The sequence below is a fragment of the Marmota marmota genome, unplaced genomic scaffold (genome assembly GCF_001458135.2).
Source record: "Marmota marmota marmota unplaced genomic scaffold, marMar, whole genome shotgun sequence".
Lineage (NCBI taxonomy): Eukaryota > Metazoa > Chordata > Mammalia > Rodentia > Sciuridae > Marmota > Marmota marmota.
Window position 1 is genome coordinate 2,042,556 of NW_026000051.1, and position 60,963 is coordinate 2,103,518.

Genomic DNA, 60,963 nt, shown 5'->3' on the forward strand with positions numbered 1-60,963 from the left:
TCTGAATCACCACAGACATCAGAATCACCCGGGCAGCTGGGTAGACAGGTGGGTTTCCGGTCCCCAGACTCAGGAATCTGCCCACGCCAAGGCCGCCTGCCGTTTCACAAGCCACAGAGGACATCAGCCCGAGTCCTTTCCTCTTGGCCGGTCCGAGCTGGCCCAGAACCCCAGCTAGTGTCCTGAAACCGTGTCTGGAATCCTGGGGCCTGTCCCTGCAGAGCCCTCTGGGCCTCATCAGCAGGAGCCTCTGGGACCCCCTGGAGGAGAAATCAGGAGGGGGCTTCAGAGAGGACGCCTGTCTACTTAAGGGGTCTTTGCACTCAAGCCCTTTGCTTTACATTTGGCCAAACCAAGGCCTAGAAAGGGCAAGGGACCTGCCACAGTCCCACGGCCAGTTTGTAGGAGCCAGTTCAGCAACTTCCCAGGGGCCAGGCTGCTTGGGTATCAGGTGTCTTGGGATCCCACCACCACGGGGTCGGTCCTCACCGCTGGGTTTCTGCAGGGCTCTGAGGAAGAGGAGCTCATAAAGCCCTTGATATGGGGGCCTGGTGTGGTGCCTGTGGCTGACCCTGATGGCTCCCAACTGTACTCTTCTCAACAGCATGGACCCAGCTCGTACCAACCCCGACATACCTGAGGGTCGAGTTTGGCCCAAAGCTGTGGGTTTGCAGGTCACAGTCTGTGTCCCTGGCCGGGGAGTGTGCAGAGCTTCCTGGGCCTCACCTAACTGACCGTGAGGCCTTGGGCAAATCACTGGCCTCCGTCTCCCCATCCGTGCTTGGAGGGACTGGGTCAGGATCACCTGAGGCTTAGTAAGTACCAGGAGAGCGGGGTTGGACCCCAGCATGCGGAGAGGCCGCTGTGGCTTTAAAAGTGCCTGGAACGCCCTGGTGGCAGCAGTGACAGCAGTGAGCCACTGAGCCGAGCCTGCTGACTGTGGCCACCTGCGGAGCCCTCCACAGCTGGGAAGATTAGTCTCTTCCACTAGACAACACCCATTACCATGTTCCAATAGCCATCACTTCCGCTAGGAGAGCTGCAGATGAGATATTGATTGCGCTGACCCCAGGAGAGCCCTTTCCCCAGCCTGAGAGGCGTGCAGATCAGCTCTGGGCCCAGCTGGTGGCCTGCGGCTCACGGTTCCAGCGGTCAAGGCCCTCTGGCCTTATCACAGCCACTCGCGAGAGCTTCAGGAGCCAGGCGGAGTGCCCAGCGGCCCCACCAGGTGGGCCACTGTGGGCTGGCCTCCACAGACTAAAGCAGCGTTACACCAGCACTGGGCAGTCAGTGGAAGCTGCGTGGCCCAGAGGTGACACCATCTCAACAGCGCCCACGTCCCCTGGGGTCTTGGGCCCCTTCCCCAGGCACCCTGGGCGGCTGGCAGCTCCTAACTTCAGTGGAGCTCTGAACCTGCAAAGGGGCTGTCCTGGGCCCTGGCGGCTGGCTGGTTCACAGGGAGGGTGGCATCTGGCCCCTGCCAGTCCACCCGCCCTCTCACCACCCAGAGCCTCACAGGGCGGGGAGGAGCCTGCGCCCAGAGTGCTCATCAGATAAGCCCTGGGCCTCTCTTGCTCAGGAGTCTCAAGCACAGTGTCCCAGGGCACCAGGGGCACAGGGTGGAGGTTACCCGGTGAGTGACAGGTACAGCCCCGATGGGCAGTCCGCCCAGAGTTCTGCTCTCTACTGTACGAGCGCGTGTGTGGGCATCTACATAGGTTGTGCCGTGTCACCAATTGCCCTGTCCCATCTGTGCCCAGGAAGGTCTTGGCTTTTCAAGGAGGCAGGAGGGCTGGAAGGAGGGGTCTGGCCGGTGACAGGGATACGTCTTTGTGCCCTGGGTCCCGGGGGAGGGCGCAGCCAGCCTTCCCGTGTGACTCCAGCTGTTGCTTTACTTCTCTGCACCTCACTGTTCTTAAAAAACAAAACCAAAAAACTCTTTTCTTGAGCTGGGTGCAGGAGGGCCCCCTGTGGGGCGGCTTAGGTAGGAAGGTCACTTGAGCCTGGGAGCTGGACCACATAACGGGACATCCATCCGAAAACCAGAACAAACGACACCAAACCCTTTCATTGAAAAGAGAATTTTGAAAATACCCAAAACAGGCGATCCCAGCGAACACTCACTCCACCAGCGCCACTGCTTCCCCTCCAAGGTGGTCCCCAGGCACGACCTCTGATGGCATCTCTCAGTACGAAGCTCGGAAGGGTAGGAACTTTCCTTAAAGACACAAGTGGGGACACCCCTTGAATCCCTTCACAGGCTACGCTCACGTTTCTAGAATCTTGCAAAAGCCACTTGGGTTCTTTGTTTTTGCCGTTTTTCTGGGTCAGGGTCCCAGGAAGCCCGCACGCTGCTTGGCTGACCTGTCTCTGTGGTTCCCTTTAGTGGACAGGCTCCCACCTGCTCCTCTTCCCTGCTCTTCATCTTTTTTTTAGCTTTAGGTGGACACAATGTCTTTATTTTATTTTTAGGTGGTGCTGAGGATCAAACCCAGTGCCTCCCGCGTGCCAGGCGAGCGCTCTGCCCCTGAGCCCCAGCCCCAGCCCCTCTTCATTTGTTAAGGCACCAGGTGTTTGTTCTGGAGAGTTCCCACAATCTGGACTTGGCTGGCTGCATCTTCATGGAGTTCAGGGATCTCTGCCTCTTGCTTTAAGAAGCAGCCCGGGCTGCCTGCTGACCAGGCTGCCTGCTGACCGTGCCCCGGGTGCCTGGTGTTTATGGCACTGCCTTCCAATCCAGCTCAGCCTGTATGGACGGCCCGATTTCTGAGGAAACAGGTGGTCAGTGGCTGAGCCCAGGCTCCCCTGCCCAGCCAGTCAGCCTGCAGGCCCAGGTCTGGCTCCCAAGCCCAGCACTACAACCCTGCCCACCCTGCCCACCCTGCCCTGTCCTGGAGGCTCAAATGAGACATCAGAGGAGGCGCTATGTTTGCTTATGGTGGAATGTGTGGCCCAAAGCCCACGCGAGCTTGGTCCCAGTGTGACCCATTGACAGGGGTAGGTCCTTGAAGAGGTGGGGCCTCATGGGAGGCGGGTGGTGGTGGTGGTGAGCACCCTTGTGAAGGAGACGGGATGGGCACAAGAAAGCCAGTTGGCTCCTCCCCATTCTCTTGCTTTCTTGGGCTGGGGACATAGCTCAGTTGGTAGAGTGCTTGCCTTGTGATAAGGCCCTGGATTCAATCCTCACCACCCACCCACCCAAACAAACAAACAAACAAAAAACACATTCTCTTGCTTTCTCGCTCACCAGGTGACCCCTCTCTCTGCCACCAGATAATGCTATCCCCCATGTTGTGACATAGCCAGGAGGCCCTCATTGAAGCTGGTGCCATCCTATTGATTTCCAGTCACCATAATAGTGTGCTAATGATACCTCTTTGCTTAATAAGTCAGTCTCAGGTTTTCTGTTATAGCCACACGGAATGGACTGAGACAGGAGGTAAAGTCCTGCCCGTCCCAAGAGCTCCGTGGCTCCAGCTCCCTTCACAGGGGTGGGGGAGCCTCATGACTTCTGCATTCCTATGTTCTGGGAGCCCTGGTGAGCACACGGGGGCTGTTCTTCAGCAAGGGTGCCCATCCCCTGAAGCAGTTCAGCATCCTTCCAGCCAAGACCAGATCAACCCTCAACCCTCAACCCTCAGGAGTCAGCCCAAGCAATCATTACTATTTTTATTTTTGGCAGTGCTGGGGATGGAGCCCAGGGCCCTGAGAATTTAAGGCAAGCACTACAATGAGCTACACTCCCAGCCCCCAAGTCACTTTCTTTACAGTTGACAATTGAAGCTTTGATGTCCCTTCACTCATATTGTCACCTGAACCTACCATATCTGGTTGAACGTCACCAACTACCAGGTCACATCCTTGCAAACCCATGTGCTCCTAATTCCACTGAATATTGTCTCATTTTCAGTGAAACAAAATTCTTCCTAATAATGACGATTAGTGCGTAATGATTCCAACATGTGTTACAAACCTGGATGAAGGATCATGAAACACAAAAGTAAAAATGTATCGTAAATGTGTCTCTTCCCAGAATGGGGACAGCGCCAGCCTTTTCAGCCTGAAGGGTCGGTACCTTCTCACTCTCCCCCTGGGGAAGAGGCTGGGTTTGACACTTTGGGTAGCTGCTAAATACGGATGGTCAAGTGCCCTTGGAGGCTTCCAGAGCAGGGCCAGGAGGACACAGATGGGGCAGATGCAAGTGTCACGGGTGGCTGAGGTGGCCCTGGCTCCCCAGGGAGCAGCTGCCCTGCTCAAGTTTCTCCCCTTGAGACTCAGCGTATGCTGACCTGTCCTGGTCCAACAGTGGCCTGGGTGTCCCGGTTCCCCCATGTGCCCTAAGGTGACCTTCTGCTGCCACTTGGGTTCCGGCCACTGTCCTCCCACAGCCCCTGACCTTCCATGTCCTCTCGCTGTCCGCCCAGCCCCACCGCACAGTGTCACAGGGGTCTTTTCAAAACACAAACCAAATGTTGTCTCTTCCTTTCTTGCAACTTTCCTAAAACTCCTAGAATAAAGCCCCCAGCCTGGCTGGAGGCCCAGACGCTCAGCGCCCTCTGCCCCTCTGGACACAGCCCTGTTGGTCTTTGTCTCCATTCCTCAGGGAAGCCGCTGCCTTCCTTCCCCAGGGCCGTGGCATGCTCGTTGCCCTTCCGTCCTGGACACTCTCTCTCGGGTCTGCTCTCAGGGTACGCAGTCTCTTCCTGGCCTCCGTGAACTTCACAGTTCCCGGCGCTGCCTGCCCTTCGGGCTTCGATGACACCCGCATCGCTATTCTCTTCAAGCGCAGAGCACCGCAGGAAGCAGTCTTATCTTTGGAATCCTCCTTTAACAGCCTCTTGATCAGCCTGGCTCTTGGGTAAAGGATGGTCTTGTCTTGGTTCTCCCCAAGGCGAGAACCTGACGGGAGTTACGATTAGGATTGGGAAATACCCTCTGAGCCAGTGGAGGCTGCAGAGAGATCCACTCCTTCAACAGATATTTCCCGAGCACCTGTTAGGATCTCAGCTCCTGGGACACAGCGCGAACAAGACAGACGTAGTCTCTGCTCACATGGAGCGTCCTGTCTGATGGAAGAGACACTCGACAGTGCCTAGCACCTGCTAAAAATCACTAGGTACACAGAGCAAATCAATGGTGATAGGTGCTGTGGAGGAGAGAAGAGCAGGGTCATTAGTCAGAATGAGTCTTGTGGCATCTGGGGAAGATATTCCAGGCAGGACTTGGCTGATTTGAGAAACAGCAAGTGGGACAAGGCTGCAGCCGAGCGAGAGGGAAGTGAAGGGAGGGGAGAAGGGGGAAGCCCGGAGCCAGATCATGTGGGGCTTGTAGGCCGAGTAAGAGTTCAGCTGTCTGTTGTGGCACAGGGAACGGCCCAGAGCTTGGTGCATTCATTCTTTCTCTTGAGTTTGTAGGAGAGCAGTCTGGGAGGTCCTTCTGCTGGCCCCGTATAGGGACGTTTGTACAGCTGCTGCCACCACGGCTCGACTGGGTCTGGGGGTCCCAGGTGGTCACACGTGCAGTCTGGTGTTTGGTCTGGCTGCAGTAAGAACTTTGGGCTTTATGCTGAGACGGGAGCTAATTGTGGTCGGGGTCTGCTCAGCCAGGGCGAGGAAGTATGCGACTATGTTAATGAGAGACTGAGTGACCTCAGCCAGGATGGCCAAAGGTGTCGGATTCGATTACTGTTATAGTGAAAAGTATCACCTTCTACTTCTGCCCACGAGGGAGTGAGATGGCCCAGAAATACACTCCCACTGAAAACAAGAGAAAATTGGCCAAAACCCAGGGAATGGCTATTTTTAGACACTCAACAATGGCAAGTACAGGATTGTGAGTCCTGAGAGAAGGGAAAGGACAAAGGGAGGCCTGCCATCACCTGCGTTCTGCCCAGAGGACATTTCCAAACTAAGAAGGGGAAGGGCGGCAGAGGGCAGTGATCCTGCAGAGGGGCAGCTGTGGGCGGGGCTCGGGGGACCCAGGAGCCCAGGTATCTGCAGTTGGTCTCTGGTGAGAAGGCTGCTGGCCGTGAGTCCATCAAGGACAACCGTCAAGGAGCTAGGGTTTGAATATATTTGTCCCTTCCAAAACCCATGTGGAAATGTGATTGCCATAGTGGTGTTGTCATGGTGGGACTTCAAGAGGTGATCAGGTCCTTAATACACCTTTCCTGAGGGAGTGAGAGCGTGCTCTCTCCAGGCTGGGTTCGTTTCTGCAAGAGGAGGTTGTTACAAAGTACAGCTGTCCCTCTCTCACAGTTGTTTTGCTGTGAGTTAAAGCAGCATGCAACCCTCTCCAGACGTAGTGCCATGTTCTTGGACTTCCAGAACCTGGAGCCCAAATAAATGCCTTTCCTTTATAAATCGCCCAGTCTGGGTATTCTGTTATAGCAACAGAAAATACACCAAGACACAAAGGGAAAAAAAAATTACTGGAAATCTCAAACAGGACTAAGAACATTTGAATTCCCTCAAGCTAGAGTGGAGAGACCTCACTGAATGCCAGAGTCATTGGTGGGAACCCCAGAAAGAACACACCTGAGAAGTTGATTTAGAATAAAGACCAGACCTGCCCTGAACAGGTTCAGAGGAAATCTTGAAAAGATCAAACTAATCTCCAAATAGTTGAACAGGTTTCCAAAAGAAGTCTCATACCTATTAAGGGGATATGAGAAAATTTAGTACTCAGTAATGCAAAATTTACAATGCCAAGCATCCAGTTTAAAAAAAATCACAAAATAACTGGGTGTGGTAGCGCATGCCCATAATCCCAGTGGCTTCGGAGACTGAGGCAGGAGGATTGCAAGTTCAAAGCCAGCCTCAGCAAGTTAGGAGTTCCTAATCAACTCAGTGAGACCCTGTCTCTAAAAATACAAAAAAAGTCTGGGGATGTGGCTCAGTGGTTGAGTGCCCCTGGGTTTAATCCCCAGTACCAAAAAAAAAAAAAGAAAGAAAGAAAGAAAAATCACAAAATATATAGAGTAGAAAATGTGACGCATTGCCAGGAGAAAAAACAGTCAAAGAAAAGATCAGTAGACTTGAAGACATATCAGCAGATATCGTACAGAATGAAGCTCAGAGAGAAGTAGACTAAATGCAGATGGAGGAAGAGGAGGACCAGGAAGCCTGAAGAATTCCGCTTCAGGGACCTACAAGGCAATTCAAGTGGTCTAGGGTGCTTATAATTAGGTCTCCAGAAAGGGGGACGCAAAGGGGTCTGAAGAAAAACACTGCAAAAAATGTTTCAATTGGATTTTTTTTTAAGTCCATGGGTCAAAGGTCAATGAACCACAAGTAGAATAAACATATGTCAACTATGCCAGGTGGCCAGTGGCACATGCCTGTAATCCCAGACACTTGGAAGGCTGAGGAGGAGGATTGCAAGTTTAAGGCCAACCTGGGCTACTTAATGAGACCCTGTCTCAAATAAAAATTTAAAAAGGGCTTAGCAGTAGGGTGCCTTAGCTTCAATTCCTAGCACGAGAGAGAGAGAGAGAGAGAGAGAGAGAGAGAGAGAGAGAGAGAGAGAGAAAAGTCATTACATATAAAGAAAAAATGGAAAGGAAAGTTTTTTTTTTCTTTTTTCTTTCTTTTTTTTTTTTTTAATTCTGGGTACTGGGGATTGAACTCAGAGGGTCTTGACCACTGAGCCCCATCCCCAGCCCTATTCTGTATTTTATTCAGAGACAGGGTCTCACTGAGTTGCTTAGCATCTCACTTTTGCTGAGGCTGGCTTTGGACTTGTGATCCTCCTGCCTCAGCCTCCTGAGCTGCTGGGATTACAAGCATGCACCATTGTGCCTGGTGAAAGGTAAGTTTTAACTACACTGATCAAGTATGAAAGAGAAGACACAAATTACCACAGTGAGTAATGAAGAGAGATATCACAATCAATCCTGCAGACATAAAAAGGATAATAAGGGAAATTATGAAGAACTCCAATAAAATTTACAACTTAGATGAAATGGATGAATTCCTCAAAAGAAATAAATTACTCAAAGTTGACAAGAGGAAGTAGACAATTTGAAATACATTATGTAAATGAAAGAAGCTGATTTTATATTCTTTAAAAATATTTTTAAAATTGTCGATGGACCTTTATTTAATTTATTAATTTATTTATATGTGGTGCTGAGGATCGAACCTAGTGCCTCACACATGGTAGGCAAGTGCTCTGACACTAAGCTACAACCCCAGCCTGATTTTATGTTCTAAAAGCATCCCACAAAGAAAACTTCAGGCTCTGAAGACTTCACTAATGAACTATATCAAGTATTTATGAAAGATAATTCCAACCCTACCCAAGCTCTTTCAGAAAACAAAGGAGATGGGAAGATGCTTCTAGATGCATTTATTTGAGGCCACTTTTACCATAACACAAAAACTAGACAAATCACAAAGATCCATGAAGATCCATATCCCACATGAACATAGATGGAAAATTATTTAACAAAATTTTAGCAAATTAAGTCCAACAATATCTGCAAAAAGATAATATATCATAACTGAATGGTGTTTATCCTGGAAATGCAAATTTGGTTTCATATTCAAGATGCAATAAATGTAATTTATCACATTAACAGAATACAGGAGAAAACCCATGTGATTGTTTCAAAGAATGTTGAAAAAGCATCTGACAAAATTCAACACTGAATTGTGATATTAAAACAATAGCATTGGGCTGGGGTTGTGGCTCAGTGGTAGAGTGCTCACCTAGCATGCATGAAGCACTGGGTTTGATCCTCAGCACCACACAAATGTAAAATAAAGATATGTGTGTCCACCTAAACTTAAGAATAAATATTACAAAAAAAAAAAAACACCCAAAAAACAAACAAATAAAAAAAACCAATAGCATCAAGCCAGGTGTGATGGTATATGCCTATTATCCCAGGTACCTGGGAGGCTGAGTCAGGAGGATTACAAACTTAAGGACAACCTTGGCAAAGTAGTGAGGCACTATCTCAAAATCATAATGGTAATAGTTATAGTAACAACAACAATAATAAAGACCTAGGGGTGTAGCTCAGTGATAGAGTACATGTATGAGACCTTGGATTTGGCTCTCAGTACCACAAACTAAAATTTTGTTCAAGAATTTTGTGTCTATGTCCCTGTGGGATATGAATCTTCCATTCTCTCGTGATGTATTTGGTTTCTGATTATGGTAAGAGTGGCTGCAACAATATCATTAACAACAAACTCTCAACAAACCAGAGATAGACGGGAATTTCTTTGACCAGCCTGACGTAGCTAGCATCAAACTCAATGGTGAAAGGCTCAATATTTTCTACCTAAGATCAGAAATACACTAAAATACTCATTCTCATTACCTCTTTAGAACATATTACTGGTAGTCCAAGATAGTACATAAGGCAAGAAAAAGAAATAGAAGAACTAAAGATCCAAAAAGAAGCAAAATTGCTCTTATTTGCAGATTACATGGTCAAATATTTAGAAAACCCAAAGGAATCTACAAAGTAGATACTAGAAATGTTGAGCAAATTCAGCACTATTGCAGCATACAAGGAGGTCATTTATACAAAAATCAATTGAATTTCTATGCACCACCAATAAACAACTAGAAAAACATTTTAACTCCATTTAGCCAGCTAGCATAAAAGTAAAATAATTAGCCAAAAAATTTAACAAAAAACATCTGACTTACACTTTGAAAATTATAAAATATTGCAAAGGGAAATTAAATAAAACCTAAATAAATGATGAGCTATACCATGTTCATGGATTGGAAACTTTGATATTTAAATAGCAATTCTCCTGGAATTGATCTGTGATTTTAATGCAATTCTAATAAGAATTCTAGCAAGGTTTAAAAGTAATCAATAATCCATTCTTAATATAATTATATAGAAAGGCAAAGGACCCAGAATAATAATTTTAAAAAATCTTGAAAAAGAGGAATAAGTTTGGAAGACTTATGCTACCTAATTTCAAAACTTACAATAAAGCTACAGTAATCAAGTTACTGTTTGGGGTGTAAACACAGACATGAATAAATAGATCAATGAAACATCCCTAACTCAAATGATCAATTGTTTTTTGTTTTTTTTTTCAGGGGGGACTGGGGATTGAATCTAGGGATGCTTTGTCATTGAGCTACATCCCTCATTCTTTTTATTTGAGGCAGGATCTCACTAAGTTGCTCAAGGCCTTTGTTGCTGAGGCTGGCCTAAAACTTATGATCCTCCTGCCTCAGCCTCCTGAGTCACTGGAATTTCAGGTGTGTGCTACCATGACTGACCAACTGACAAAGATGCAGAGGTAATTTGATAGGGAAAAGATAGACTTTTAAGCAAATTGTACTGGAAGAGCTAAACATCAATATATTAAAAATAAAGCTTGACCCTTAAACACCCCAACACAAAATGAACTCTAAATGTATCAAGGATTTAATTCTACAAAAGACATGCATTAGAAGAAGTATTTTTAAAAGTGCTTCAGTGGAAGGAAAATTATATAGTCGGAAACTGATTTACACAATGGAATGCAGAGCACCAGAAATGGAAAGACATGAATAGATATAAAGCATTCTGTTCTTGTTTCAACTTTTTAAAACGATTTGACTGCCTAAAGCAAAAAATAATAGCAATGTATTATAGGTTTGTTTGTTTTGATGCCGAGTACATACTAAACATGCAGTGAGCTACACCCAGCCCACAGAGTTTTGCAGAAGTAATATGTATGACAGCCAAAAGCACAAAGTGAAAAGTTCTGAGGTTGCACTGTTGCAGGGTCTTAGATTACAGTTTCAGTGGCATAATATTAATTGAAGGTAGCCTGAGGTATATTAAGGTTTTATATGGTAAATTCAAGAGAAGCCACTAAGAAAGCAATAAGAAGTATACCTAAAAAGCCAAGTTCTAAAAATTTTCAATTAAATCCAACAAAACACAGAAAAAGTAATTTAGAATATGGAGAAACCTAATCTATAATTGCAGAAAAGTTAAGTAGTCAGATAATGTCCATGTGATGGAATATTATATAGTTGTTGAAAATGTTTATGGACAGTTTTAAAATTTTTTTGTAGTTGTTGATGTTGATGGACCTTTATTTTATCTATTTGTATATGGTGCTAAGAATCAAACCCATTGCTTCTCACATGCTAGGCAAGCGCTGTACCACTGAGCTACAACCCCAGCCCTACGGAGAGTTATTCATGGTGTAGAAAAAGGTGTCTCAGCACAGTAGGTAGCATGTCAGTCTCATAATGGTGTAGAAAAGTGTTTATGATAAATGTCAAAAATTTAAAAGCAGGATGCAAAGTGTATATATTAAAGTATAAATATATGAAGTACACACAATTTAAAGTGTAAATATAAAGTATACATTTATATAGTATAAAATGTAAAATATTGGAACTGCATGGACCACCTCCTGCACTGAGGGTGGAGCTCAGTGGTAGACTGTGTGTTTGCCATGCATGAGATGCTGGGCTCAGTCTCCGGCACACACACACACACACACACACACACACACGTGTGTGTGTGTGTGTTTATTTATTTATTTACACTTTATCTAAATAATGCTGCAAAAATATCATGAGCATATAAAAATGTGACAGAAAAGAAATATACCAAATATAAGCACCGTTTGGTGTTTCTTTTTTCTTTTTTTTTTTTAGTTGTAGTTGGATGCAATACCTTGATTTTATTTATTTATTTTTATGTGGTGCTGAGGATGGAACCCAGGGCCTTGCACATGCTAGGCAAGCGCTCCACTGCTGAGCCACAACCCCATCCCAGAGTTTGGTGTCTCTAACCAGGTAGTGAGACAATGGGTACATGTTGAGAGCCACAGCCAAAGGGGCCCCAGCAAACTTCCAGCTGCCAGCAAACTTCTAGCTGCCAACTGATTGGCTCCTCTGCAGTGATGCTCATTGGGTTGTTTCCTTGCCCTTTCAGACCACAGAGCTGCTCATTGGGGGACTTTTTTTTGGCTCTGCCCACACGACCCAGCCAATCGACCTCAAGAGCAGGAGGAGTGGGGGAGGTTGAAAGGCTTGTGGGAAGCCGGTGGTGGCAGTTGGGCTCTGAGGGTTTTTCCTGAGGAGCTGTGTGGTTCGGTGTGTGTGTGTGTGTGTGTTCTAAAAATAAAGTTCGTTTCTTTTGACAAGTGGCTCCTGAATTGTGCCCAGCCAGACTGCAGCAGGTACATTTTTCTATGAGGTTTCTTTCCTTTTTCTTCCTTTCTTTCTTCTATTTTTTTTTTTTTAAGATTCAGCTTTTCATCATGGTTGAAGGTCTGAGTTTGGTACTTGGTTCTGTCACCTGTTAGCTGAGTGGCCTTGGGCAAATCAATTTCTCTGCATAGAAGTGCTTTCTCTGCAAAACCAAGACAAAGGTGTCAATCCCATATGTTGTTTTGAAATTCATTGACAATATGGGAATAAAGTGTATAGCAAAGTATCAGCATGAATTTTTTTTAATATTCCTAGAGCCATTCATTATTACCATGGGCATTTACAATCATAGAAAACAAGTTTTAAAAAGCAAACCTTGGCTGGACTAAGTGGTGCACACCTGTAATCTCAGGGACTCAGAAGGCCGAGGCAGGAGGGTTACCAAATTTAGGGCCAGTAAATAAGATAGGTTAAGTAATGGACTCCAATCAAGGCTTTTTAAATATAAAGGCCACTCCAAGAGGTTTCTGGGGGGACATTCCAAACATTCCAGCCAAGTCCTGTGTCCCAGGGGATGGGAATGAGGAGGGGTGACAGAACTTGCTGAAGGCCACAGACTCAAGGACTGACTGAGAGCTTCAACACTTTCCCAATACCCATTAGTGTAGATTTTGAACAGCGGTGTTGGTACTTTTCAAGACCTGATTAGCACAGATGTTGACCACTGCCCCTTCCCAGTGGCTATATAAGCCCCTAGCCATGTAGGCTTGAGTGGTAACGCCTATCTGGTCCTCGATCACCCTGTGGGAGGTCTGTCTCTTCTCACCTGAATACACCCTACTCTGCTGCACTCCTCCTCATCCCAGACAAGAAGCTGAGGCCGAAATCTGCTCCCACCATGGTGGAAGCTCAGTGAGACCCTGTCACAAAGTCAAGTGAAGAGAGCTGTGGATGTGGCTCAGTGGTAGAGCACCCCTGGGTTCCATGCCTCAGTACCACAAAGAACAGAAGGGGGCAAAACAAAACAAACAAACAACAACAAAAACCCGGCAAAACTTCTTAGGATGAATGACGTGGAGGTCCCAGGGGTCAGGTTCCAAGTCCAGGACCAGGCGAGGCCCAGAGCAGGCAGTGCTCAAATCTCCCCAGTAAGAATGTCAGGCAAAGGTCAAAAGGTGGATTTGGGCAGAAACTTCCCTGGGACCCCCAATAGAACTGGAGGGCAGAAAGGGCATGACATCCCTCTCCTTTCTGACAGGACCCACCTTCTCCCTTGAGAGTGTCCCCTTAGTGTTTGGTTGCAAGAGGCAAAAACTCTTCTACTAAGCCTCAGAGAACCTAGGTCAAGAAATGTCACCGTTAAACCATGACGCAAAGAAAAGATCACCAACTCCAATTTTAAATCAAATTAAAGCAAGCCTGTAATTCGGCCAGGACTGTCTCTCCTGAAATCCTTGGGTGAGAGGACAGTCCCCCAGCTCTCTAGGAGCACAGTTTTATCGCACAAAAAGCTGAAAAGTAGGGGGGGGGTGTCTTGAGACCTTACAGATAACAGGATTTGACAAGCATAATACAAAGGCAGAGAGTAGGTAATGATCTAAATGGTTCAACACTTCAAGGTAGGGTAATTTGGATCCCACACCAGAATTTATGAGGCGCCGCTGAGGTTTCAGAGAGGGTTGCTACCTGGTCAGGGAAAGCCAGGCATTCCAAGCAAGTTTAGAAATCGCGGTAATTTATAGTAAAACAGAAATCAACTTTTCATGACTTTGTGAGGAGACGGCTCCTACTCTTCAGAGGGAATTAGGCTGGGTCCATCAGTCACCAGGTTCCATGAAGTTCCAGGATGGACCTTGTAAGCTCCTTGCTTAGCATCTGGACTGTGGCAAAGCAGAGGCCTTCTGTGAGACCAAAGCAGTGACAAAGCCCCCTTCAAACTTTGATTCTTGTGGTCAGACCAGAGTAACAGGCGTGAGTTCATCAGAAGGGATAGGAAAGGGGAAGAGGGGACAGTCTCAAGGGAGACAGTGGTCCTCCCAGAGAGGAGGGGGACGGCAGGCCCCTCCTGCCCTCCAGTTTTATTGGGAGTCCCTCTCAAGCCTGTCTTGACTGCAGCATAGGAGCTGCACGGAGCTCCAGGAGAGGGAGGCGTGGTGCTCAGAGTTGACTTCAAGGAAATCAAGTCCCCTGTGTTTGTGTCACTCTCCTAGCCCCTGTGTGGGTTTGCTATGGTCTCCCCTGTTTTTGTCACAATTTCCCCTTAATTGGTTCATTACCCTTTGGACAGTCCCCACCCAGCTTTTTGTGATGATTTGGATGTCAGGGTGACGGGTTGGGACGGAGTCTTGCATAGTTTTGGGAGGGTCCAGGGCACCTGGTAGGGCATGACCTGATCTTTTTTACTTAAGGGGAGGAGACCATGGCTGGGGAGGTTGACATACCAAGCCCCCTTCTTCCAGGTGCTTCTCTGGCAGACAGAGCTCCCCGGGGTCTCCAGCTGTCCAGCTCGCCCGGCCCGGACCCATTAACCCTGAGGCCGGATCCTGAAGTGAGGTTCTGATTGGCCCAGCCCAGGTCAGGTGTCCAGCCACAGCCGAATCAGATGTGGCCAAGGGGGCGGGGTCATGGCACAGGCCCCAGGACTGGCTGCACAGGGAACCGTGCGGACCGTCCCGCAGCGCGCCCACTACGTTCTGTGCCAGCTCCTTCCTTCTCTCTGCCCAGCTTCTCACTGCATATTTTAGGCTGCTCTAGGCCAATCATAAGCCACTTTGCTGAGGGGTGAAAGTGGGATACGGTCAGTCGGGGATGCCATATCAGGGGTTCCCTGTGGGTCTCGGGCAAAGGCGCACCCTAGGAAATGGCTACGTGCCCATCATGCTCCCAAGCAGGTCTTTGAACCCCTCCATGGCTTCCCTGGCACATGCCACAGGGTCACTGTTGGAGACAAGTTCCCAGGCTGTTGGGTTGAGGTCTGCCTTGCACTGGGACTTCTGGAGTTTTTGCTGGAGGAGAGAGGGGTCCGTTCTGCCAGGTAAACACGCTCTCTGGCACACGGAGGCCCCACGCAGCACTTGAATCAGAAAATACACAGGTTGGGTAAGGAAAGCACGATTTTACACACACACACACACACACACACACACACACCCCTCGGTAGAAATAAAGAAACAAAAGACTAATATATCTTTTTTTTAATTGTCATTTCACAGCTCCCCCCTGCAGCCACCCCCACCCTTCTCTTCAATGGCCACTTTTTCAGGCTACAAGGGACCAGGGAACAAAGCCCGGGCCCAGGGCAACCCTTCGAGGCTGCCAGGCCGGGAGAACAAGTCACAATTACAAATGATCACAACAATTAGCGCCTGTACTTGGGCAAGGGCAGAGTGAGGAGGCCCTGCTCCTCGCTGTCAGCAGGCCTATTTGGCTCTATTTGGCGGTGACCTTGCTCTGGAGCCGGTGATATTCCTTCAGCCTGTAAACCAGATTCAAAACAAAGAAAAATGTAAATCAACAGTAACAACAGGGCACTCAGCTCAATTAGTCCAGGCAGGACCCCATGGGGGCAGCTGTGTGTTAAGATGTTTGAGAAGTTGTCTTTTTCTTCTCTCCACTCTCCAATCCTGGCCCCTCCTGCCCTCCAATCAGGGTAAGGTAATTAATTTATCTTAGGGGGAAAACATGTTTGTCATTGTTGAAGACAAAGCGTTTAACTGGCAATGGGAGAAAGGAAGAGGCCATTACGAAATCCCGGTGTGTGCTGGGCCATTTAAAAGGGTTCACAGAGTCATCCAATACACAGGAGGGCCTAGAGGGTGAGGGAGGGGGAGGTGACTGACTGCAGGGAGGTCCTGCTGGAGTCAGTGTCTGAGGTGGCTCCAGGGAAGAGAGACTGACTCTGGGGGAGAAGGGTGGCTCTGTCCCAGGGTACATTGCTCTAACCTTCTTCCTGACCCCAAAGCTGGATGGGCAGGCCTTCTACTTCCTAGCTGGGTGACCCAGGACAAGTTACTTAACCACTCTGAGACTGTTTCCAGGGAATTGCAAATTTGGGTAAGGATTAAGTGAGGCACCTAGGACTGAGCCTGGGGGTGGGGGCTTAGTCTGCAGTAGCTGCTGGTAATGAATGACCCTGTATGCCCTTGAGGACACTGGCCTTGGGCTGGGGGCACCTGCTGCTGGGCACTGGGCTCTTCCTGTGTGCCAGGGTTGCCATGTGCTTGATTCCCCTGAGCTCATATGGAGCCTTCCCTGCACCTGTGAGCAGGTGCGTTTAACACCCTCACTGTGACTCGCAGAGGTTGGGAAGGGGTCTGAGACCCTACTGCAAAGCCAGGACTTGAACCTGGGTCTGAGGGACTTCAGACAACATAAATCTCCCGAGTGGTGGAGAGCCATGTGACTAGGGGGGTCTCCCACTAGACCTTCAGCCCAGGGTGGTGACATAATGGCTACTTTGTACTGCTAAGCCATTTCCTTGTCCACCCTGCCCAGGAGAGCTCACAGAGGAGTCCTGGGGTTGGAGGGGCTAGAGTGTCAGAGGCACAGGACAGGACAGGAGCCAGGAACCGGGACGCCAGGCCCTGCTGCAGCTGTTGGCTGTCACAGATGCCTTCGGCCCCACTGAGGATGGGAGTAGCTGGGTGCAGAGCAGGCGTGGGGGCTACTGTGGGCACATGGACAAGAAGGTAGGTTTGTCCAGGGCAGGGCAGCCATCAGGGGAGTCAAGGTCCCATCAGAGCCTGTCCCCCACCTCCCTCCACATCTGGGGACTCTGAGGACCCAGCAGGGCCCAGAGCTTCTCACCTGAGGGAGTTGATGTTGATGAAGCCGGTGGCATCCAGGGGCTCATAATCACCCTGCACGTTCATGCTGCAAGGAAGGTGGACGCCTGTCAGCTCACGGGGCCTTGTCCCCAATCAGAGGACGGCTGGGGCTGGGGAGCTCCACCCTGTCAACACCCAGACCTCTGTGGGTCCCCCCCGGCTCCCGCACTGTGGCTTTTCACGGGATTCCAGGAGCCCTATTCTGGGCTGGCACGGGCCACAAGGTCCCATAGGGCTCCCAGCAGCCTCTTCCCGGTACACAGTGACAGGCAGGGGGCTGCCAGGTCTCGGGAGGGGACCAGTCAGAACCGACCCCATGGAATCCTCCTCTAAGCCAGAGCGCGCCATCTGCAAACCAAGGAGGCCTCCGAGCCGGCTCTGCCCCCAGGGCGGTGGGCGGCTCAGAGAGGGTCCAGGAAAAGTTGAGGACATTCAGTGGCCCGAAGGGGCACAGACTGGAGCAGCCCGATGGTCCCTCTCAAGCTGCAAGGATGCCAACAGCTACAGCACCAGCATCTCAGTAAAGTCACCGTTTCCCTTGCTTGTCCCCAAGCCAGTCCCCCTAACCCACCCTGGAACCTGGGCGCCCACCACCTGAACAGTGCCGGTCACAGGCTGCAGGACGCCCTCTGCAGGCGCCACCCTCCAGACCAGACAGCCTTCCTCTTCCAGCCTTCTCCCCCGACCCCACCCCCACGCAGTCCTTCAAGTCTGCCAGGCTGGGTTCGAAGGCTGGCTCTGCTGCCACCGTGGGGGAGCCTCACACAGGCTCCTGGGGCTGCAGTCTGTGCTGCGAATGCGGCTGATGGTGGCCGTTCTCAGTGACACAGCCGGCTCTACAGGGCACCATGGCTGGGACTTGTCGAGCACACTGCCTCGCCCAGGCTGGGCGTCCACCACGGACACGGGCCCAGGCGACCCATTGCCCAGCGCCTGGTTAGTAACTGCACTCGGGGCACGGTCTCAGGCCGACTCTACCAGGCCACCCTGAGCTTCTGAGAGCAAGGGGTCCCCAACATGTCCCACTCGGAATCAGTAACTTGTTTTCATGTTTGCAGAACTCCAACCTCAGGATGACCTCAGTCTCAAGGTTCTTGATGACAAGGAGGTGGCCTGTCCCCTCAGGAGCCCTCTTTGGGGAGAGGGAGGGAATCTGCCACTTTCTGCAGTTCTGAAGCTGTGGCTCTTGGTGGACTGTGGACTTTCCACTGGAGCAAACTCTGCTCTGCCCTGCCAGACCCTGCATGTTGTGCAGGGCTTGGGCCCTGCCTCCCCAGGCCCTGCAGCCGGGACATGGAATGCTCCAGAAGCCACCCCATGATGCTCCTCCCTTAACCCCACCCCCCATCTCCAGGGCCCCATTCCTGCAGGGGAGCAGCTGCTGGGCTTCCCTACACCCCTCACTAAGGAAAGGCTGGGCCAAACCAGACCACCAGGCTCCTCAAATTGCTTTAGCAGACCTTGCTTGGGGTGGTGTGAGGGGACAGGAATGTCTAAACACCCCCCTCCACCAAACCACAGAACAGGCTTTGGATAGCCAGCCTCACCCCTGTCCTCATATCCCCCACTTTGCAAGGACCCAGGACTCAGCCTGGGAAAGATGGGTTGCAGAGTCCTTCCCCTCCCTGTCCACAAGGTGCACTGTCCTTGACTACCGCCCCTCCCAAGTCCAAACAAATTCTTGCCAGGTGCAGTGGTGCACACCTGTAATCCCACCAGCTTGGGAGGCTGAGGCAGGAGGATGGCAAGTTTGAGGCCAACCTCAGCAACTTAGCAGGACTCTGTCTCAAAACAAAAAAATCAAAAGGTCTGGGGATGTGGCTCAGTGGCAAAGCACCCCTGGGTTCGATCCCTGGCACCAAACAATCACAAAATCTCCAAATTCTCCCAACCCCATTCAAGGTGGGGCCCTTCTAGATGGCTCCAACAATCGCTGCAAAGAGGAGCCCACTGGGAACAGACTTGTCCCACGAGGCCACCAAGAGTTTCAAGAGGTGTTTCTGGGGAAAGAAAAACCTCTTTTTAAAATTGTGGTTTGGGGTATGTTGTGGGGGGAAGTGGAAAAAGAGTTTACAATGATTTTTTTCGCCTCCCCTGACGGTCTGCAGAAAACCTCTGTGCTTTTATTTTTGCTCATTCGAGTGGCTGTGACCTGCTCTATAATTACGTTACTTTCTACCCACTGTGCCGCGGCATTTCCAGTTCTGCTACCTCTTGCGGCTTCCTCGCTGGTCGCCGTGAGGCTGTCACTCAGGGGCTTTCAAGGCAGCGATGTAGAAATCAAAAAGAAAAGGGAAATGGTCGGAGACACAGTGAGAATAAATGCTTCTGCTTTTTTCTCTTTTTTTCCCCCTTTCCCTTTTTACTTTATTCATTTAATCTCCCTCAGTGAGACTGTAAGGCTTAATGAAGGGTTGGACAGATTATTAGAGGCTGCTGATGGGGAGGGGGAGGGAAGAAAGAGCCAGAGAGAGAAAGAGAGAAGATAATTTGACATTTACCCCGACTGATCTAAACTGATTCGGTTATATTTATGGCTTATAAAGTGTTTAGAAAGATTGAAGGGGGGGCAACTCAACATGGCAAAGAGAAGGGAAAGAAAAAAATAATATTGACTGCTAAACAAAACTCGTACCTTAATTCCCAACCGGGCCCCGGGAGGGAAGAGCTGGCCTGGGCCCGAGCTGGGCCGGGGTTGGGGCCCATGCCAGGTGGGGCTGCCTGTCCCTCAGGGGTTGCTCCCCACCCTGGTTTGTCCAGGTGACCTCAGAAGGAGACCTGGCTCCCCAGGGAAGGCAGAGCCCCCAGGCTGTTGCAAACCCAGGAGTGGATAAGACTCGCTCTCCCTGGCCCCCCAGCTCCCTGCACCGCCTGGTCTTGGCGGGGAAGCTCCTCGAGGCTCTGTGGTTGGCTCCCTCCTCTGGGCGGCCTGGCCCAGCATGCCTGCCGAGCTCCCAGGCTTCAGCCCAGCTTCCCCCCTTGTGAGACCCACGTGTCCTCGGCCGACCAGCTGGTTCTGCGGGCTGCCTCAGGAGACCTGCGCTCAAGGCATCCAAGCCGACATGCATGAGCCTTCAGGGACATCCCCTGGACTCTGCGATCGCTACCCCCATGCTGCTCATGGCCCCCCAAATCAGGACGCCTGGGCCTCCCACCTCCCTCCACATCCAAGGACTTTCAGAGCCACCTCCTAACCTTGTCAAATCTGCCTGAGTTTTTTTTTTTGTGCATCAGGGATTGACCCCAGGGGCACTTAACCACATTCAAGCCCTTTTTATATTAGAGATAGGGTCTCATTGAGTTGCTTAGGGCCTCGCTAAGTTGCTGAGGCTGGCTTTGAACTCGTGATCCTCCTACCTCAGCCTCCAGAGTCGCTGGGATGGCAGGCGAGCGCCATGGTGCCCAGCCAGGCTCAGGAGGTCTGCACAGCTCTCTCCCTGGTCTGCCCCCTCAGGTTCACTCCTGCGGTTCCAATTGAGGCAGCATCTCCACAACCCTAGTTTTAGACCAGCCATGGCACCCTGTCCTGCCTCCCAATCCATTGCCATCTTTCTCATTCCACATTCCGGGGATGGTTAGGTTGGTACCCAGGTAGTGGTCCTCCACGACACCTCACCTGCTCTGGGCACGCATCTGACAAGTGCTCCGGCACACATTTACTGAGGAAGCCATTAGATGTGACACTGGACAGGAGGCGGAGAGGGGGCACCTACCTCACCAGCTCCTCGTTGTAGAGAGACAGTGGGGACTCCCGGCCGAGGATGTACACCTGGCCCTTGAAGACGGACACCTGCACTTTCCCTTCCACCCGCTCCTGGGACTTGGCGATGCAGTGGCGCACAAATTCACACTCAGGGCTGTGCCAGAAACCTGCGGGGAGGAAAACACGAGGACACTAGGGACGGTCCCTGCTGCCTGCCTTGGCCAGGGCCCGGGAGGACGGGGCTACAGGAAGGACGTGATTTGTAAATGGCCGGAGAGGAACATGCTCCCCACCCGTCTGTGACCTTGCAAAGGGCGTATGGGTGAGGAGGGGAATTTCTTATCCCTGAGATGCAGTCCCTTCCTCAGGGTCAAGAGGACAGTGGCCACAGACACTTAGGCAGTGTCATGGCCAGGCAAGGGACACTTGTCTCCGGCCCATGCCCCTGGGGCTAAGCAGCACAGGTGCCCAGGACAGGCAGCTGGGTGGTGTTCAGGTCAGACCGACCAAGGATGTGCATGGCCTTCGCCTCCTTGCCCCACTTCCCCACCTGTGAGTGGGGGGACAGGGCTGCTTCTGGGAAGAGCTGGGCCTGGCTGGGCGGGCCCCTGGAGTCACTGTACCACCCTCTATAGCCGCTGGTGTCAGCATCTAGCATTTTCAATAGGAAAACAGAGGCCCACGCCGAGTCCTTCACCTGGACCAGCTCTGGGCCTCCACGTGAGCAGCCTGCACTGTGGCCCGAGCAAGCGGGGTTCGGGAGGGGCCACAGGCATGCATGGTGCCAGTGGGGGCTGGGCTCTGCCTCCTGCCCTGAGCCAGCAGCTTTCCCCTCCCCCTCCATGGCTGGACAGTCAGAGGCCTGAGCCATGCCCCCGTGAGCTCCAGGTGCTCAATCTCATTTGTCCTGGCCTTGGTGGCCAGCTCAGACCTATGGCAGCCACAGGCCACCTCCTGACTCTGCTGAGGAAGGCTAGGACCAAGGAAGGTGCAGGTGGCCAGGGCCAGGGCTGGGGGAGGGACAGCCCCGGGAGTAGGGTTTCTGTGAAACAGAGCTGGGAAGGTGAGCCCACCTGGGGGCAGCTGCAGGCCAGATGGCCAGATCCCTGCCCTGATAAGGGGCTGGGTCAGCCCAGGGACCTTGGCTATTGTTGGAGCAGGGCCTGGGGGCACCTGCAGCGGCTCAGCTCTCCGTGGGAAAGGGGCAGGCCTCTGGGTGGGGTCTTGTGACTTGCAGAGGTGTGGGGGAAGAGGTGGGGTCCTCACTCTGCAGTGTCCTGGCAGTTGAGGTCCCATCCCAGCCTCGACAGGTGACTCAAGGCCCCCGTGACTTGTTTTCCTCCTTGACATACTGAGGGACTGACTGCTCTCCAGGCGGTGCAGACTCAGTGAGAGCGCGCCCAGGGCACTGGGAGCTTTGATCTGCGGTTTGAGCACCATGACCTCTGTCAGCACTTCCTGTGCACAGTGAGGCAGAGGACCAGAGATGGAAAGGGCCTGCCCAAAGCCACACAGCAAGACCACGAAGGAACCCAGGTCTGACGGAGCATTCTTAAGTCTAGCCCAGGGCTTTCCCAGCATACCACTGGACCCCCATGGGAGGGGACAGTGTCCTTTTCCCTCTGTCTATTTTATTTGGGATAATTAGCCCACGAAGTTCCCAGGCCGGAAGGCAGGTGGAGATGGAGCTAGAGATTTCCGGTGGAGATGGAGCTAGAGATAGTGCGGTAGAGATCGGTGGGAGCAACTGGCCTGAGCTTTATTTCCTGCCTCCACCTGGGGGGTGGGGGGGTCTTTGGGTCAGGTTTCTTTTCCCAGTGGACCTGGCCTGGGATGAGGACGTGACACTGGCCCAAGCTGCATGGGGGAGACACGCCTGTGCTGTGGGTGGGGCCTGGGGCCCAGCTGCAGAGGCTCCCCTCCTGGTGCCCTTGAAGCCCAGCCCAGCCCTCTACATAGGCAGGACTCCGTGGAGTTGTGCATTGTACCCATTTCACTGCTGAAGAAACCGAGGAGAGGGGAGAGGAGGTGAGCTACGCCCCCCAAGTGACCTGCTCCTCCCTTGGTCTCCTCCAGGGAACTGCAACTGGGGTCCTGCAGGGAGACCAGGACATCTGGGACAGGGGAGGGGGAGAGGGAGCTGCCCAGACACGGCCAGGCAGAGGCAGGGAGGTGGTGGTCACAGAAGTCGGGGCATGGAGGGGAGGGGCTGGGCACGTGAAGGGCCTCCCCCTGCTCCTGTGCCTCAGTCTCCCCCCCCCGCCCCGTGCCCTGAGGCCACTGGGCACCAGGGAAGCTAGGTGCTGTGGCAGAGTGGTGGCTCCGCAGAGGAACCATACAGGACTGGGAAGAGAGCCGGCTGCCCCCCGCCTGGCACCCTGCAGTTGGCAGGAGGAGAAACGGAGGCTCAGGGAGGTAGGCCATAAACCAGCCAGAGGCCTGACCCTGTCTCCGGCCTCCACACTCAGAATCCAGGCCAGGCGTTCATTTGGCTTCTCCACTCCTGCCCTGATCAGAGGCTGGACAGGGTCCATGTGCTCAGCCCTCCCCAGGAGCGAGAGAGACGGGGTGATGAGAAGCCAAGGCACAGGGAGGGAAAGTGGGGTGCTGGGGCCAAGCCCGGGTCTACAGCTCTATGCGCTCCTTGGGAGAAATCACATAAATGGCCCCCTTGGGGCTGTGAGGGGATGGTGGCTGCTGGAGGCTGGCTGGGAGGCCCGTGGGGCTGGGACATCGCAGGACCTGGGCAAAGTCCATGCCAGCCAGAACCACCTGGGAAGAGCCCGACTCCCCATCCTCCCTCTCCTCCACTCCGTGGTTTTGTTTGCTTTTAAATCTCCTAATGGCTGTAGCTCATTTTGGGATTTAGAGGGCTCCTAACCCAGGCAGTGTGGCGCAGAGGCATGGTGCCCGCAGCCTGGGGCCAACCTGTGCCCCAGACACCCAGGGCTCCCCTGTCCTTGCTGTGGCACCCTGACCACTCCTTGATAAGAGTTCCCCTGGGATCCACTGGAGTGACCAAGAACTCGGTATCTGAGGCCAGCCTGTGCTGAGTTCAAGGCCACCACACAGAGCAGTCATGACCTTCGATGACTGTCTTTGCCTGAGCCTCAGTTATGGTCAGACAGCGGCCCTTGGTTCCCAGTCCAGGGCCTGGCAGCGGGGGAGCAGGGGAAGCAACGCCAGAGCTGCACTGGGCAAGGGGACGCTTGGCTTCTACGGACACCCCCTGAGCAGCAGGGCCAGGTGCCCGCTCCTCTGCTGCACCCCGCCACGTCTTAATGATGCTCCCACTTTGTAACCAAAATCTACCTTGCAGCGCTGAAATCCTGTGGTGCTCCCGAGCCCGCAGGAAACAATGGCATTTAAACACCTGTACCTGGCAAGGGGGTCTCAGCTTCAAAGCTGTCTGCAACAATGCAGTGAGAAGTGACTCCAGCCGATGGTCCCGCCCCCTGAGACTCTGGGAGGAGCTATGGTGGATCTTGGAAGGGCAGGAGGAGAGGGGAGCAGCTTAGCTCAGGGAGTGACGGGCATCATCAAGATGTCAAGGTCGCCCTCAGGCAGCAGCCTGTCCCCCAACAGCTCACAGGGCTGTTAGAAACGATTCCCCAAATCAGAGACATGTGACTATTCCAAACTGGGGGTCAGAAAACATCTTCTGTGTGTGGCCAGAAGGCCAATGCTTTAGGCTCTGTGGGTCCTTTGGTTTCTCAAAACTACTGGACAGCTGGGCACGGTGATGCTTGCCTATAACCCCAGCAGCTTGGGAGGCCGAGGTGGGAGGATGGCAAGTTCAAAGCCAGCCTCAGCAATAGCTCAGTGAGACCCTGTCTCTAAATAAAATGCAAAATAGGGCTGGGGATGTGGCTCAGTGGTTAAGCATCAAAACACTAGACAGCAGGTACAGGCCACATGGACACCCAGAGTATGGCTGTCCCATTAGAATTATTTATGGACACTGAAATATGAAGTTTGTCGAATTTTCACAAGTCATAAAATAGCTTCCCAACTATTTAAAAATGTAAGCCAGGTTTGGGGGCACACACCTCTAATCGCAGCAGCTCAGGGGCCTGAAGCAGGAGGGTCACAAGTTTGAGGCCAGACTCAGCAACTTACAGAGGCCCTAGACAACTGAGTGTGACCCTATCTCAAAAATGCATTTAAAAAGGGTTTGGGGATGTAGGTCAGTGGTAAAGCACCCATGGATTCAATCCCTATCCCTAGGACCAAAAATAAATAAATAAATAAAATAAAAACATAAAAACCAGGGGCGGGATGGTGGCTCAGCGGTAGAGCGCTCGCCTAGCACGGGCGGGACCCAGGTTCGATCCTCAGCACCACATAAAAAAATAAAGGCATTGTGTTGTGTTCATCTACACCTAAAAATAAATATTAAAAAAAAAAAAAAACATAAAAACTATTCTTAGCTCACGGGCTGAACAAGAACAGGTGATGGCTGGATTCGGGGGAATCCCTGATGTACAACATGGGCGTCAGCAGGCCTGATTCCAGCTCATGGGCAAGGCGTGGGGCTGGGTCTGCTGGCCTGGAAGGTGGGTGCCAATGTCACCCACTGACTCCTCCACTCAGGGACTATGCCTGGGCCTGTGGCCACCGCAGTGGTTTCATGATCAAGATCTGGCTCCTGCTGGGGGCAGTAGCGCACACCTATAAATCCCAGAAACTTGGGAACTGAGGCAGAAGGACCACAGACTCAAGGCCCACCTGGCGACTTAGGGAGGCCCTATCTCAAAATAAAACAGAAAGGGCCGCGATGTGGCTCAGGGTGGAGTGCCCGCTCAGCACGGGGAGACCCTGGGTTCCATGCTGAGTCCAGACTGGATTCCTGGTCCAGCGGCTCCCTCAGGCAGTAACCAGAGTGGCTCCAGGTTCTGCCTGGGGACAGTCTGACTCAGGGTCAGACCCTGCTGGGCCACTTCTGGCTAGGTCATTTGGAACAAACTCCTTCTCTGGGCTTCTGTCTTCTTATCTATAATAAAATGAGCTACAGGTCTCCTGGGCAACATGAGGACCCACGGGATGGCCTGTGTCCCCCACGGCACCCAGCACCTGGCACATCTTGCTGCAGGCTGGCTCCTTGGGAATGAGACGGGACACTTCCCTGACCTTGCTCTTACCGATCCCAGGGGGAGGCATTGCCCTCCCTTCTCCCTGCCTCCTCCCTGGCCTCCCAGACCGCCTCAGCCTGCCCCTTTCTCCAGCAGGCAGTGGGCGCGTGGGCCTGGAGGGGGGGGCCCCCCCGAGCGCCTGGGGTGGGGGTGGGGCTGGGGGACGGAGGGAGAGTCACGCACCAGTATATACCAGCTCCGCGAATTTCAGGCCCAGGCCCTGTTTGATTTTGCGCACCTCGCGATCCATGGTGAAGGCCTCGATATCTAAATGAGCGTGGTAAAGGATGGTCCCTGCTGGGGTCTCGTAGATACCTAGCCATTTTTCCAGGCAGGGGGAAAAGGAGAAAAAAGAGAGAAACACATGAAACCCAAACTGTCAGCAAATGACAAAAAAAAAAAAATAATAATGACTCATCTGACAGGAGACAAGCCGGTCGGACCCATTCACTCCCAGCTTGCTGCAAAATGCGCCTGTCATTATGCTCATGCTGGGGCCACGACAGTCCACTCTGCAGCTTGTGGAGAAAATGTCTAGATGCCCCCCTTTGAAGAGGCCCGCAGACGTTGGAAAATGACAGGGTTTCGGAGCAGTTCCCCCCCTTCCCAATGCATGCCCACCGGCCTGCGCTGAAAACCTGTAATTAAACCAACTACGGTGGAGCCCAGGGCCCCAAATATCCCTTCCTTCCTTCCACCAGGGAGCCAGGGAGGGGGACGGCGGTGCGCGCATGCACATACATGCACCCGTGTGTACATGCCTGCGTCCTCCATCAGTGGCCTGGGGCCCAAGTGAGCATCTGGGCTGGCCCCACTGTACAGATGCGGAAACTGAGCCCTCGAGGAGAAGGGATTTGCCCAAGGTAGAGCTAGGAGCCCCCGAGTCCCTGGCCCAGTGCTGTCTGCTGCCCTGTGGGCCAAATGACCCTGGAGGCCCAAACCCAGAGGGTCAAGGGCATGACCCTTGCTCAAGTCTTCCCCCTGTCAACCTGCTTGGGCCAGATGGTCTCCAAAGTGACGCAGAAGTGCCTGCCCCTGAGCTGGACTAGGTCCGTCCTGCGACGCTTGAGGACAGAGACTGCGAGAGGCAGGATGGTCATCCAAGCTTGGCTGGCCCAGGCCCTTTCTTGGACAGGCAGTGTGGCCTCTGTCCTGTGTCCACTGTTCTGATGGGAGGGACAGTAGCCCCCTCCCCATACATTCCACCCTGAAAGTTTCCTTCCTCTAACCACATAACAACACTAGAGGCAGGATGTCAGTCACCCTGAAAATGTACCTGTCACCTCTGCACACTAGGATTCGCACACCCACAGGGGCACATGCACAGGGCCCCAGACAGGAGGCCGCCCAACGCCCTTGGCCAGAGGACAACACTGTAGTCCAGGCACACCATGGAACTCGGCTCCACCTTCCCAAGGAAGGACTTTCAGGGATGACCCAGGACTGGCGCTGAGTGCAGTCAGCCAGTTACACGCCAAGGACAGACCCCACTGGACTCCAAAGGACCCCAGAGCAGCCACACATAGAGAGACAGAAAGCAGCTGCTGAGCTGCAGGACAAGCAGGGGACTTAGTGTCTAATGGGGACAGAGTTTCAGCTTTGCAAGGTGACAGGTCCTGCCAGTGGACGGTGGTGGCGGCTGCTTGACCATCTGAATGTACTGAATGCCACTGAATTGTACCCTATGCTCAGGAATAGTTAAATGGTATGTTTTGTTATCATATTCGATTATAGTTAAGCCCCTCCCCTTTTTACAAAACCAAACTAAACCAGCAGGGAGAATGTTCTTGACTTTGAAATCCAAACGGGGCATGGGGAAGGCTATCAATGAGCTTCTCATGTCACAAACTAGAAGTTTCCTCCTCTGAGAATTGCCCCAGGAGGGCAGTAACTCGTCCAAGCCAACCAGAGGGGGACAGGGGTGGCATCTTAGCCTCCCGTCTTGGTTCCAGGTTGCCTCTCATGGCCCTCAGCAGGTGATCTAGTCCCGAGCATGAAGGAAACACCCAGGTCAGAGGTCTCGGGTGAGCCGTGGGTCAAACCCCACACAGAGACGGGGCGTGGATCTGGTCATCACGTGCCCTCCCCCCACTCACTGTAGAGGCTGCAGCTCTTGTGCAATCTCCACTGTCCTTCTTCTTGTGACCTGTGGATGGAAAATGGCCCTGCTAACATCCCCCTTTATGCAGGAGGCTCAAGCCCTCAACTCCCTCGGGACACATCGCCACTCTTGTAAATACGTTCAAACAGGTTTCAGTGTCAGCTTCTGCAAATTAGAGAGGGGCAGGAAGCCTGATGGAGGGAGAGACAGAAGGAGTGGTACAGAAGGGCCACTGCAGCGGCCTGAGAACAGGAGACACCGGAACTCAGCACAGAAGCCGGGGTCACTCTTTGGAGGACAGGATGGTTCCACACAAGCCACCAAATCCACCACCTAATAGTCCAGCAGTGTGTTTACAGGAGCTGAGCGCAGGAGGTTGGGAACACCTGTCCCCAAACAGCAGAAATGCTGATGAGGCTCAAGGCCAACTTTTCAATTACCCTAAACCTTCACCACCAAGAACAGAGTCATTTCCCAGGAGCCACCAAGATGCGACGAAGCTGGCACCTCTCATCCTGGCAGAGCAGCAACTCAGTACTTCCTGGGTCGGAGTCAGGTCTCCTAATGATTTCCTTTTTCTTTTCTTTTTTTTTTTTGGTACATTTTGAAAAAAACTAGAAACTTGCCAAACCCGCCCTTGCACCAGTCACAGGTAGTGGTGGCAGCGCTGTCCTGGGCAGGCCAGTAGCAGGAGCCTCTGCAGTTGCAGCTCCCAGGGACCAGGCAGCCGCCCTGGGCCTCTCTCCTGACTGTGACAACTGTAAGGCCGAGCCGTATTTGCAGAGCTGGGGCTGGAACCGCATCTTACAACCTCCTCCTTTACAGAGGGCCTGCTTGGCTTTGCTGGGGAACTTGGCCCCTTACGAGTCCTCTGAGCCCCAGGTGGGCAACCTGCCTGGAGAACACAGGTCGCCAAGTTTCTGCGGCTCTTCCTCTGAGACCTGCCTGAAGGTAAGCGGAGACAGCGGTCCCTGCAGGCCAGGCACACCCATGGGGTTTTTCCAGAGGAATTCGAAGGGCCAACCCCAAGGCATTACTTCCCCACAGGCCAGAGAGGGGCGGACACAGCGAGAACTTTGACTTGCCTAAGGTCCCCTAGCCACTGGCCCACAACAGGTGTCCCCAGGAAAACAAGGCCAGCAGCTCCAGGAACAAACAGTGCCCAGGGGGCAGAGGGGCCCGCAGAGCCACCTCCTCCTGCTCCCCCAGAACAGCCGTGGCTGGGGGCCTCTGAGGCAGCTCCAGGAAGGGCCACAGCCATGACCTGCCGGCCTGATGAGGTTCCTGCTCCTTTCCTTACGCGGTGTTAAAGTTAATCGTGGCTGATCAAAAAACTGGTTTTTAGGCTGCTGGTGGTGTGTGCACGTGTGCGCGCGCGTGTGTGCATTTTAAAGCTCTCTCCCCTCTCGGCAGGGGTGGGGGGCACAGATGATTTCTGTGTGTTTCTACTGGGAAAAAAAATGACTTAAAAAAAATTGGTGACAGAAACCTGATGCTAAAAGACTATGGATTCTGGCTTTTGACAGTCGGCATACAAACCACTGTGCAAAAGGAAGGAGGACGTGACAGCTGAGCCTCGCGTCGCCGAGGAGCAGACAACAGACATCTTCGGAGTGACACGCACAGCGGCTCCAAGTGTCTATTTTCATCTCCCCGTGTTTACAGGGAAGACAGAGGTGTCAGCACCGCTCTGCGGAGCAGCTTCAATCACACCGTAATTACTGCCAAGAAGGTGGGGGAGGCGAGGAAGGAGGATGAGGAGCCGGGGGTGGCAGGCGGGGAGAGTGGACAAGGAGGAAGGTGGGACCACACAGCTGCTGCGGCTTAAATCCTTCTCATCAGCCCCAGGCTGCCAGGTTAGCCCTCGCTGAGGACTGGGAAGAATTGAGTGGATCTGCCAAGCCAGCGGGGGGTGGGTGGGTGTTAGCACCTGGGCCAGAGGCTCCAGAGGAAGGGATTTGGAAAGGCCAGGGGAAGGAGGTTGGCCGGAGCCCAAGGGCTCCCCTCTTGGTACCAGGGCCGAGGCTGGAGGCGGTTGCCATGGTGATGGGAGGCCAGTCGGGGTGGTGCCCAGCCACCCTCTGTGCTCCTGGCGCCTGTCCTGGAAACAGGGTGGATCTCTGAGGATGGCCACCGCAGGCATCTGGGACGAGAACCCCTCTGTTTCACAGGTCACCTACACTCTGCGTCTGGAATGTTCCAGCTGAGCAGAGCCTCTGGGAGGGCTGGACAGGGGGGCAGCCCTGCTTCCTTCCTGACCAGAAAGTGGAGGGGCGAGGAGGAAGTGAGATGGGGGGAGGAAGAGGGAAATGTCCCAGGAGATGAGCACAGGAAGCAGACTAGAGGGACCACCGGAAGAGGGGAGACCAAGAGAAGTGGGGCCCACAGAGCGGGGAGAGGAGAGGGAGGGAGGGAGGGAGGCGGGTGGGCAGCCCAGAGCTGGCTGGAGGGGTCTGGGCCAGAGAGGAGGGGGAAGGTGAGCCGAAGGACACGCCGGCTCCTTCCCGGCTTCCCCCCTGTCCGCCTCCCCCTCTCCTCCCCACTGATTTCATTTACTTCACTTAATTAGCCCCCCTTCAGAGTTAAAAAGATAATGTGATAATGGCGATGTGAACAGCCACAATACAGGGGAGCCACTCCATCTGCAGATTCCCAGCCCTCTGTCCCTGACCCCATGGCCCCTAGCACCTCCTGACCACACCACCCCAGGCCCGGGTCCTGGCACTGACCAACTGCCTAGCTCCCCCTCCTCCCTGAAAAAACAAGCCCTTAACGAATTTCAATTACGAGCTTTGTAAAATCAATACAAATGACGTTCCCCCTTGTACACTGAGATACGGACAATGGCATCGTCCGGCCATGCCCTCAATATAATTGGTGATTATCAGCATCTCCCGTTTCTGTCCACTTAATAAATACCTCATCACGGGGATCCACGACCCCTCACTCATTGTCCCTGTCCCTGCTTTCTCACAGAGAAATATCTGGAGTGGAGAAATAAAAACAGGCCTCTCCCCGAAATCATCAAGTGAGAGGAAAACCATCAAGTTAGAACTTGTGAGGGAAATGACAGATCCTCCTCTAGGTGGAAGTCTCAGAGAGAGACAGCAACTTGCCTAAGGTCATCCAGCAGCGTCTTGGAATTGGAATCCTGATTTCCTTCCCCAGGATGGTGTGCTTGTCAGACTAAATTCTGTTCTTTTAGGGACAGTCCCCCATAGGTGCACACAGTACCTGTGCCGAGTGAGGATAGCTCGAGACGTTTTCCTCCTCAAGTGGTGAAGACCTGAGGGGGCTGGTACAAGCTGTTGATGTCACAACTCTGCCTTTCTGGGGGATGAGGCTCCAGTCTACACCCAGACCCAACCCCAATCCACTTCACAGGTGGAGGAGTCAAGGCTCCGGGCGCTCCGTTGCTTCCCAATGGTAATGGGGCCAAGATCAGGACTCAAATCTGGGGCACAGCTTGACTTGATGTGTGCAGTGACGCATGCCTATAATCTCAGCTGCTGGGGAGGCTGAGGCAGGAGGATCTCTAATTTGAGACCAGCCTCAGCAATTTAGCAAGGATCTAGGTAATTTAACAAGACCCAGTCTCAAAATAAAAAAAAAAAAGAGCTGGGGATGTGGCTCAGCGTTAAGCCCCCCTGGGTTCAATACCAGGTACCAAAACAAGAAGAAGAAACAAAAAACAAACCTTGACTCAATACTGGATCTTCCATGTGCCTCCCCAGCTCTGCAGGGGTTCAGCCCCCACTAGCCCCCACCCACCACCTGGAGTACTCCTGCTCCACCCTCTCATTCGACCCACTGAAGTCTGTTCTACTACCACCCCCTCCGGGAGGTCCTCCTAGGATAGTACTACCCAGGCCTTCAGTACAGTTCTGCCCCCCCACCCAGCAGGATGCCATTTCTCAATTGTAACAATCCTGATCAATTCATAGTGCCTGCCAACACCACTAAGCCACATCTGGAGTCAGCAGAAGCGTGCCACGATCGATTAGTGATGCCTACCATGGGCAAGGCAATGGGCAGAGTAGTGGACACGCCAGAGCCCACTGACCACACCCAGAGGGCCTAGGCTGCCTTTGTGCCCACCCGGCATCCCCTGAGGACTGGCCTCACCTGCGGAGCACCTCCCTTGAGCCTGTTCCCCTATCCTGTTTCTCCTGGCCTTCCTCCCCATGCCTGCCTGGTCCTGCTGCCCTGGGCTGGGAGCAAGCCCTCTCCCCTGCTGCCCTGGGTTTCCCCATCTGGAAAGTGAGGTGTTGGCCTCTGGTCCCCAAGGTCCTGCCAGCTGCCTCTGGAGGACGCCCATTGTGCCTGCTCCCAAGGGCAGGTGGAGACAAAGGGACATTTAATCAGATGTTAAATAGGTGAAGAGACAAAGGTGAGCAGGATAAAAGGGAGCAGCTAATTAGTGACATTGTTCTCTACAAGGCCTTCCCGAGCGCTTCCATTGAGTGGTTTCTCATGGACAACAGCTGAGGGAGGAGGAGGAGGGAGAGGCACCAAGGCTCCAATTGAAACAGGCTGGAGCCAGGACGACTCTGGTCCCAGCCTCGGCATGACTACATTACACCTGGGGAAACTGAGGCCCAGAGAGAAGTCCAAGGTCACTGAGTCAGGCTGGGCAAACCTGGGTCCAGAGCCCGGGACACCTGGCCTCCCAGACCAGCACCCAGGCTAACGGCTGAAATCTGGCCTGGGCCCTTGGGATTTTAGGAAGTTGGTGAAAACGTCCTGCAGGAGAAAGGGCCCTGGCTGCCTTGGCCTGGTCTTGATCAGCTGCAGGAGCTTTGCAAGTCGACGCTGCGCAAGGTGACGTGAACACCCGCCCAACACCACCGGCTGCTACAGGTCCCGGCGCCCAGTTCCGGGGTTCTCGCTTGCTGAGACCCCGTCCTTGCTGAGACCTTGCTGAGACCCCAGTCCGAGTAGATGCCTGTCGTCCCTGGGCTTCTCCCCACACCAGGGGTGAGGCGGGGACAGGCCCTCAGGCTTGGGCTGGCTCACAGCGCCCACCCCTGGCAGGATTCCCACCCTGCCTGCCTGGAGAGCCACACGACACAGCTTTAATGACCACAAAATCGGCCCTGCACGGTCTGCCTCCAAACCTGGCCGACCCGCCCCTGACACAAGAGAGGGTGACCTCAGGGCCTGGCCCCCGCCCCTCTGAGCCTCTCCCAGGCCCTCAGGGCCCTCCCCAATCTTGGGCAGGTCCTCTCGTAACACTCTGAGAAGCCAGCGGCAGAGGCCATCATCCTACTTTGCTGGAGAGAAATTTTCTGGGCGTCCTGGGGTCTCTGGGGGCTGGCTGCAGTGGCACACTGCAGGAGAGTTGGGCCCACTCACCTCGGGACTTCATTCCAATGAAGCGGTTCTCCACAATGTCGATGCGGCCCACGCCGTGCTTGCCCCTGTGGGGAGGGGAGGTCATTTGGATTCAGACACTGATGCAAGGCTTGGGTCAGATGCCAAACACAGGGCTGGGCTGGGGCTGACACAGAGGGCACAAGGTTGGCTGCACCCACCCCAGAGCCTGTGTGGCACATTAGCCTCCATCTCAGGCTCCAGGACTCAGAGGACATCCCAGCCAGGGACCTGGTCTAAGTGCCCACTGGTTGAGTAAACTGAGGCCCGGGGAGAAGAGACTGCCTGGGTGACTGGGTTCAATCTGTTCTTCGGCTGTCTTTCCTGGCCCCACGCCTCCCCACGCTCATCTTCCCTGATCCAGCGGAGGGCTGGAAGCCCACGCCTGACCAACCCCAGGAGGCCACAGACCCCTGGGTTGCCATCTTTGTAGGCTAAAGGGTTTAAACGGGGACTGCAAGGGATCTCCTGGCAAACCCATCACCGTGTCCAGGAGACTATGCCTGTCCTCCTCAGCCCCTGAACCCCAGCTGGGACGGTTAGTGCCTGTCCAAGAGGATGGTTCCCGGGTGGCCGGGCAGGCTGTGGGCACTCACGCGACTTCATTCAGGTACATGAAGAGCTCCAAGGAGGTCTGGTGAGTGGTGCCATCCTTGACATTGGTCACCTTCACAGGGACCCCTGGGGGCAGGAGGAGAGGGCAGTGGGCCTCTGGGACTGGAGCTCTGTAGAGGAGCCTGCGCCCGCCACCCCGCCCTCTCCCTGTCCTTGCAACGCCTTAAATGCATGTGACAGATATAGAGTCCAAATGACTCCTTCAAAGCCCTGTGCAGGTTGAGGCCCGCTGGGGGGAGAGAAGGGGCGAGAGAGCCCCCCAGAATGAAAGGGAAAATGCAATAAAAACGCTCGCAGCCCCCCTCCCATTCTCTGTGCCCCTTTTGCATTTAGGGACTGTGAAATTGGAACCAGGCCCTGAACTAATTGAATTTCACGCTCCACCATTGTCTTACACAGGGAGCACCTTCTGTCCCACCAGTTGCCCGGGGCCGCCTGGCCGAGGTGCGGCTGGGCGCGCGCACGCGCACACACTCGGCCCCTGCCACGTCTGTCAGGCGGACCNCGGAGGGGGTGGTAGTAGAACAGACTTCAGTGGGTCGAATGAGAGGGTGGAGCAGGAGTACTCCAGGTGGTGGGTGGGTTCGGGGTTGACTTTGAATAGCAAGGGGCACCTTCCCGAGCGGTGTGAAATGAGCAATAAATGTATTAGAGGGCTAACAAGAGAGCTGTAACAGTGACAAAGGAAAGCTGTTCAAAGTTGGCGCTAATCCCCCACCCATCTGCCCGGCTCATTACCATGTAGCGAGCCATCGGGTGCCAATCAGGGCTCAATAGCGGCTTTGGAGTCTTTATTAGCCAGCCGCGGCTTGGAGGGGCTTCGCTCAAGCCGCTGTCAGCCTCGCCATTCTTAACCCCCATTTCCAGGGGTTTTATAACTTGGTTGTAAATTGCTATTAAATGTAAGTCTGCCCAATAATGAACCTTAAGCCCCTCTCGCCACCCCCCGCCTCTCCCCGCTGCCTTTCTCTCCCTCCCGGGTCCTATTATGGCCTTCACTGGGGCCGTGGATGGGGCCTGCCCGGGAGAAGAGGGGACATTGTTGGTGCGGCTGCTGCAGAAAGCCTCTTAGCGTTTAAAATAGTTAATAATTAGATTAAAACTTCAAATAAATTAACTAGAGAGTGAATGGGGACCAGGCAGGGGAGGGTTCCTCCCTCTCTCTCTCTCTCTTTTTTTTCCTCCCAGACTGTCCCCAAATCCTCATAATGGATCATGTTTCTTCCCCAGCTCAGCCCATAGGGCTGCCCTGTTCCTCCAGGTAGGGCTGCCAGAGCCTGGTGCCAGGGACCATCAGCCACCTTCTGTTTACCTCTCCTGGGCTCTTGGGGTTCCCACACAGGAGGGCAGGATGTGCTGCCTGGTGCCCCACCCATCTTCTCAGGGATGACCCTGTGCCTGCGGGCCAGGCCTGGGCTGGGGAGCAGGCACAAAAGGACCCAGGACTCCAGCTACCCAGGGGTCCACCTGGGTCTCAGCAGCCCCGTCTTTGGGGCATGGAATTCAAGGGTTTGAACAGTGATGGAGTTGCCCACTGACTTGGCTGGGCTCTTGGGAAAGGCCCGGAAGAGACTCACTGAGTACTAACAGTATGGAGACCTTACAGCGTCCGCTCAGCACCTGTGAGCATCTCCTCTATGGCTCGTGTTACAGGGGATTATACCTGAGGCCCGGGGGTGCCGGTGTGACTGCTATGTGACTGCTTCTCTCACCCTGTCCTATCTCTGAGGTGTCCTGGGGAAAGGCTGAGGTTTGGAGCCCCTCTCTCTGGTCTCTGTCCCCTCCTGGCAGATGTGTGTGGATGGATGGGCTAGTCCCCTTGGGCTTGGGATGGCCTCAAACTCCTCTTGGTTCCTCTTGCTCCTGTTCAGCACCACCTCCTCCAGGAAGCTTTCCTGATCTCTGCAGCCTACTGGAAAGGTCCTCTCCTCAGATCCTGGCACCCTCGCTCTGAACTGGGTCCTGCTCCTCCTGTCACCAGGCATGCCTTGCCTCCCCCTCCCTCCTTTACAGCAAGCGATGAACACTGTGTCAGCTCAAGGCTGGGCATGCAAACCAGGCCGGCAACTATTTATCTGACAGCAGCGGGGTGAGTGGAGACCAGGATCCCCCCACCCCAGCTCCATCTGTGCCTGGGGCTGGGGGGTGGCCAGAGCTGGGCAGCTAATTTAGGACTGGCCAAGGCTTAAGAAGTGGAGCGGAGGAGCCCTTGAGTCCAGCTGTATCGGATCTGCCATTCATCGAGCACCTGCCCTTGCCAGCCAGCTCTGCTGCGGGTCATTTCCCATACGGACCTCCTTCCACACCAGGAAAACAGCAGGCACCTTGTATCCCCAGGTCACAGGTGGGGAAACTGAGACCCAGGAAAGTCAAGTGACTTTCCCAAAGTCCCAGAGTATCTGGCAGGTGGCTGCTCAGAGGCTGGAAGTTTGGATTTCCCCTCCCAAGCCGCGAGGTGTGCATGGATCACACTGTCTGGGGATGGAAACTGTTGGGACCTTGAAGCCCCTGCCTGAATTCTGGCTTCCAGGAACTCAGAAGAGGTGAGAAGACTTAGGACCCAAGCAGGAAGCAGAGGGAGCCAGTGCCCTGAGCATCAGCCCCCTTCAGGTCCCAGGGGTGCAGTGCGGTGGGCGACATACCTTTCTTGAATTCTATCTCAAGGACGTCAGGGGTATTGGGGGTTTTTGCTGGGTCCTGGGTCTTTGTGTAGAGTCCTGGAGGCGCTTGGTTCTGACAAAACAGAAAGAGGTTGGAGGGTGGAGAGTGCAGAGCCCCCAGGCAGGAAAGCTGGACCCTACCTCCTGCACCCACGCCCCTCTCCAGGACAGGAGGCCTCTGGCAGGCACTTCCCCGCCATCCCGGCGGGTCCAGCAGGCTTCCCAGCCCCCAGCCCAGAGCTGGCCCCGCTGCCAGGGGCCTGGGAAACAAAGGGCTCAAGAAATCAGACAATTTTTCCCCTCAACTTGATCTCATCTTTTTCTTCGACGCCCCCACAGCTGGAGGTAGAATAGCAGGAGAGAAACAAGTCAGGCAGGAAAAAGTGCGACTTTGCAGGAGCGGCCGCGTTCCGCGGGCTTCCCGGGAGCCGCACGCATGCTCTCGCAGGCGCCGGGAATTGGGGTTTATTCCGCGATGACCGCAAAGCTAATGACTGCGCGTGACCCCAGCAGGTGCTCTGGCGGGCCGAGCCGTCCCCGGGGTCCCCGAGGTTAATACTCACAGGGAGAAAAGAGAAGAGCAAAGCAAAAACCATTTGAAAACACATCAACCTTTATGTATATTTGTTCTCGGGCGCGTTGGAAAGTGGGCCTCGTCTTGCCGCAGAGGAGGAGGGATTCTTGCTGCCCGGGACTCTCGATTCCCGGCAGCCTCTGGGGGCCCCAGCTCCACCCGGCTGCGGTTTGGGCACTTGCCGTGGTCGGGACAGGGACCCATGGGACCTGCCTGCTCAAGTTCCTCCTGTGCCCAGCTGCTCTGCGCACCTGCTGATGTCCCGCCAACAGGGTCCCTTACGTCTGTGCCTTTCAAAACCTGGTGCCCATTCACCGTCGCCTTTGCTTCTCAGCAGCCCTGTCTGGTAAGAAAGCCAGACCCCACCGCCTCATCTACAGGCGAAGCCACAGAGCCTGTGGGCCAGCCCCGAGTTGCAGCAGTGAGTTCTGGAGGAATGGATGGACCGTGTCCAGCTGGAGGCTGGGAACACCTGATTGTTGGGGTTTAGAGTGGTGGAAAATACTCCAAGCTAGAGGCAAGACCTCAGGCTGCGGGGCCTTGAGCAAGCTGCCTTACTTCCTTCTGCCTCAGTTCCCTCATCTGTAAAATGGGGGGATGACACCCCCCATAATTTAAGTGCATAGACCGATTCTTACTGGACTCGAAAACATACCAGAGAACAATATGCAAGGCCCAGTGCAGATGGTAACGGGTCTGCAAGGGAAGGGACAGAGGGTGACAGGCACTGAGCCTCCTGCCTGTAAGAGTCCTTCTAGGACAGGCCCCAGCCCACGGGGTGCCTCGGCCCACGCACCTGAGCTCCCCTTCCCACTGGCTCTATGCTGGGTCCACCCGTCCCAGTTTCCCTGGCTTCCTGTTTCAGCAGTGGACATACAGTGTCTGTCCAGGAAGCCTCTAGTGCCGGGCAGATGTGGTCCTTCCAGCTGTTTCTGAGCTCAGACACAAGGAACCCCGCCCCACTTACCACTGCCTGACCTTGGGCCTGTGCCCCTTCATCTGTGCATTAGAAAACAAGAACCCAGAACCCACCTTAAAGACAGACTCAGGGAGGCAGGAGGTGGTAAGGACCCCCCTCCTTACCTCCCTAGACCAGAAGGAAAACTAAGGCCCAGAGAAGTGGCTGATCCAAATCACACCTCTCAAGCCAGCCCAGGGCTCTTCCCAGCATCCCGTGCTCTGTCCCAGCTGCCGAGGTGGCCTGGGAAGCAGTGTGAGGACCATAGGGAGAGAGCCAGCACCTGAGCCTGGTGTCAGAGACTGGCCAGGCTCCCAGGCCCACAGCCCCTTCCCCACCTGCCAGGGACTCCCAAGCCCCAGGGCCCCCACCCAGGTGCCTGACTGTGACCACAGTTTTCAGCTGGGCCCTTGTCACTTTCTCCAGCCACTCCTTAGAAGTGGAGGACAACAGTGTTTGTATTTGGAAGGAGCCACAGGAAGACAGGAAGACCTCGAGGCCCGGATAAGGAGGAGGAGGATGGTCCCTCTACAGCGGAAGTTGCAGGCAGCTGCTGGGCGGGCACCTGACAGCTCCGATTAAATAAAATAACTAAATAGAAATAAAATGACATTTGCTTTGCATTCCGAGGTGGCTCGGGCGCCTGCCTTCTTTTTTACTCCCCCTCCTAAAAGCCCAGTTCAAATGACAAATAGTTTGTTGCGGAGTATCAATGCCATCTATTTATCCATCCCAGCGGGAGGGCTCACTTCCAATGTCATCTTGGGGGGGTGCAGGGGGAGGGAAGAGAGTGAAGAAGAAGAGAGGGAGAGAGAGTCGGTGGGGGCGGGGGAGAGGGCGAAAGAAAGCATGAAGCAGAGCCCGGGAAGGAGAAATTGGAAGCAAATGGCCCATGAACTAAGCCATGATGTAGAGGCATGATCGATGCTGCAAATGGTTTATTCATCCATCAGATATGGCGGGCCGGCGGCTGAATGAACTCTTTCACTGTGGGCCGTATGAAGTTAAAGCAAGTAAATTTCTATCTTTCTTCGCATTAGCTGCCTCATTGCCCTTCAATCAGCCCTCATGGAGGCAGAAAATGGCTCAGCCATCTGCCTTCAAACCCTCCCTTCCGCAGGTCTCCGGGCTTTTTTTGGAGAGGGGGAGGGGCACTGGTTCCCCTAAGCTTCTCTCCCAGAGCTCCTCCCCGGGGGACTCGGGGGGGGGGCTGGGGGGCTGCAGAGCAAGGCTGGGTCCTGGAGGTTAGGCACCTGCATGGAACTCTGGGGTCCCCTGTGGCCAGGTCAACTCAGCATGGCGCTGACCCCCTGCTAGGGTGGGTGGGCCTTGGGCACCTCTGCAGGGCCCATGACTACTGCATGCCCTTTCTGTAGACTCTCACCCAGCCCAGCCCAGCCCAGCCCAGCTTTTCCTGCTTGATGAGAAGAGTTTCTGAGAGCAGCTTGGTGGCCTAAGGGGGAGGGTAGGACCCTCCAACCCCCAAGATTGAGGCCTGGCCTGTGCCAGTGGAGGTGCTATGATTTCCCGTTTTGTGCACAAGAATTGGCAGGCTCAGAGAAGTCAGGTAGCTTGCTTGAGACTGCACAGCAATTAAGAAGCAGAGCTGGGTTTGCGCTCAGTTTTACTAACTCTGGGAACCCAAGAATTGACTGGGTGGCAGCATCCTTGATAAAGACTTGGGAACACTTACTTATCCATCCAAGGCCATTGGTAAAAGGCCTGAGAGGGGACAGAGCCTGCCCATAGTCACAAGGCGATCTGTACCAAGTCTCAGGCCCCCAAATGCCTGAGGGGTGATTCCCTCCTGCCTCAGCCCTGCACCCCAATCCTGTGCTGGTCTAGTCTTGGGGAGATGGCCACAGGCCGCTTGGAGAGGGTGGGAGTGACTTCCCAGCATGCCCGTGGCTGGCAGGACACCCTGCCTGGTGCAGGGCCCAGCCCCCCGGACCCCCTTGGTGCCGACTGACTGGCTAATTAGAGGTGGCTGCCCGAGCGTCGAGTGTCGGGGGGTCAACAGAGCGTGAACTGGAAGAACCTGTGGCCAGCAGGCAGCAGCCCCGCAGTGCCCATCAGTCCCCAGGGGACAGGGTGCCAGCTCTCCTGAGTGACAGCGTGGACCAAGCGGGGAGAGCGGGTGGGGAGGGGGACCTAAGACCAAGGCACCAGCCCTGCCCCCCAGTGTCCCTCCTGTGAGGTGAGGTGCTCCCAGCCCGCAGCCAAGGAAATCAAGGCGAGAAAATGAATGCCCAAGCGGGCCAGGTGCCAGCGGGCGGGGGCACACGTCACCTGGTGGCCACAGTGACGGAGCCCTTGACGGCTGGGGGATGTCAGGTTGGCACATGTTGGGGCAGTCGGAGACGCCAGGCCTGGGGAGCCGGCCCTGCACCCCGGGCAGAGCTCCAGCCCTCGGGGTTCTCAGCCAAGCCACCCCGGCCTTTCCCCTCCAGATGGCTTTTTTGGATCCCCGAGGCCCAGCTGCCCCAGCAGTACCCCCGCCCCCAATACACGTCCTCCCTGATGTCAGCTGGGGGGGGGGCACCCACCCCCAGAGCTGCTGCCCAGTGTGGGGCTGGGCCAGGGACACATTCCCTTGGGGACAAAGAGATTTTTCTCTTCTCATGATAGACTTTGCCCTGCCTCCCCCATCTCCCATGGTGGGCAGGGGAGACACAAAGAAACCCCGGAGGAGAGAAACCCTAAACTTCAAACCCGGCTGAGGGCCCAGCCTGGCCAGCCTGGAGGTCGGGGACAGGATCAGGGAGGCCAGGGCGAGCGTGGGACAGACGCAGACAAATGGGTCCTGCCACTCCGTCCCACACGCCATGGGCGAGGCGTGGGCACAGGCTGGGTCCTCCCACAAGCGTCTCATCTGCCTAATGACGCCTTTATTGTCTCACAGTCCCCTCTCCCCTGGCGGCTCTGAAATACTTCCTTCCCTATTCATCCCGGCAGCAATTAGAAAGAGCATGGGGAGCGGGGGTCGGTGGGAGGGTCAGGGACACAGGCTCTGCTCCAGGCCTGCCCCCCGTGAAATTTCAAATTAGGCTACAAATACATCAGAGGGCACAGGCATGGAGCCACCACCAAAGGTGGCCGGCGCAAAGGAACGGAGATTACCTTGGGGTTCTCCAGGATTCCAGCCTCGTAGCTGTGGGGAGAGAGGGGAGACGGGGTGAGTCGGGAAGGGACACGGCCACGACAGGCACACACCACCGCCTGTTGTGTGCCCACCAGTCTGGTCTGCCGTTTCCTGTCTGCCAAAACACTGGCTGCCCACCCTGCCTGGAACACCCCGCCCACCCCCGTCGGCTGTGAGAGCCAAGGGCCGCAAGGAAGAGCCGGGACAGTGCCCTCGGATTCTGGGGTGCAGGCCCAGGCTCCACACACGGGGCCTCTGGCTGGGGACCTTCCCATGCCATCCCTCTGCCTTCAATACTGTTCCCGGTGCCAGCTGAGCCCCGTTCATCCTCAAGGTTTTAACTGCCACTTCCTCAAAGAAGTCCTCCCTACTGCCCCAGGCAAGGCCAGGTCCCCAAGGCCAGGTCCCCACTGACACAGAGCAGAACCACAGTAGAAGCAGCAGCAGGAGCGGGTGACTGGGTGTCCGCTCCGGGAGGCAGGACGCCAGGTGTGGGGTAGGCACGTCTTACCTGATGTGCATGAGGTTCTCGTCCATGCTCCAGGGGTTCTTGGGGGTGACCGGAATGGGAATTCCATGTTGCTGCAGGTTGGAGACAACATGGGGCAGACGTGAGGTGGCTGGAAGGGGACCTGAGGGTCAGGCTCTGGACCACTTGGGGCCGCCCTGCAGGAGGAGCGAGGCCCGCTGCTAGACCTGCCAAAGACCAAGTGCTGGGGATGCTGATCTTGGAGCTTCCTTCCAGAAGACTCTGAGTCCATCCTCCAAGGGCCCCTGGAGAACCTGGTGCCAGGCACTGTGCTGAGGGTCCCAGCACTGGCTCACTGACCCCCACAGAGCCCCTGCAGAGCCAGGGTGTGAACCCAGGCATCTGTCCCAGAGTCCACACTGCTCAGTATGGACCCTTCCACAGGAGGGACCCAGGACAGCGTCAGCTCGTGGCCCTGAAGTACAAGACCTGCTGGGAACCACACCCGCCCCAAGCCCAGGGCAATTGCCACGTATGTCATCGTGGAGCCTGCAAGGGGACAGCCCCGGCTGGAGGCCTTGCTTTCCCATGAGACTTGGCTCTGGTCAGGGTTTGCTTCCCAGTGGTCCTCCATGGTTAAAGGAAGCCCTTTCCCTGGGCCTTACTTAACATTTGGGGAAAGGACAGGGCTGGTGCCTTACTGACCGTGCCCCCCGGCTGACACCTGACCGGAACCTGCATGGGCACTCAGGTCCCCCCAGCACAGGACTCTCGGCGCGTTCTCCCCTCCCGAGGCCTACCAGGCAGAGGGCAGGCCAGGGGCCCCTTGAAGCCAGTGAGACCTGACGCTCCGCCTCCCAGCCCCCGAGCACCTTGCCCCAGTAGTCTTGGCCCCCACCAGCAGCAGCCAGGGCCACCTCTCTGCTGATGGGGCTCTGCCCACAACAGATTCTGGAACCCTCCCCCAGGTGGCTGCTGCGTTCCTTCATCTCTACTTCAAACACGGCACCCAAATCGAACACACCAGCAGGGTTTAGTTTTGTAGCTTTAGCAAGAGAATCACTTAAAAAACAAGAACAAACAGCTCATGCCTCCCCTAGGGCTTGTGCCTCTTGATTTAAGCCACATGGGCCACAAGAACACTGCGTTTCCAGGCTGCTCCGTGTTGGGGGGCACATGTCTCCTATGGTCCAGAGTCGGAGGTGGACACTCGCCTGGGACTTTTCCCCGTGCAGCTGCCAGGCGCAGGGTCTAGGACCCTGTGACTACACCACAGGGACGTGCTGGTGGCCTGGTGGGCCTTGTTTTCCAGACTTATAGCTGGTGGCTGGGGCTAAGAAAATCGGTCACCCAGGTTCCTGGGGTCTTCGTCTGGGGGAGGCTGTGGGAACCCATGCCCTCTCTTCCCTACTGAGCCTCCATCAAGGGTGAGGAGAGGAGAGCAAGAGGGGAGGAAAGGAGGAGGGAGAGCAGGCCGGCCCACAGGGTGACGTCCCAAGACCTGGGAGACGTGTTTCCCAGCCCCTGTCTGTCCTGAGGCCCTGGCTCCCCAAATCTCTGGTGGCAATAGAGAATGGAAAACAAACCGTCTTCAGTATGGGGTGGTTTTCCCTGGAGTCTGGCTAGGACTGTTCCTATGAAGTCTAGTAACAGTGACGAGGATGCGAGGCTCTGAGCATCTCCCCCTTGGGTGATGGGCCTGGGGAAGACGGGACGTGAAAGAAATCCGTGTTTTTCCGAGACTCAGAGAGCCCTTTGGCCTTGGCTACTTACAGGTCTCGAAAGCAAAGATTTCCAAAGCCCCATTGATTTTTGTCTCATCTGTCTCGGATTCTGCCTGGCTCGGGATTTTGGACAAAGCCCGGTGGCTGCTCAGCTATTCTGGTCATTTCCTGGGTGGCTCTGCGGCCCTTGTAGAGTGTGCTCAGACTGCCCACAGCTCTCTTCTGAAACCCAGCTCCCAGAAAGAGGGTGGGCAGCTGAGGGGGCACGCTCGTCTTTCCGGGGCCCACTTCTCCTGTTCGCGAGGTTTTTTGGGAGGGAAGCTAAACCAAGGGCCTTCTTCCCAAAATCTGGGCAGGAGGGACCGCGATGCTCCTGAAGTCCATTTTTGCTGGAAAACCCAGGAGCCAGTTTTGTGCGGGGACTTGCGGGAACAGAGGGCACTGTGTGGGTCAGCTCTGCCCCTCCCTTCCACTGAGACTGCAGGTCTGAGCATGGCCACCATGACGGGTGGGGGCTGCAATTCATTATTCTTAAAGACGAGACACGCTTCATATTCTATATCATCAAGGAGACGAGGGGGGGAGGGGACGCCTCGCCAACCTCCGCTCTCTTAATAGCGCTGCTATTTGACGATTTGTTTGGCAACATATGGGTTTGGTCTTGTAAACTCCCCTCTTAATAATAAAACAACAGATGGTGGAGGAGGTCTTTCCTCCCAGCGCTCCAGGTCTTAATGGGATGCTGGCGGCAGGGGCAGGGCTGCGTTCCCGCCGCGTCCCCTGCCACGAGGCACCTCGGCGGCAGCGAGAGCGCACAGCCAGCCCTGGCGACTGCTATTTAAAAACCTGAGCAATTTTCTGGTGTGTGCACCGAGTTGCTTTCCCCGTCTGATTGATTGAGGCTGTTTGTCAAGTGCTGCCATTGAGTCGCTAAAAAGAAAGCCACCCCGGGGAGCGGCTAAGGATCTTGATGCAAAACTTCTAATATGTTTTATTGCAACTTGTACTTCAAAAAGGGCCGGCGCCACACAGGTCTTTGTCTAGCACTCTCCTCGAGCGCCTACCTGTTCCTGGGAAGCACTGGGGACAATTAGCCGTCAGGTAATTGAGGTGCACAGAGCAGCCTCTGGCTCAGACCCCCTGCCAGTTGTCCCCCGAAGGACCCCCACAGAGACACACACCTGCAGAGGTGGCAAGCAGGATGCGGGTCTCCTGGGAATGGGAAGGAGACAGCCAGCACCCTCTGGCCGGGTGGCACACCCCTGAGAGATGCCCAGCCCAGGGAGTGGGCACTGCAGATGACCACACCTCTGTGGGTCTGACCCAGGGGGCAAGTGCCACTGGGGGTGCAACAGGATCAGGGGTTCAATCTCCCGCCATGTGGGATCAGTGTTGGCTTTGTGCCACTGGCCCACAGGAGCCCTGCAGGATGCATGGAGAGGGCAGTGGGCGGTGGCCAGGGCGACGGTGGAGGCCCAGCTCTTACCTTGGCGTAGTCCATCAGGTCATTGCGGCCCTTGAAGCGATTGTAGAACTCGGGCATCCTCCAGGGAGCGATGACCTGGACAAGGGACAGGAGCGAGATGTCAGGCCTGGGCAGGGCAAGGCTGACTCCTCCTAGTCCTTGGCAGAAGAGCTGGCACTTCTGGGAAGGGCCCGTGGCTCTGATGGCCACCGGGGGTCTCCGTGGGGATGGGCAGGGGAGGGCAGAGGCTGCCACACTGGGGTGCCTGCTCTCGGCCCCCATGGGCTCAGTCCCCCTAGCTGAGACCTGAGGATCGAAACCAGATGGGCTTCAAGGTTCAATGATCCTGGGTGACTGGGGGTCCCAGAGGTGAAATACGTTGCTGCCACCCACTGCTCTGAGTGGGGAAGGAGCCCAGGCCTGAGGAAGGGGCCACTCTCATTCCACCTGGGGAGCTCTGGCCTGAGGGAGGCAGGGACAGGTCCCCAGGAGAGGCCGCGCCAACTGACCAGGCCCTAGCCTCTCTCTGAACTCAGGTGTAGTGGGGCCATCAGGTAGAGGGGGAGCTGGGCGTGGCTTCTGGGCGGGGCTGGTGTGGCCGGTGGGTGGGGTGGCAGCAGGACCTGCTTTCCTCTCCTGGCCCTAGAGTGAGGCGGCCCTGGACCAGGCTCCCTGCTGAGAATGCACCCAGGCCCTCAGGGTCCCCCAGCCCCACCGCAGACCCTGGGCTTGGCCTCTGCGGACAAAGACCCAGAAACTGGGCGTCCTGGCCCCTGACCCCAAGCTGCTACGCGAAGCAGAGAAGCGGAGGCCCGGGCCTCGGCAGCCTCCTCGCTGAAGAAGGCCAACAGGTAGCCACTGACCGAGGGCGACTGTGGCCTGGTATGTGGTGTCAGAATCACTCACTAGGGCTCACCATGGCTCACCTCCAGGCCACGCCGGGCCCAGACAGCTGCCCCAGGAGGAAGGGGAAGCTCCTAGAGCCCTGGGGGCAGGGAGGGGCAAGCTGCTGCGGCTCCAGCCAAAGGGACAGGAAAGGAGCTCAGGTGGAGGCTCCCTGTCCAGGACAGGGCTCTGGTGAGTGCTGGGAGGTGGCCGTCCCCACTGACAGCCCAGCCCCATGAAGGAAGCACAGACGTCTCCTATGGCTCTGTGGGCATCGACGCCTGGCTGAGTCCGTGGGGTTTGATAAATAAGATGATGTTACCGTGTTTTAACGTGGCCACTAGGGGATCTGGAAATGACCCGCAGGGCCACATCCAAGCACTGCCACCACTCTGGCTGCAGGCCCGGGAGCGCTGCCCCTGCCCGGCTCACCTGGAGCCCGGCTGAGCTGGTACCCAGCAGGCGCTCAGTAAACGCTGAAGGAATGAATGTGCATGAGTGAAGGACTGGATGGATGGATGGAAGGACAGACAGAGGCCCAGGCTGGAGGGGGAGGGGACAGTCCACAGACAGAAGGGGTTCATTCCCCAAGATCCTGGGGTTCTGTATCCCAGGAACAGGTCCAAGATGCCAGGGTCAGCCCCGGCAGCCAGGGAGGAACAGGGTGTAGCCAGGTGGCCCTTCTCAGGGCTGGGAGGGCCACATCCCAGTCATTCTGGCCTGCCTCTGGGGACCCAAGGACACTGGCTGCAGGGCCCACCTGGGCACCACCTCCAGGAGGAATGAGACAAGGGAGAGCGTGGCCTCTGAGGACTGTCCTCCCAGTGGATGTTCCCGATGGTCCCTGAGCCCCGGCACCTGCCCCAGGAGGAGGGCAAGGGCTTACCTTAATCTGGGGCGCCAGTGAGTAGCAGGTGAGCTCAAAACGGACCTGGTCATTGCCCTGCAGTTCAGAACACAGGCTGGTCAGGACACACAGGACAAGGTCTGGGGCCGAGGGGGGGTGGGGCCAGGGACCGTGCTGGCAAAGAACTCTGTTCCTGAGCTCACGCCCACCTCCCCACCTGCAGCCTCCCAAGGGTGGTCGCCCTGGCCCACTTTAAAGACACCAGCTGCAAAGCAGCCCCTGCCCAGGGTGGGACCAGGACTCCACCAGCAGCTTCTGGGTGGGAGCTGGGTGTGGAGGGAGCGCGGAGGCGCAGGAGGCAACGCGGGGCCAGGCTGAGCGCCGTGGCCTGTGTGCAGGATGAGCGTGCGAGGGGTGCAGGTGTGCACTAGTCGGGGTGCAGAGCTGCATGCTGCAGTCTGGCGCGTAGAACATGTGCACACGTAGCCACGGGTATGGGGTCACAAGACGAGGGTATGTGCAGGGTGTGGGATTCTGGGGGCAAGGAGGGGGGAGGGGTGTGCATGCAGCAGTGGACAGGGACATCTGGACCCTTGGGGACAGAGGCCTGGACCAGACTCCAGGTGTGAGAAGCCCTGAGGGCCGGGGTCCTCTCCAGGCAGCCGCGGAGCTGCCTGACCCTGTCCTGGTGCTAGTTCCTCCTCACCCATAAAGGGGGGAATCCTGTCACCTCCCCGGGCCTGTTTCCAACTGTACAGTGGCTGGTCAGCGAGGAGAGGGGCCAGGCGACAGGGAGGGCCTTCCCTGCTTAGCGCCTCTCTGCACGGACAGGAGCCCAGGGAGCACAGCTTGTAGGTGGCCGGCCTGCCCTTCTGCTGTCCGGTGCAGAGTCACTCTGCTCGCTCCAGGGCCACCAGGCTCCTGACCAGGACGAGGAGGAGGGGGCAGGCTGGGTGCGGGCGCGCTGCAGGGAGCCCAGGGAAGCCGCCACCAGCCCGCCTGCTCCAGTGCGGGCTCAGTGGCGAGGAGACTCGCCACCGTGGAAATGACAGAGGGACCTTGTGCCTACTGTGAAAACCGCACGGCGCAGCCAGGCAGCAGCGGGAATAACAGGTCATTTTCCAGAGCCTCATCAGGGGACGCGGAAATCCAGGTTCCAGCCCCTCTCGGCTGTGGAGCTGTGTTGCTCCCCTCTGCTGCCCCCAGGACCCAAGCTGGAGCCTCCAGCAGGCCCCCTACCCTCCACCCATCTCTAGTGAGCACCTACTATGCCCTGCCACACAGGCAGCCACTTGGGGCCAGTGGGAATTTAAACCCCATTTTATGGATGAGGAGCGGGGAGTTCAGAGAGGTAAGTCTGACTACCCAGAGCCACACAGCAAACACCCACCCTCATAATTCACACTCAGCAACAGATGTGAGCGTGAGTCCACTGAATCCTTCCAGCTGCCCTTGAGGTCGGTTCTGGGCAGGGACACTGGGGAGTGGGAACACTTGCCCAGGGCCTACGGCCAGCCCTGCTCCAGTACAAAGCAGATTCGTTTTCAATTTGTAAAGCACACAGTGGATGCTGCTTGTACCAGCTATTTTCTCTCCACGGCTTCATGTTTCCCCAACACAAAGACGGCTTGTACCTCCCCAGCCGGCCCGGCTGAGTGGTGTCTGCCGACCCAGATGCCACCAGGGGACACCCATCTGTTGGGGAGCCAGAGAACCTCTAAGAATCCAAACAGGCTTCCTTGTTCAAAGCCTGTCCCAGCAAGAGCCCGGGGCCCCACTCAGGGCCCTCCCCAGCCCCAGGACCCCCAGCCCCAGGGCAGCTCCTGGCAGCAGGAGAAGGGGTACAGGTCTCGTGTACCACAGCACAGTGCCCACTGGGACCGAGGGTGCGGGGTCCCCATCTGCCCCTGGGACAGCCCCACAGATGGTGCCATATATGAAGTTGCCCCCCCACCAGAGTCTTAGGCTCATGTTTCCAGGCCCTTCTTCCCAAACTGCAGGGAGTCAGGGTCCACAGGGCTTCTGCGCTGCTCCCTGGGAGGGGGATCCGGCTGGCTCAATGCAGGGCACAGAAGGGCAGGAAAAGGGCGCCACTCTCCACTGGGTGTGGCCTGGCCCTGGGAGGGAGCTGCCTCTGGCCTGCAGGAATGCCCTTTCCTGTCACTTCACCCAAGTCCTGCTGCCCGGCACCAGGACTAGCATGCCTGTCCCTAAGTCCCCCAGGGCCTCTGACTCGACATCCCTAGTGTGTGGAGCAGAGGTGGATCCCCCTGCGGGGTGAATAAGCGCCTCGAGGCCTGCCCCAGGGTCCTGGTTCCCTGCACCCCCCAGGTGAGGAGCAGAGCATGGGCAGCTGCGGTTGCTCCAGGAGTGGAGCTGGCCGCGGGCCCGGGACAGGCCTTGGGGTTGCCCTGCAGGCTACCACGCAAGGCCCTGCACATGGCCTCTGGTTGACTTCACGTGGCCACCCTTTTGGGACACCTGCCTCCTGACGCGGGGTCACTGGTGCCCACCATCCAAGCAGGAGCTGCGCCCGTGCATGAGGCCCCATCCTCAGCCTCCCAGTGATCCCCACGGCACCCCGGTTCCCAGAAACCGTCTTCAGGGGCTGTCGGGGGCTTCCCAGGTACCACACATAAGGGGACACTGAGGCATGGGAGGATACCTTGCTGTCACCCCCCAGACAAGAGAGGGTGGTCCTGATGGCCTGTCCACAGCTAGTCTTGGAAACCCCCAGGGACATTTCAGGTTTGACCATCCCTCCTGTGGTCCCTGAGTGTGAACTGCAGGGTCACCCCCAATTCCCAAGCAGCCACAGAACATGGGCAGAGGGCGTTCTTCAGAACCAAGCCCCGCTGGACCCCATTGGGGAACAGAACACTGGGTGGCTCTGGCCTCTGCAGCCGCCAGCAACTTCCCCAAACCCCGGGCTCTGGCGCCCTCTGGTGGTCACATGGGGGCACCGCACAGAGATGCGGTGGGAGCTAGTGGGAGCTAGTGGGAGTGGGAGTGGGGGGATCTGGGCTTCCACCCTGGAGCTGCTCAAGCCAGAGCCTGACCCACCCCCAACCCATGCACCCACCCACTTGCTCTACTAACATGGATGTCGCTCAACTGAATTCTGGCAGGGCCACCAGAGAGACCTCCTCTGGGCAGGACCCCTTCCAAAATCCCAGTCTCCTGGTCTCAGCTGGAATCCTCCCTGGATGGGGCACCCACTGCCTGATGGGTTCACCTGGGCAGGTGAGATGCTGCAATGACATTGGTTCAGTGGCCTAGCTCAGGCTGCTACCTGGGATCAGGACATCTCCTGCACTGCGTTCTGGGCGCCCAGACCCACGCTGCAGGCTCCTGGGAATCACCTACCGCTGCTCCTCAGCACCCCACAGGCGGGGCTCTATTTTCATCTTCATTTGACAGACGAGGAAGCAGAGACTCGTGGGGGTCTGTCGGACACTGTGGGAGCCGTGGGGCCTGGACTTGATTGAACCTGGCTGTGCAGGCCCTGAGCCCCAGTCCAACCTCGGGTCTCCCCTGCACCCTCTGCCACACAGCCTCACAGCAGAGGCACACGTCCATGCCCAGACAGCCCAGGGCTGCCCACCCCTCCTCAGCTGGTTTTCCAGCATCTTATCACCCCAACTGGGGTACTCGTGAAAACCAGGGCTGCGGGTGCGTGTGCCAGGAACGCTTCTCAGTCTCTGCTGCCCACCATTCAGCCCAGCACGTCCCAGCATCTCTCTGGGGAACTGCCGGCCACCCCCATGAAGCCTGTGTGACATTCCACACGACCCAGTCCACTCAGGACACAGCCACCCCCTAGCATGGCCTCGGCTCAACCCTGACCCTGCTGCTTGATTCCAGACAGACCCCGGGTCAGAGCCTCTTGTCCCTCCGCTTGGCACACTGTTCCCATACCCTGGTTTGCACTCACCTTCAGGGCCAAGCTTTGTAGCACGGTCCCCCCAGCCGCCTCACCACGTGTCCACTCTCCTCTCCCTTGCTAGGACATGGGCCCACGGGGTTCCCTGCGCCTGTGCTCACAGGCACCCAGCCCTTTACAGACGCCCGGCACAACAGAGAAAGAAGGTGCACCTGAGCTTTCAAAGACGGCCAGTGCCATCCTGGTGGGCGGCTCTTTGCAAGGCCGCGCTCAGGTCCTGTCTCCCCCACCGTGACCTGTGACCTTAGCTGCCTGTGTCCCTGCAGCTCAGAGAGCTGTGGCCTGCTTCCCCGTCACTGGGAGAATCAGCGCCTGCGGACTGTGAAGCAGCCAGTGCCGTGCCAGGCCTCAGTGCCCACTGCCTGGGAGAGCTTGTGTCTCAAGAGTCTGTCCCCTGACCCTTGCCCACACTGCTGGGGATCCTGGCTCTGGGGACAGCCTTAGACGCAGAGTCCTCCGCAGGCTGCCTGGGGCCTCGAGGGCAGAGGAGGTGCGTGTGTGAGGGCGTGAGTCAGGCCTCCCTAGAGACCAGGGTAGTCCTGACCCCAGGACCTCAGAACGTGACCAATCTATGAGGAGGTCATTGGGGTGGCCCTAATGCAATGAGGTCGGTGTCCTTATTAAAGGAGGAATGAGGCATGTGCTGAGGGGAGGCCCCGTGATGACTGTGACAGTGAGGGGGGCAATGACACTTCTCCAGCCAAGGAGCGAGGCCAGGAGCTGGACCGGCAGACAGACCCTTCCCCAGCACCTGCAGAGGCGCAGGCCCTGCTGACCCCGGACCTTGGACCTCAGCCTCCAGAGCTGCCAGGCAGCAGTTTCCGTGTCTCGGCCACCGGCTGGGGGAACTCTTGTTTCTGCCCACTCGGGGTCCCTGTCCCTTCACCATGCCCCATGGTGACGACACTGCAACTTCAGCCAGGCCTGCGTCAAGTCTGCCACACCGGGGTGGGGCGGGGCGGGGCGGGGACGACGTGGCTCCTCCCTCTGCACAAGAGAACCGCCCTCACGGGGCCTAGCAAAGCCGGACTGCGCTGCGCACCATGCTGACCCGGGCACAGCCCCCTGGACAACCGTCACCCTGGCTGCCCGCGTCGCTGTGGCAGGCCTCGGTCCCTCCTCCCTCGCCCCGCCCTCCCGGGGCCTGGCCTCACCTTGCCTGTGGCACCGTGGGACACGTACTTGGCTCCCTCCCGCTGGGCGATCTCCACCTGCTTGCGGGCTATGCAGGGCCTGGCCAGCGACGTGCCCAGGAGGTAGCGGTCCTCGTACAGCGCGCTGGACTGGACGGCAGGCCAGATGAACTCCTCCACGAACTCCCTGCTGACGTCCTCAATGAACACCTGAGGGACAGGGGCCATGAGAGGGGCCTCGGCCAGGTCCGGCCCAACCGGAGCACAGATGGGCCACACCAGCGGCTGATATCTGTGACACACTGTCCCTGACCCTTCCCCCAGCCCCACAGCACAGCAGACATCACCAACGGATCCAACAAACTCTCCTCCTGCACCCAAGGCAGACACTGCTAGCCGATCCCACACCCCCTAGCTAAAACTGGACGTCGCTCCTAAATCCTCCCTGAGGTGGAACTTAGTGCCACTTAAGATCTATAAACAAAGGGGTGGCTGTTCCCCAGGGACACTTGGCCACATCTGGAGATATTTCTGGTCATCACAGTTGCCAGGTTAGGGGAGTTTTCTGAATGTAAAGACTGAAATGTCACTAAAAAATCCCACAAGGCACAGCATGGCCAGATCCCTGGGAACAGTGCCGGGCTGAGAAGACACACCTGGGGCCCCAAGACCCCTTCAGGGAGACCGAGTGGACATGCTTCCTATGATGATAGTAATCTGACATTTGCCTTTTCACTGTGGGGACATTCACAGGGATGATGCGAGAACAAGGTGGGTGAACCCCAGTGCTCCATGCAAGAAAAGAGAAGAAAACATTGCAAATTGGTAAGAATGGAGCGGGCACCAAGGACAAGAGGCGGAGAGAGGACACGTGGGCAGGTGGGTGGGTGGACAGAGAAACCAAGCAGACATGGGCAGACGGACGGACAGGAAGAGATGGCTGGACAGGAAGTTGGTAGGAGGGTGAGTGGCTGGGGACCTGAGCAGAGCTGGGCCTCACACTCCTGGAGACCAGAGGGCACACAGGGAGGGACGCAGGGGCCAGGAGTCCTGGGCAGGCGACCCACGCTGGCCCTCCCGTCATGCCCCGCCGGCCTCGGCCCCGCCTCCCCATACCTTCTTGGCCCCGAGCTTCAGCGCCTTCTTCCTGGCCTCCTCAAAGTCTTCCTTCTGGCCGATGTTGGCCTGGGAGCAGAGGCAGAGAGGTGAGCCAGGGAGAGCCGGGGGGGGGGGGGACAGGCCCTGCTGAGCTGGACAGGCACTATCCACACCCAGTGGCCCTGGGGGGGGTTCCGCTGACAGCCAAGGTCACACAGGAGGAGGGGCAGGCGGCTGGGTGCTTGGAGCTGGGCCGTGGGTATGCCAAGCAGTCACTGCCTAGGTCCCAGGCTGGCTGAGCTGCCCTGGGCACAGGGAGTTTAGGGCTCCCCCTGAGCCCACCCGGGCCCTCAGCCGTCGCTCCCCGGGCAGTGCCAGCTGCCTGGCCAGAGCCGCGGGCCCAGTTCCCCCCACACCAGGCTGTGACTCCTGAGCTCATTCCAGCCTGACCCCTGCTTCCCGCTGCCCTGCTAGACCCTGGCTGGCCTTGGGCCTGCTGCCCAGATCCTGCCTGAACCCCGCTCTCTGCATTCTGGAATCTTCCCAGAGCCCAGCTGCAGGTGCTGGCCTGGGGCCACTGAGCTTTCAAATCCCCCTGCTGCCTCTGCCAGAGGAACACGCCCCGGGCTCCCGGCTCCACTCGGCACTGGCTGTCACTCACCAGTTGGCTGCAAGCACAGCGCTGCCCTCCTCCCTCCTCCCACCTGAGTCAGGAAGGACAGATCGGGCTCACAGCTGGGCACAGGCCACTCCTGGCCACACACAGCCCAGCCCCACTCTCTGGGAACAGAACCTTCTTTCCTGGGGGGACCCTTTCCACAGGGATGGAGGGGAGTCAATCCCATTTTGGACTCCCTCTGGCCCTGGCCTAGTCCCCCAGACACAGCCATAGTGACTAATGTGTGGTGGCAACCACTGGACCCATGAGAAGCCCCTTGGGGCCCGTCACTCTCTGGGAAAGCCAGGCTATGATGGTTCCTGTTGGAAGTCTGGCTTTCCCCATGAAGAGGCCAGAAATGAAGACAGGTGAAGTTGGAGACACATGTGGATAGTCACCTGGATCCAGCCTTACCTGAAGTCACCATCCCCTGGACTTCTCAGTTATGTGAACAAGCTCTGCTTTGGTGTTTCTTAGGCTGTACTAAGTTGGACTGGTAGAATTCTCCACAAGGAACCCCCAGGCCCCTCCCACTCTGGATTCTACAATGTGATTATTGGAGGCTGGTGGTGACTCTGGGGAGGGGAGGACCATGTCCCACATCCAAACCCACGGCCCCTCTGCCTGTGGAGAGGATGTTTCCCCAGTTCTGACACCGGCTTGGCCAGGGGGAGGCAGGCTTGGACCAGGAGGGCGGCAGACAGGGAGCCTCCCTGAGCAGAGAGGTAGAGGGCAGCTTGGCTGGGACAGGGACGCAGGCGCAGGAAGACAGACAGGGCGCTCCTCACCAGGTAGGCGATGACGTCATAGCCTTGCTCCTTCAGCCACACAAGGATGCAAGAGGTGTCCAGGCCGCCACTGTAGGCCAGGACCACGGAGCCTTTCCCGGACATGTCTGGGGGAGTGGAGGAGCAGCATGAGCACTCGGGAGCCTGCCACCCGCCACAGCTCCCTCCTGGCCCTGGTGAGCTGCAGGCCCAGCCTGACCTCGGCCTTGGGCAGCCTTATCCCCTGGACATGCTGCCACCGCGGTGGGAACAGAATGTTCACCCTCCTGCCTCCACCCCCGCCCCAGGGACCCTGACCCTGGCACATCTGCACAGCCACACTGGGGAGGCGTCTCTCCCGCCAACCCCAGCTGCTGGCAGGCCTCGAGGCTGAGCCCTCTGGATGCCCAGTGCCCTCTGGATGCCGGGTCAGTCGGTTGTGGGAGCAGGGCCTGGCAAGTGCCTAAGCACAGCTGCCCCTTGCCAAAGCAAAGAGGGCCCTGGGGGTCTCCTGTGGATTGCCCTGGACCCCCACAGTGACCTGTGAAGTAGGTGTCATCGTCCCTACTGGGGAGACAGACAGTAGGCCTTGGAGAGGTCAGGGTCAAGATCACAGAACTAACAGTTCAAGGTCACAGAGCAATGTCTGGCTGCAGAACCTGGGCTGTCAGGGAGGTGCTGCGGGGGCCTTTCCCTTCATTCCTCGGGATTTTAGGCATTTTGTGGTTTTGTTGTTTCAAATGCAAGTTCCTCTGAGGGGGGAGTACCCCTGAGAGACCCTGAGGCACTGTCATGAGCTCAACTCTGCACATGCTCAGTAGCGCAGGCTCAGAGACCCACACCCAGGGCGCAGGTGGGAAAACGCCTGGAGAGGGAAGGAGAGCGGCAGAGGCAGGACTCCTCTGTGACCCAGGCGTGGTCCCCGGGAGCCACAGATGACAGAGCTGCCCATCTGCAGCTAGGACACTCCCCAGCTGCACAGAGGCACCGTGGTCACCTGTGTCCTTGGCCACAGGCCCTCCCTGAGCCCCCAGGCTTCATTATGGCTCTCCTGACCCCTGACTGCCCTGGCACTTGTCATGTGACCCTGAAGGGAGTTGAAAAGAAAACTGAGGGTAGGAGAGGCAGCTCAACTGCCCCAGGTGGCTAGGCTGGCAGGCCGCAGGGCCAGATTAGACCCAGGCCCCAGCCTCCTGCATTACGGGGCATTTGCCCGGGTCTGAGCATTTGCACTGGAGTTTAACCAAGGGCAGAGCCAGCTGGGGTCCTTAGTAGACACTACTGGAAAAGGTCACGGATGTCCCCTGCAGCCACACAGGGCCCGGGAGGCTCCCCGAATGCTGCTGCTTTCCGTGCCAGTGGCTCTGGTGCCTGGAAGTGCAGAGGTGAAGTAGCTCTCCCAGGTCACCCAGGCTTGAGCTGCAGGGTGGGCACAGAGCCTGAGTATGCGACCATGCAGTCCCCAACACCTCCCACAGGCCACCACCAGTCAGCCCAGGTCTCGCAGGCCCACTGCCCCTGGGCTTAGAAGGGGAGATACTCCATGGAACAGGGTGGTGGGGACAGGGTGGTGGCTCTGATCTTGGCCCCCACTCTTACCTCCACTAGGCATTCGACTACCTGCTAGGCCCTGTCCCCCCGCCAGCTGGGCCAGATGCCCCAGACCTGAGCAGCTCAGCAGGCCCTGACCCTGGAGCCAGCAGCCGGTGCCCATGGCAACCACAGCCAGGCAACCGGCCGTGCAAGATGGAGGGAAGGAGGGAGAGGGAGGCGGGAAGGACCGAGGTGGGGGTACCTGGGACTGGAGGTGTGGGTTCCTGGTGTCCGGAATCTGTCTTTGCAGACTGAACCGCCCTGCGGAAGCAAAAGCTGCTCAGCTTCCTGGCAGGGCAGCCCGGGTGACGCGAAGTCCCGGACCTGCAACAGTGGCTGGGCCCCTGGGAGAGGCTCAAGAGGGAGACTTGGGGGAGGCCCAGAGCCTCAGAGCCACTGTCCAGCTCCAGCCTCCTGCCCCAGGAGGCTTTCAGGGACATTTCCCCCTCCCGCCCTCTAGCTCTTGTTCTGGGGTCCGGGGTGTGGGTGGCGGGGGGATTATGGGTGTTAATGTCCCACACCTATTTCAAAAGCGCTCTATGATGAGCACACAATCAACTGCACATTTAAAGTCCCAGCAGGCGCACACTCTCGTGAAACTGTCACCATAGTCCAGGTGATAAACGGCCATCTCACGCAGAGCCCTCCCTTTTGGAGCTATCCCCATTTTAGAGACAAGGAAACTGAACTTGGGTTCAGGAACTTGCCCAGGGCTCGCCTGGCTGGTAAGGGCGGAGCCAGGACGGAAACACGTCAGCTGGGCTCCGGGCAAGGCTGCCCCCTCTGGGAGGGAAACGTCAGGCCAGGTGTGGTTGGGAGCCCGGGGGCTGACATCTGGGAGGCCAGGGTGGGCTAGAGCCAGGGAGAACGGAGGCTGGCTCCAGATTCACCCAGCTTTCGGAGACATCTCTACTCTGCCCCTTCCCAAAGGTACCTGGAGCCAAGCCAGGACCTGGGAGCAGGAGAGGGCAGCCCGCAGAGACAGACCACCCCCGGCACTGTCCCTGCTCTGCCTCGTGGGTCCGGTGTGCTTCTCCTGCCATCAGAGCATGTGACGTACTGAGTTCCATTGCCCCCCAACCATGAATTCTGTGAGGGCCGGGCCACCCCTCAGGTGCTTGTGGCAAGAGTCAGAAGCCCTGCTGGTTGTGCTCTCTGCAGTTCAGCCTCCCTGCTAAAAAGGAGGGCTGGGGTCCTCTCAGAGACAAGGGTCCCTTAGGCCTGCCTGGCCATGTGGGCACAAGCCTCAGCCTGGGTAGAGCCATGTGAGGGACTGCGTGTGCCTGGGAGCATGTTCCTGACCATGCACATGTGTGGGTACCTGTGAGCACCCAGAATTACATACCTAAGAAGGGACATGTGTGCGGGCATACCTGTGCACCTGGAGGTGGGTACCTGGGAGTGCATGTGTGTGTGCACGTGTTTGGGTTTGTGCAAGGATGTGTTTACTTGTGTGCACACGTGCACGTCTGTGCATGCCATGTTCAGGCCGGCATGCGCTCAGAGACTGGCTGGGCAGGCAGACTGGGAAAGCCATGCAGTAAGACACCTGGTAACACACCCTCCCCGCTCAGCCACCAAGGTCCCAGGCTGTGAGGAGGCTGCAGCCTGAGGCAGAAGCTGAGGCCTGGGTCTGGGGGCGGGGAAGACAGGTTAGAAAGGAACGGTAGATGGAGCCCACAGAGCACATGGGCTCTGCAGGCAGAGCTGAGGCTACGGCCTCCACAACTGGTTCCAGCCACTGAAGCCCTGTCAGCAAGGCTGCTCATCTGCAAAACAGGGCAGCGGTAAGGATTTAGAGAAGCCTGGGGCTGGGCACCACGCGTCCACTGAGCACTCCATACCACTGCCACAGATGACTTCAGGCGAGTCCCCCACTCTCTAGGCCTCAGTTTCCCCATCTGCACAGCAACCTAAAGCCCCTTGGGTTCAGACACCCCAGGACACTGCTTCCTTCCTGGGGAGGCACCTTGTAGATCCTCTCTGAAGTCAGGCTTCCCCAGCTCGTGAAGGGCCCAGGGCAGGTTTTTCCAGATCCCAGGCCCTGCCCGAGGCCATCCGCTCCAAGGCCAGTGCAGACAGCCTTTGCCAGCAGAAGCCTGGGGTGGAGGAGTGAGCTCGTGTCAAGCTGCCTGCCAGCCTGGTCTCATTGGCAAGGCAGAGGGCATTCTCTGTGGCCCCAGCCAGAGCCACCTGGCTAGTGCCCAGGGAACACGTGCCAGGCCAGCCTAGGCACTTCCTCAGCACAGAGGAAAACTCACGGGGCTCTAAAATGTCAGAGCTGGAGTGACAAGAGGCTGTGTTCAGTCACATGCACGTCATTTCCAGGCCTAAGGAACAACAGGCCCCGGTCATAGGCTAGTGACGTCAAGCCCAGGCTGACTGCAGACTGCTGGCTTCCTACTGCACTCTGCCTGATGCTGCTCCCTGTCCCCTAGGAGACCTTAGGTCCCTCCCCCACTCCACACAGCAAAGGCTCTGAGGACTCACCCCTGTTCTACCTGTTATTTTTCTGTATGCCCTGCACCCTATAGCTCAGGACTACCACTGCAGCTAACATCCCAGTTCAGCTGAATTTGGTTTGTTAGAATTGTTTAAAAAAAACAACAACAACCTGGATTCCACCTGGGCCAGCAGATTATCTCCTACTTTGGGGCTTCTTTGTTCAAGGATTTCTGCTCCTGCAGGGTGTTATCATCCGTGTCAGATAGAGCTGGGCTGCAACTCTGCACACTGACAGGAAGGAGGTGCACTGCCCTCCTACAGGTCCAACCTAAACTTTCACTTGACAGGCTTGGGTTATTTCAGGAAAGTTTTGGGTGAAAATCCCCCAAAGGAGCAGCTAGGGGACTAAGTAGGTACATTGGAGCCGGGTAAGAGATGTTTGAACCCTCTCCTGGGAACACTTGGAGGAAAGAGAACACTGATTCATTCATTCGTTCATTTATTTAGGAATAGCCAAGTGCCTGTGGGTGCCTGGCCTATTCCATGTCTAGGGAAGGGCCTACCCTGCAGGAGGGAGGGAGCCAGGGCCTGGAAGATCAACTTCACTCAAGCAGAAATCAAAGCCACAGACCCTGAATTCCAGTGAGGTGCCTCTTTCCACATGGGTGACCACAGGCAAGCCACTCATTTCAGGGCCCTTGTATTTGGTGCTCAACGAAGGCATCTGGCTGTCCTGGCCAGTCTCCCAGGACCCGGGGTGAAGACGAGATGGGTCATGGGAAAGTGCTGGCTCAGCAGGTGGGTCTGGACCTGGCTCCACCCCAAGTCTCCTGGGGCACCTGATTTCACAAGCCCAGGACAGACATGCAGATGGTGGGGGGTGCATGTGAGTACTTACTTAGTAGGGCTGAGACTGCAGAGGGTGGGAGTCTCTTCTGCCCTTACCCTGTGCCTGGCCCTGTACAGGAGCTCAGGGGACAGGATTCACCACCCGCTCACTGGGTCTGCTTGCACAGAGCAGAAGAATTACTTCTCATGTGGTGTGCAGGTGGCTCCTTCAGGGACAAGCCACATCCCACCCCAGGCTCCCTGCCCTGGATGGAATGTGGAGGGAGACTGAAGGGGGGTTGGAATGAAGAGGATGCCATTTACTACCCAGTGCCAAAGTTCCTGTCCCTTGTCCCTCTGTGATCATTTCAGACTCTACTGTCTTCTTCCCTTGTCACACCCATACCAGGGGCATAGGGACGGGTCTCCTTCCCAGTTTTGCATCTGCACTCCCAGACACAGTGAGCGATTCATGGACCCAGGAACTGTCCTCCGCAGTCTCCATAGCCCTTACCAGCCTCCTGCTGTCTGTGAATGAGTCCCAGCCTGGCGCGAGCAGCTCCAACACACAGACAAACAAGCACTGGAGCTGGGGAATGACCCAAGGCCTGTCTCCCCTCTCCGGTCATTGGCCTGGTGATGTGCCTGGGGTCACTGGCGTGGGATCAAAGCCCAGGACCTCTTGGTCTGTCCTTGGGGAAAGGACAGGTCTGTTCCTGCCCTGACACCTGCAGCCAGGTCTAGCTGCTCAGGAGCAGACAGCTCCATTTCACAGGGGGGAACACCCGCCCCCTCAGAATGAGCCCTGGCAGGATGGAAGAGGATTTTCCTTCATTTCACAATGAACCCTGCTTCCCTGGAGGGTGCAGCCAGCCGCCCAGGGGCCAAAGGCAACAACCCAGAGGGCGGACATTTCCTGTGGAGGGGCCCCTCCCATAGAGCCCAGCCCAGAGCCAGCAGGAAATGGGGTTGGGAGGATCCCCCAAGGACAGCAGCGACTGTGCCCTCTGCAGGTAAAGGAACCCAGTCACACCCACGTCCCTGAGCAGGTAGTCAGGGTCCTGTGTCCATCTGCCCAGGGTAAACTGAGGCTCAGGGAAAAGTGAGAAGCCCAAGACCCAGAGGGCAGGGCTGCAGCGCTGGGGCTGGAACTCTAGTTTTATGCCAAGAAAAACAGGTGGGGACAGATGGTGAGTCGGAGCGGGATTGGGAGCCCCATACCCTCGGGACTCCCAAAGTCTCCATTTGGGGGCTTCATGGTACAGAGGAAGCCAGATCCAAGAGGGAAAAATCCAGAAAGAACCTCGGCTAGCACAGGGGACACATCATCTGTCCTACTTCCCAGATCCGAGACTTGTGTCCCCAACTGGCGCCCCAGACCCCAGGAACCAAAATTTGGGCGCCAGCGTGTGATCAACAGAAACCCCGGTGTGGGCCTCCTTCCCTCGTGCCCGGCCGAAGCCCCGGGTGCGAGGCGTTTCGGGAGTCTGCGCGCTCGGACTGGGATCGGGGAGGGGGTGACCTAGAGCAGAGAGCGGGAAGCGGAGGGGCCGGGGGCTACTCACCGGGATCCAGGCGGCGGTGGCAGGCGGCGGAGCAGGGCCGGGAGAGGCGCGCATCCCGGGTTATAAGCACCGGGCCGGGGGCAGGGCTGGGGACCTGGGACACGTGGGGGCACGCGCGCGAGAGGCCCCGCCCCCAGGCCGGGCCCCCGCCGGGAGCCTCTAAGAATTTGAGGCCACTGGCGGGTGGGCGGGTCCCGGCCTCTTCCTCCTGCTTGCCCCGCCCCTTTCCTCCCCGCCGCCCGCCCTCCGCCCCGGGCCCCGCGCCAGCGCAGCCTCCCGGGGGCGCACGGGCGTGGGCGCGCGCGGCGCGGGTCTCCGGCC

The 60,963-nt window shown here is 56.4% G+C and overlaps 1 protein-coding gene across 3 annotated transcripts; it reads right to left on the reverse strand.

The window, feature by feature from the left end:
• Nucleotides 1–15,317: 15,317 nt before the first annotated feature.
• Ass1 (argininosuccinate synthase 1) lies at nt 15,318–60,744 on the reverse strand. Of its 3 annotated transcripts, XM_015497436.2 has the most exons (16): nt 60,643–60,744; nt 56,007–56,065; nt 54,233–54,339; nt 52,805–52,873; nt 51,710–51,898; nt 46,652–46,708; nt 44,902–44,976; nt 41,734–41,804; nt 41,201–41,231; nt 36,531–36,621; nt 33,870–33,954; nt 33,256–33,320; nt 25,983–26,114; nt 20,678–20,834; nt 16,945–17,010; nt 15,318–15,613 (listed from the first exon to the last, which is right to left on the reverse strand). In XM_015497436.2, exons 3-16 carry the CDS (start codon nt 54,335–54,337, stop codon nt 15,568–15,570), a joined length of 1,239 nt encoding a protein of 412 aa, XP_015352922.1. In that variant the 5' UTR covers nt 54,338–54,339; nt 56,007–56,065; nt 60,643–60,744; the 3' UTR covers nt 15,318–15,567. The 3 variants fall into 3 exon arrangements, with proteins under 3 accessions (XP_015352922.1, XP_015352923.1, XP_048668842.1); XM_015497437.1 differs by lacking the exon at nt 56,007–56,065 and having other exon boundaries at nt 60,643–60,704; XM_048812885.1 differs by lacking the exons at nt 15,318–15,613; nt 16,945–17,010 and adding an exon at nt 17,430–19,221.
• Between the last annotated feature and the right edge of the window lie 219 nt (nt 60,745–60,963).

Excerpts from the sequence above, each read along its gene's own strand:
- Ass1 (XM_015497436.2), bottom strand. The coding sequence starts at position 54,337 with ATGTCCGGGAAAGGCTCCGTGGTCCTGGCCTACAGTGGCGGCCTGGAC. Across the intron at positions 41,232-41,733 it reads GAGAACCTCATGCACATCAG|CTACGAGGCTGGAATCCTGG; the intron begins GTAAGACGTGCC and ends CTCTCCCCACAG. Across the intron at positions 26,115-33,255 it reads CATTGGAATGAAGTCCCGAG|GTATCTACGAGACCCCAGCA; the intron begins GTGAGTGGGCCC and ends AAAAATGGCTAG.